The following is a 58,493-nucleotide window of genomic DNA, read 5'->3' as shown; positions in this document are numbered from 1 at the left end:
CATTGGAATGGGCTGCCCAGGGAAGTAGTGGATTCTCCGTGTCTGGAGATCTTTCCAAAGAGCCTGGATGTGGCACTGAGTGCCATGGGCTGGGAACCACGGGGGGAGTGGATCAAGGGTTGGACTTGATGATCTTTGAGGTCCCTTCCAACCCAGCCAATTCTACAATTTATGAACTGTGCTGCACTGACCGGCTCTGGGCACTGATTGATAAGTTTACCACAACCCAAGGGAAAGCAAAATAAGATTGTTTCTTGTCCAGCTCAAATGAAATCAGCTGTCCTCTATAGCTGGGTGAATTCCGAGCAACTTGCTGAACTTGCTCCGAATGTACACCAGTGAAAACAAAGGAAGATTTTTGGTATGGAATTTTGATGATTAGAAACAGCCGTGGCATTGTGAGCTCCTCTGCGTGTGGAGGAAAAGCCACATCTGAGAGTTTCAGTGGTCATTTTGTGTAATGTTCCATGCCCTGCCTTCCATTTGATTGCTGGGCTTCTCCTCTTCCACACTAATGACTTTGATTTCTTTTCATCCAAATCTATGGGGAAAAAAAGTATTGTTCGCCCTGCTGCACATTCTGCAAAACTTGTGCTGCTTAAAGGAACAACTCCTTCCTGGGAGATGGGGAAACTGCAGGAGCCAGAAGAAACAGGGTGACTACTGAGTGTCCCTTTCTGGGCTGGGGTAGGAGAGAATGTATTAGAAGGGAATATATTAGGGGAAGCCAAACCAACCCCCAGACTGAGGGTCAGAGAGAAGAAGGAAAGAAAATAAAGTAAAAGAGAAAGAAGAAGAGGAAGGGAAGGGAGGGGAGATGAGGGGAAGGGAAGAGAAAAAGAGAGAAATAAACTCTGGAGAAAAAATAACTGACTTCAAAATTCCCAACCTTTGTTAGAGCTTAAAGGGAAACTCTGTGTTCCTCAGATTTCCTTTTTAGATGATGAATGGGTGGGGTGGGTGGAAGCCTGCAGAAGAAAAACCAGTGCTCTTACCTTTGCTCACATGCTGGGTTCTGCAGGGCTGATCCTTGTTACATCATGCTGCAGCACACTGGTACAGGAGGCAACATCACTGATAATATTTCAGGTGGGATCTGATGTCTTTTACAGCAACAGATATCACTTCTTTTGGTTTTTATCCTGCCCCTCCATTAATGTAGCCTTGTCTCTTGCCTGTTCTTTTACTATAGCTGTGATCTAGACAGACACTGTCAATGATTTTTCCAAAGGCAACTAACCTCCACATACATCAAATCCCTTTCTTAATCCCTCTGCTGAATGCTTGCTCTGTTTAGCACATATTCCCCAGCTTTATTCCCTGCTTGCAGATTAATTATTTTACATTTCTCTGCTCTGAACTCCATTTTGTCATTTGTTAGCTGAGTCACTGAAGAGATTTCAGCTCTGGTGAACCTGGTTAGGTTGTGCCCAGTCTTGAGGAAACCATACACCAAATTATCTCTTTCCTCTGTCCACTGCAAGCTGGAGTAATTCCTTGGACATCATCAGCTTCAGATTTTCACAGTGTTGCTGAGGAGCAGGTTCAGTGTTTTCAAAGCCCAACAAAAACACTGCCTGCTCTGAACACAGAAGCAGAGCCCCTCTGGCAGCCCCTCACCATGGCTCCAGGGACAACAGTGACTCCAGAACAAGCTGACAACTCTCCCCACCCAACAGAGACATGAAAGAGCTCCTGGCTGATGGGGCTGGGATGTCAGAAGAGGTCTAGCTAACATGGTTTGCTTCTGGTGGTGCCAAACCTGGACTGCCTTAGCAACATGAGCATGGTGGGGAACCTTTGTGCTGCCAAGATTATGCATTAAGAGGTCCTGAAAGAAGTCCCAAGAACAGCCTTCTGCCAGCTTGGAAAGTTTTCATCTGTCCTTATTGTCTCATACCTGCCCTTGAGCTGGTTTTGATCCAACAGCCTCTATTACCTCCTCTTCCTTTACCTTTTGCCTTAGCTATTAATCGCTGATGTGGAACTTTGTGAAATGCTCTTTGAAACTCTAAGAACACCGCTGAATTCCCCTTATCTAGCTGGCAGTAATATCTTCAAAGAACTCCAGGAGGTTAGTTAAGTATGACCTCCTCTAGCTTCAAGCTCAGCTTCCCAGCAAGCCCTTCACTTCATTGCTAGAGATGAGAGGAAAAGGACAGGGAAGCCTGGGACCAAGAGGCACATCACAGTTACAACAAAGCCAGCAGCAGACACAACACCACCCTTGCTGCCCAGCACATTTTTAAATTGCATTGGTGACACCACACTCTCCAACTGCACCTTCTGTTTTACAAGGACCCAATCCAAATCATGTCTTGCAGGCAAGCTGCTACTACTCACACAGGGGAGGACTTTCAAAGGGGCACCAGGGTTTTCTGAAACAGGCCAGCAACCCAGCTGCACATCCTGAACCTTTGCATACCCCTTGAGGACTCTTTAATGCCTGCCTGTTGTCAGGTGTTGTCATCTTTCATGCTCTCTATCCGTGGAACCATTTTAAACTGGTTTAATGCTACACAAAATGTTTTTACCATGGAGGTGTCCAAACACAAAAGTAAACCTCCCAGATGTTTATCTTCATCCTTGGAGATACCTGAAAAATCAGCCACTCAAAGTCCTGAGAGAGATTACCAACCTTCGAGTTGGACCTAATTTGAGCAGGAAGGTGGACTGCAGGGTATATTATAATAAGGTTTATTGGTTATTTTTGTCTTGCCTATGGATCCAGTGCCATCTTCCAGCTCTTAACTAGTGAGTCCAGGAACCCTAGCTGAATTGTCATACATCCACTGCCCTTCCAGAACCTCGGCTGAGATTAGGTTCAACTTGGTGAGCTCCCTCCTGTCCGCATCAGCCCAAGCATTATTTAAAGTTTATCTTTGCAATGAGGTGAGTCCACGTTTTACTTGCAAGGTTCTGAATTCCCCCTTGCACTGTGCTTTCTGCTCCCTGGCAGAGCACCTTGCTGTGTTTCCATTCACACATCATCTCTTGCTGGTTTCTCATTTACATCATAATGCTGGAGTTGCTGTTTACAGTGAGCTGCACAAAGGTATGTTTTACATCTTACTGTGGTGTGATCATTAACATCACACTGCTGGCCCCAGGGAGTTTCAGGACTGGATTCAGATCCATCTGTCCTGTGTTCCCAACAGGGGATCCCCCTGAATATTTTGGCAGGAGACAACTCAAAATGTGAAAAACACTGCAAGTCAGGAAGAATGTGTTACCTTAAATGATGATCTATTATATGAATGAGCCTGTTGTTTTGTACCTTACCTCTTTAAAGAGCAGCCTCTGCAGAACTCACAATGCAGACCAGGCTCCAACACACTATAAGTGCTGAGTATACCTGCTGGGAGGTGAACTTCCTTAACGTTCTCAATTTATAGGTGGAATTCCCTCAAAAGAATAATTAAAAAAAAAAAAAAAAACACGAGATACATTTCCTTACTTCCAACTGATACAAGGTTAGTAGATTTGGGGGCATTCTCTTTATAGTTCTGTATCTCGAAGGTATGGATAATGTTTCTGCCACCTCTATCTGCATAATCTAAATGGAAACTAAAATAAAGACACATGTGGTGATGCTTCAGACTGATCCCTCAGAGGGACAGACTGACAGAGCTCTGAGTGGTAATCATGGGGGGAACCAAGTGTTCCAAGCATGCCAGCAGCCACAGTGTCCAAAGGCAATGGATCCAGGCAGGAGAAAGGAGACTTCTGCCTCAGAAATAAGCATCGACCTGGTGGCCTAGGTGAAATCAGGAACTACAGAGAAAAATGAAGATGTTGCTCATGTCTTGTCCTGCTGGGATGTCCTCTAGAGGTTCTGTCTGTCACTCTGAGGGCTGGTTTCAGCAGGAGATGGTCCTTATTTAAGTCTCCACAGTTGGATTTACACCTAGAGCTTACTGCAGCTGCCCTTGAATTCCCTTCCACCATGTCTGCCTTCCACAAGTGCATTAGATCAGATCCCTCAAGCTTAGATTTTTAAGGAACATGTGTGGATGGACAAAATCCAGCAATTTATTACCTTCAGGTGTGAGAGCAGAACTTAGCCCCACTTCATGCCCTCTCCTCCTCCTCAGAGGGAAAACAACACTTTCATCTGCACTGGTGGGAAATGTCTCCTCAGCTGTGAGGATAAAAAGTCATTCCTGACACTTGGCACAAAGTGAGCTCAAAACTACAGCCTCAAAGTGGCTGGGTTCTGCAAAAGAAATATGATTAAAAATAAAAATAAATTACTAGAGGAATAATAAAATATCCTAAACCATGGCAATCTCTGTAGGCTTCTCAGAAGTTGCGAGGCACACACATGCAAACAGAAGTGCCCTCAGGAGAGAACCTCAGCACAGACTGGGCCTCTAGGCTGGCTTTGGGCTGTATCCTTTCATCTGCAACCCACAGCTCAGGCTGACCTTTATGTAGGAAAAATTAAAAAGGGAGGTATCTGTTACTGAGTCACACAGAGGGGGGAAAATGTGTGAATTAAGATGGAGGATATTCAGGAAATCCTGGGAGGCAGAGTATTTTGAGAATGCTTCTGGATTCAGCATTGGTTTTCTTTGGTGCAGGTTTGCCACTGGGCTGCCCTGGGTTTTCTCAGGAGAAATGCCTGAAGTCTGAGATTTCAAAATCCACAGGCACTTTTGAAAATCTTGACTCCTTATGTTTCTTCAGTGTTCCAATAGCAGTGTAGCCTTGAATTTACTTAGTATTAAGTGCTGCTACAAGGATCAGGACAGGTATCTATCCAGGAAGTTGCTAGGGCCAGATTCAGGCCTTAGGATCTAGCAGGGAAACTCTGCATCACCACCTGCCTCCCTTTGCAGGTAGCAAGCTCAAAGAGAAAAGGAGATTCCTCAGCACCTGTCCAATGCTTGTGGATGAAAAAAGAACCAAAAAATCTTAGGGTTGTTTGTTTTTTCCTTCAGCATAGGGCTACAAAGTCAATATAAAGTTGTACGGATACTCAAACTCACTTTACACAAGCTGTGGTACAGTCAGCAGCAGAGTGATGATGGTAGCACATCATCCACCATAGGCTGTATAACAACCATCACCAATTTATTCACATTCTTTGCAATCAATGATGGTCACTGCCTGCCCTTCACTGCAAGGCTCACTGTACACAGGGTAGGTACCTGCAGCTGGTTCAGCTATACTTACTTGTGTCTCCTCGTGCTTACACAAGGAAGAGAAAATCCCTCCTGGCTTATTTACCTCCACACATCTCGTCCACTTTGCAAACTCAGACAGGGTGCAGGGCCCCTGTCCTCTCTGCCAGGCCCAGAGCTTCCTGGAGCTGCCAGGATGAAGCCCAGAGACTGTGCCCACTGCAACGCAACTTCACGCCCATCAGAAGAATTGTGTAGAGGAAGGTGAAGAAAAAAAAAATACCAAGAATTAATCAAGCCATCATCAAGGGCTCCAGGTGCAATAGCTGGACAAGAAAAACAAATAAATCATCCCATGGTTAAAAATAGCCCTTTTGATTACTGTCTTCAGTCTTCTTCCAAAGACAGCATAACGACCTAACATTCTCTCAGGAACTAACCCTTGTCCAGTATTTTACTGCTGCTGCCCTTCGAGCTAGTCAATACTTGCAGAAGATAGAGAGGTAAATTGATTAGAAGTAAGAGATACCTGCACTGTACATGCTTGCTCTAGCTGGGACCAAGGCAATGCTCAAAGGGGTCACAGCAGGGCTCCCCAGGACCCCACGCCACCATGCAGAAGCCTTCACGGTCAAAATGCCACATCCAGAGAGCCCAGTGGGTCAACTAGCCAGTCAACTAGCCACTCACAGGCAGCAAGTGCTCATTTTGGACAAGTGACCTCTTAGGAAACAACTATATTAATATCTGTGTCTCACAACAGCAACGCTGCCCCTCTGGGAATTCACACCTACTTCTATCTGCAAATTAATGTCTAACAAAATATATCCTCAACGAGCTGTGTTGTCTCTGAGGCTGTGATCACTCTGCTGATGCTCAGGTTCTAATGGTATTCGTAAAATAGGAGAAATGTAAACCATATACAGCAAGAATACAAGTAATACATTGTTAATTTTATAGGTACTTTAGGTTAATTTTTAAATGTTACCGTATCCATAAAAGTCACTTTCATGAGCATTGTTTTTCCAGCAGATAGCAGATATCTCGAAATTTGAACTTTAATCCTTAAAAACAGACGAACCAACCAGATAGAAAAATGTTTGCAACCCCCTTAGGGTCTGCTTGCGGCCGGGGCCCTCCGTGCTGCCGAGAACCGGGGTGGGATGGAGGGAAGGCGGCAGCAGGAGCAGCGGCGGATACCGGGACCGGCGGGGTGGATACGGGGCTGGCGGGAGGGGGGATACCAGGACCGGAGAGGGGGATACTGAGACCAGCGTGGGGGTGGGGGAGATACCGGGACTGGGGAGTGATCCCACGACCCGCGGGACTGGCGTGGGGCGAGCGGTAGCGGCGGGTAAGGGCGCCACCTGGTGCCATCCCCCCGCACTGCAGGGACCGCGATCCGGGAGCGGCGGTACCGGTGGCTCGGGGCAGCCGGTACCGGCTCCGGCCCCCGGGCCCAGCCATCACAGGTCTGAAAGGGAGAGAAGGGTGAGTGAGGAACGGAGGGTGAGGGCTGAGAGGTGCGGGTGTCGGCGGTGCCCACGGGAATGCCGAGTCCCGTCTGGAGCGCTGCTAAGCTGGTGGCCTCAATTAAATCTTGAGGCAGTAAATGCGACAGGTTAATCATAGGGCTTGTTCCTGAAAACCCGAGTGGCCTCAGTTAATTTTAAATGTGGCACTTTCCCATTTCAATATCTTCTTGAGAAAGGGCAAATGGGAGCAACCAGTGTCTGCTTTCATGCTATTCAGTCCTGTGATACAGGCTTTATTGTATTTCCTTTATTAACCATCCCTGTTATTAGTTGGCCCAGACTTTTCAGTCTCTCGTCACATTAAAGTTTTCCCCTGAATGCAGCTTATCATTTGCACTGCCAGTCTTCATGCACCTATCTGGGCAGCTCCACTGGGCAGTTCTTGCTTTCCTGCATGCATAGAATCATAGAATTGGCTGGGTTGGAAGGGACCTCAGAGATCATCAAGTCCAACCCTTGATCCACTACTGCTGCAGTTACCAGACCATGGCACTGAGTTCACTCAGCCAACACAATCATCACTGCCCCATTCCCCAGAATCATCTAAACCCCATTGCAAGTGTAATGCAGGGCCACCTCCTCCTTCTATTTCAAAAGGAAAATCAGTCTGATTCCTTTCTTGCAGTTGGTGTTTGGTTGCTCCAGCACTCATCTGCAACTTGGTGTTTACATAGGATGCACAACCAGAAAATTTAAGATTTGATTACACAGAAAGATGTTCCAGGAATGTAACATATAAATAGATGGTGTCAGTGCAGTCTGATTCACCCAGACAAATTTTTTCAGACTTCTGGTCTCATGTCATTTGCCCAAGAATGTTCTCATTTGTCCAAGTACCATCAACACTGACAACAACAAGTCCTCACCCCAAAACTACACAGCAACCTGGCACAGGGACTCTCAGACAGTTATGAATGAGAGTTGGAGCTTTTCTGAGCCTGTAGGGAGGAGGTGCCTGATCCCTACTGGAAAACCCTGAGAACTGGATAGCTTCTGAAACCATGCTCCAAAACAGCTCCTCTGACTCATGTGTGTTTAGTGAGTCACTAACCTGTCTCTAACAGGAGAGCCAGGAATCACAGTCCTTCACCAGCCAGACCTCCTTTAGTGGCTCAGTACACTTCAGCCTCACAATATCAGCAACCACATCCAGCCAGAAACTCACTGCCCAAAAACCTCTTGATCCACCCAGTGCAGTCTACTCCCTTACACCATAGTTATGCATGGTGTTGGGCTTCCTCCTGTCCTTCATCCATCAAGAACAACACATTATCCTTGCAAAACATGCCAAATATCCATACTAGGATAACAGAAGAAACTTAAGTAATATTTAGCTATTTCTACAAGAAAATAATCAGTAGTGACAGTGTATCATGGTGACACAACAAACTCTGAGACTGGGCTGGAGCACATGTAACTCTAATTGCAAGAAATCAACTTACAAACAAGCAGCAACAAACACCCAGTCTGATAACAAAGTCCTAATGTCCCTAGGTTACTTTTTAATCTATACAAATTATAACTCATCTCTGCTGTACACATCCATGGAGAGGATGTGAGGCATGTCCCCTCTGGTTGTAGGACTGCCACCTTTACATCCTTCTACTGTTACAAGAAAGTTAAGGAAACAAGACTCAGGTCTTCAAAATTACTTGAAAACTACAGGGCAAAAGATACCAAGTGACACTTTCAGAAATAAATACACATATATATATATATATAACACAGGAGTCTATGAGGTAAACCAACAGAAGGACATGGCTCTGATCTTTCATGTTCTGGAGGGCTTTAATGTGTTTTAATGGGCCACATTTTGCCCACAAAGCCATTTTCACAGGCCTTAAATAGCTTTTTTGGGGGGGGTTTTTTGTGTTTTTTTGTATATTTTAAATTAAGACTTAAGCCATCCATCTGATGAAGGACCAGAGCCTGAGGCACCACCATCCCCTCACTTCTGGAGACAAATAACTCACATGAATCCTGCACAAAACCAGTCCAACCAGGCTTCACCAAGTCACACGTATTTCTTCCAGCAGCCTTCTGTTGCCTGGCTTCTCTCTTATACCTCCAGCACAGCTGTTTCTAATGAGATTATCTTCTCCTCAGATTCACAGAACTTTGCTTCATTAGAGAAAGCTGAAGCATGGTGATCAATGACCTCAGCTGGCAGGTAATTTCTCCTAACAAAAGCCTGCCCACTCCATGGGGTGTTCTGGGGGTGGCATGGTGGCCTTGAAATGCTGGAATGTTGCTCCAGAAGAGTTTGTGCTTCATTAAAAAGAACAGAGGGACAGTTAGAAAGTGGAATCACAGCTTTGCAAAAGGCTAGTTGAAGCTCATGGTCTGCTAAATAATATTTGTGTAGTGTTGGGGAAGTCATTCAACTTTGGTAAGCAGCACCTGGAATGTGCAAAAGTACCAAAGTTTTGGTTTTGTTGTTAGAGAAATACCTCTCATCTCAGTGGCTGTGTTCTTCAGTGGTAAAAATGAAGAGAAAGATCTCCTATTCCACAAAGATAGAAACTCACTGAAAACTGTGACACTATAGTAATGGAGATCTGGGGAGTATTTTCTTCACTGCTGGGCTTATTAATGTAAAAATCATGAAGATAAGAAAATACAAATATTTATCGGTCTATTTCCATTAAAAATTCAGAATATCATGATCATTTTTAGCTATGTTAAAAACATCATGCATTTCTGAGTGGAATCACTTCTCCATCTTTATTAGTAATTCCCTATTGTGAACAAGAAGAGTATCATTTTCCTTACACCTTTAGGGAACAAACAATTTTCCCATTTTCTCTGACACTAATATACTTTTAATGGCTGCAAATTGTGCACACATAAGAAGTGAAAGATTCCTATCATTTCAACCTACATGAAAGTTTCATCTGCAGCATTTACCTTATTCTGACTCACTGATTTTAAAATTACACCAATGCCCCCACAGATCTTTTGAATTAAAGCAAGATCCAACTGAAAGTGTGAGTCCTTGGATAGGCAAATGAATACTGAGCAAACCCAGATTCCACCATTTTGCTCACACTGGAACAAGACTTCCCTGAGAAAATTTGGGTGGCCCCCACACTCCACATTTATCAAATGACCTAATTAGGAGCAGAACTTGGGTTCATCACCACATCAGGCCAAGCAAGAGGTTTCCTTGTATCACATAATGGGCAAGGAGAGGTGAAGCAGAAATGGAAGAAGGGTTGAATGAAGCCAGCAGCAAAGGAGAAAGCAGCATCTTTCTGTGAACCAGCCTGTGCCTGTTCCTCCTAACACCACTCATATGCTACAGTGCCAAATCCACAGCCTTTATCAGGATTTTTATTGCAGTCAGAGGCCAATTCAGTGTTACCATACTTGTGACAGTAGATCTGATGCTGCTGCCTATCATCCAGCATCTGATGTCTGGCTGTGACCTAATGGTGACACACCAGCTGTTACTAATCAAATTATTAGGAGCTGGAACACTAATCAAATCATTCCTAATGTGCAGGAATGGCCCATCCTAGGATTTTTCTGTCAGTGAGGCCTTGCTGGAGAGGAGAATGTGCAGCTGTGTGAGCAATGACAAGAAGGTGGACAGGATGTCACTACTAAGTCTCATCCCTAAGGTTCCCAAAACTTCTGCTAACACCTTCATGCAGCCTTCACGTTGCAGAGTAAAGCAAAGCAAGCAGGCACAGGGTGTTTGCACTCAGTGCTGGAAGACAGCTTCTGTATTGGACCTGTGTCCTTTTATTAAAGGTCATTCATCAAGAGCAATGTCAAAACACAACTTGTCTTCTAACCCGGTGGTACAATATGTTCTGGCTGTACCTAGGAAACCTCACAGTAACTGTGGGGGAAGAGCATATTCCATTTAGTAGGGTTAAAAGAAAAAAATAAAATAGAGAGACAGAGAGGGATGTCACCACAGAGCAGATAAATTCAGAAGGCACGGCTTCTGGAGGAGAACAATACATTCATAATACAATTAAGGCAGAATGGGAAAAAGACTGATAAACTAAATAGCCTTAACTCACTCCCCAAGTCCTAAGTGGTGATGTGTTCACTGGTTTAACTTTCCACCAAGATTACAGCTGTGTGACATTGGAGTCTATGAATTTAGATAGCTCATTGGTTGTAGGAGACTAAACACATCCCCCTATCAAGTGTGTTTTCAGATCCTTCAAACATGAGAAGAATTCAGGTAGAGTCTCGTGTGCTGCTGCTGCCTGGAGTCTCTGACACAACCCTGAATTTCTATTACAGCTTTTATACATAACTTTCAGACTTCATTAATTCTGGTGGAATTATGATTCGTCTTTCACTTTTTTTAAGGTTATGTGTGACAAAAAAATTATGCTTTCAATTTGTAAAGCCAAATACCTATGTGAGACCTGTCGCCACCACCAGAAGCTCCAAACAATCACACTGATGGGGTTAATTGGCATTTTAAAATAAATCACTGCCTCCAGATTGATTTATTTGCCCCCCTCTCTTTACACAACATTACAGCATTTCTCTATAATTATTCAATGCTAAGTTCATGGTTTTGAAGCAGACGACTGCAGACTTAGGAAATGGTGTTTGATTTGTTGCCATGGAAACATCTTGCTGTAGATGTACTCTAATCCCATGACAACTCTGTCTCTTAAGAACCATTTTTTCTGACATAATAAAAATCTGATCAAGGTCAGATTTAATAACAATCTCAGTTCCCAGACTTTATTTTGTAAAGGTTTAGCAGAGTGGGGTTTTTTTTTTTCCTAAAGGGATTCTCTGGGAACTTTGTTTTCTTAGCTGCATTGGAATTTATTCCCTAAAATACATAAACCTGGTGTGGTGTCATGTTAATTTACAGTGCACCTTTTGTTGTGGTATAATTGCATCATTAGAAGAAAGTTACTTATAACTGTTTACATTTTCTTGACAGATGTTAACATTTTACATAACATTGTTCCCACTAATACATACATTTGGGGTATCAATAATTCTTATGGTTTCCTAACAACTGGTGTTTACATAGTAGCAAATGTCAGCGTAGCTCAGCTCTCATTTAGCACTATAATGTTTTTCTGAACTGGATATCACAGGCACAGTCAAACCTGGGAGACTGGAGACAAGTGCCAGTGCTTTATGTGCTTCACCAAGAAATCAAATGTATGTACGGGGGAATCATGTTAACACAAAAAGAGACTTGGCAACGAGGAATTTACTAAATTCTGAAGAAACTTAGAACTCTGCTATCAGTTTGGCATGTTTTTTTTCTCCTTGGCACAAGGGTATTTGTCCTTCAGCAGTCAGGTATCTACTGAGGCCTTTGAACAGTGAAAGCTCCATAGGAAGAGTGGCTTGCCCAATGCAATCCAGCTCTGCACCTAAGGTTGGGCTTTCAGAAGCAGTTATCCCCCAACAATGCTGGTAGGCAAAGAGATTTCCAAGCCACCTTTTCATCAATTCCAGCTTTGCCTTTGGGTAACTGAGTCCTTAGGATTATAGTCTTTAGGGTACTGACAGATGGAGGAGGACCCAAACTTCTGCAGCAAGAAATACTCCACTTCTACTCATCCAGGAGGACTTTCTAGCCCCTAGAAAGAGGTTTTACATGTTCATCACACCCTAAGGCACATATCAAAGAGAGATCAGATAAATCACAGCCTAGAAAACATATCATTTCCATTGACTGTGAATGAATCAAAACTAACTCCGAAGCAAAGGTCTCAGATGATCTGTTCATAGAATAATAGGATGTCAGGTTGGAAGGGACCTCAAGGATCACCTGGTCCAACCCTTCTAATCCTATAGTTTATATGAGATGTCTCAGCACCCCATCAAGCTGAGACTTAAAACTTTCCAAAGTGGGGGAATCCATCACTTCCCCTGGGAGATCATTCCAATGTCTGGCTGGCCCCAGAGTGAAAAATTTTCCCCTTATGTTCAATTGGAATCCTGTCAGGAGCAGTTTGTGCCCATTACCCCTTGTCTTCTCCCTGTAAATAGGGAGCCACCATCTTCTTTGTAGCTGCCCTTTAAGTACTGTCTGAGAGGCACTGTCTGCAAACCAGCTCAGAGCCAGTAGAGGGAACATCTGTAAAGAATAATCCCTTCCTACAGCAAGAACTAATTTTCCCATATCTATTTAGTCTGATGCCTCTATGGGTCTATCAAAGAAAATACATAATTAACTCATTCTGTCAGTGTGAACAGTGGTCCTGGAACTCCTCTATACATTGCATCATAATTTGTTGCATCACAGTTACCCTATTTCTTCTTACCCCCCCCCCCCCCAGCACACATGTAGATCTTTTTGTCTGCATCTTTTTAGCCATCCCTACATCTTTTTAGACATCTAAAAGGCAGCCAAGTTTAACCAGCAATGACAAACACAATTTATGGGACCATTGCAAAAGCATAAGGAATTTGCTCAGCAAACATTTATAGTCAGGCAATGATACAACCAAGATACATGAAACAGTGGAACAATCGTTGAAAGTAAGGATTTTAACAATTTTTGTACATTATTAACTTGTTCAACAGCTTTTCCATAAGGATTTTCAAGAGTGACACCACAGGCAGGATATAAACCCTTCTTCTAGTCCAGGAAAAACCTGAGCTACATCTGTTTTTTGACATTACAGGTGATAAAGCATCACTTTGATGGCTCAGCTGAGATCAGAGCACATCCTAGGTACCACACAGACATACACTAAGATACAGCATCCGCCCCGCAGAGCTTTTAAGTACCACAAGACGGAGAGAAAAAGGAATTATTCATATTCCTGTACTACAGGTCAGGAAGCTGAACCCTCAGCTTTAAGTACAATGTTGTCCTTCTTTTTGCACTATCAGTACAAACAAGGATTACTGACAGCATTATTGTGCCCAAATAAGAAAAGCTGAGACAGCTTCAGTGAAGATCATATTGTGGCATACAAATTATTTAAAGCACACACGGTTGGCCCTTAGGCATGGAGAGAGAAAGTACTGATGTTACCATGGTTTAAGGTAACCTGTAACCCTGCACCCTTCCTGCTGGATGTTCATAGAATCATAGAATTGGCTGGGTTGGAAGGGACCTCAGAGATCATCAAGTCCAACCCTTGATCCACTCCCCCCGTGGTTCCCAGCCCATGGCACTCAGTGCCACATCCAGGCTCTTTGGAAATAGCTCCAGACACGGAGAATCCACTACTTCCCTGGGCAGCCCATTCCAATGCCTGATCACCCTCTCCAGAAAGAAATTCTTTCTCATCTCCAACCTAAACCTCCCCTGGCACAACTTGAGACCCTGCCCTCTTGTCTTGCTGAGAGTTGCCTGGGAAAAGAGCCCAACCCCCCCCTGGCTCCAACCTCCTTTCAGGGAGTTGGAGAGAGTGATGAGGTCTCCCCTGAGCCTCCTCTTCTCCAGCCTCAACACCCCCAGCTCCCTCAGCCTCTCCTCATAGGGTCTGTGCTCGAGTCCCTTCACCAGCCCAGTTGCCTCCTTTGGACCTGCTCCAGCACCTCAATCTCCTTCCTGAGCTGAGGGGCCCAGAACTGGACACAGGACTCGAGCTGTGGCCTCACCAGAGCTGAGTACAGGGGCAAACCTGTTGTAACCATGTTGTAACCATGCAGACATTTACACCCACCAAAAAATAGTTCCTACTCTGGAAAGCAAAGTCTCTTGTGAGGGTACAGCTGCAAGATCCAAACGTTCAGTACATTCAGTACAGCACCTCTGTGCTGCCAGTCTTTCAGCATCCCATCACCAGGTGAAAATGGAATGTAACAGAAGAGGCCACACCACAGGACAAACCAGGCAGGCACTCTGTGGCACAGAAAACAGCAAATCCCATTCACCCAGGCTGCCCTGCCACCTCTTTCAATAGGCTCAGCAAAGGGTTTGAGCTTTTCCCTTCACGCCCAAATAAAGAAGTTTTTAGTGACTTATCCCAGTGTGTGGAGTGATACTGGACAATAGGTAAGTGATGTGCAAACATAGAATAAAAGGATACTACTGAAATGAAAGAGCTCAGGGCTTCTACATTAAAGGATATCAATGACAATTTTTCTTCTACATACTCCAAGCAAGTTCTCTAATCTGCCCTGTTACGTACTACACCTTGATCTCTAACTAGCAAGAATAAGACAAAAGCATCAGTTTCAAATATTGGTTGATATTCTATTATTTAATCTTGGAAGGTATGTCAGTCCTTGGCTATTTTACTCAATCATTTTCCATGGAAAAACAAAACTTACCATCAAAATCGGAGGTGTGTTGGGTTTTGGTTTGGTTTTGGGGGTTGTTGTTTGGTTTGGTTCTTTTTTTTTTCATTTGGGGGGTGTGGATAAGGGATTTCAGAGCCCATATTTGGAGCACTAGTAAAAGCAAAGTTGCCTTGACAACTGTAGCCATTTCTACATAGTAATTCTCTTTGCAGAGTAGAAAGCTGGTTTAATTCCTCATTTTCTCTCTCTGCCTACAAGATCCCTTCCAACTCCCAGGTAAGGTTCTGTCATGTATACACTGTTTTTCCTTCAGTGTACACCCAGGGTACAGCCTGATCTCGTTGACTAAATCTGGAGGTTTAATAGATGTTATTTGACTTTTTAAAGCATTTCGTATTAAAATTTTCAGATTTAATTGACAGATATTAAATTTCAAAGCCCTGCTCTCCTCTTCATAAATTGCTAATAGCGTTTTATCCGAAACAGAGCTAACCTAATAAACAGATGAAACTTTGTTGTCATTTCAGCTGCTCAGAGCTCTGGGCTCTCTATAATTGCTCTCTTCATTTTACAGTTCTTCTGCTTCAGATTAAACTTTTTCAGGATGTTGCAACGCCAAAACACGAATTCCAACAGGAAATCAGCATCAAAGGTAATGGGGCTCCCAGAAAGCTTTGATGCTTTGAAACCAGAGGAAGAGAAGTAACTGTTTAATTTACAACAGTTATTGGTGAGGAACAGAGGAGGGGAAGGAACAGAAAAATCAGCACTAAAAAAAAGGGGAAAAAAAGAAAAAAAGGGAAAGGAAGGGAAGGGAAGGGAAGGGAAGGGAAGGGAAGGGAAGGGAAGGAAGGGAAGGGAAGGGAAGGGAAGGGAAGGGAAGGGAAGGAAAGGAAAGGAAAGGAAAGGAAAGGAAAGGAAAGGAAAGGAAAGGAAGGAAAGGAAAGGAAAGGAAAGGAAAGGAAAGGAAAGGAAAGGAAAGGAAAGAAAGGAAAGGAAAGGAAAGGAAAGGAAAGGGAAGGGAAAGGGAAGGGAAGGGAAGGGAGGGAAGGGAAGGGAAGGGAAGGGAAGGGAAGGGAAGGGAAGGGAAGGGAAGGGAAGGGAAGGGGAAGGGAAGGGAAGGGAAGGGAAGGGAAGGGAAGGGAAGGAAGGGAAGGGAAGGGAAGGGAAGGGAAGGGAAGGGAAGGGAAGGGAAGGGAAGGGAAGAAAGAGAAAAGAAGAGAAAGAGAAAGGAAGAGAAGAGAAGAGAAGAGGAAGAGAAGAGAAAGAAGAAAGAGAAGAGAAGAGAAGAGAAGAGAAGAGAAGAGAAGAGAAGAGCAAGAAAAGGAAAAGCAAAGAAAAGAAAGAAAAGGAAAGAAAAAAAAAGAAAAAAAAAAAAAAAAGAAAGGAAAGAAAAGGAAAAAGAAAAAAAAAAAAAAAAAAAAAAAAAAAGAGGAAAAAAAAAAAAAAAAAAAAGGAAAAAAAAAAAAAAAAAAAAAAAAAAAAAAGAAAAAAAGAAAAAAAAAAGAAAGAGGAAAAAAAAAAAAAGAAAAGGAAAAAAAGGAAAAATAGAAAAATAAGAAAAAAAGAAAAAGGAAAAAAGAAGGAAAAAAAAAAAAAAAAAAAAAAAAAAGAACGGAAAACAGGCGACTGAGCGATCCAAAGGAGAACACAGCGCTGATGCTCCGGGTCAGGACTCCCTCTAGTGCCGGCAGGGATCCAGGTCCGGATCGGGGTCCGCCCGCAGAGGGCAATGGATCTGGAGCTTCAGTCAGAGGGGGCGATGGGGAAGGCATCAGCATCGGGGGGGAGAAAGGCAGTGACCCCTCTGCTCGGTATGCCAAATATTCCTCCTCCTGAATAGAACCAGTGAATGAGAGGAATTGTTTTCCATAAGAAAACAAAAAAAAAACATTCTTTATGACAAACGTTTCATCCTGCTGGGGGTTGGAGGGGCTTCCAATCAGCAGTTTTCAAGAACAGGCATTTTCACCAATCTTTAGTTGCAAATTACTAGTCAGTAAAGATGGGTTTTCAAGGATTGTCTTTAAATAGCTTTAATTATAAAAACAGTGCCCACACACCTTCACACCTTTACAGAAAGAACTGATTTCTAAACAAATTACCAAAAAAAATTATAAATTTATAAAAAAATAAATGTATAACAAAGGAATTGTGAAGATCTATATTAAATCATGGAGATTCCACCCTTCCAGTTACTCTTCTCAAGAAACAACTTCTGACCCACGGGTGGCAAATTTATTTTTTTATTATTATTATTATTATTATTTTTATTATACACACCAGAAAAGCAGAAGCTGCTTCAGGAGTGGTGGGTACAAACTCTCTCCCTCCTCCATCCCCCCCCACCCAATGGCAGCACTTTGAGAACAAGTCTGTACAAAACCTGGTCCTTATCCCCTCAATATGCAGAAATGGCAATTTTATTTCTTCCACTTAAAGGTTTAAGACATGTGGGCATGTGTGTGTGTAAACACAGATAGAAAAGCAAACAAAATTATTAAGCACATGAATTAGAACTATGATTTTAAATGATTCAAGAAGCTCTGTAAAATGTCCTGGTTAAATGCCATTTTGTTTCAATGAGATATTTTCTTGCCATCAGATATTTCCACAGTGAAAAATCCATGGGCAAATATTCCAATTTTTAACTAATTGCTGAATAATACAAAAGTATACCCCCATTTTAGTAATCTTTTACTAAAACCACAATTGAAGATGCTCAAAGTAAAGACTGAACCCTTCTGGATCAATAATGACATAAAAATATCTTTTTTTCTTTTCAAAAAAAGGCTTTTGTTTAGGAACACTTCTTCTGTCAAGTTAAACTTCATAATGACCTAAGACATTATCATCTACTGGACCTTTGACTCTTATATGTTGAGTAACCAACCACACCTATCCCTCTGAGCCTCAGTTTCCCTTGCACAAGGGCACAACTGTCTTTAAAAAGCTATCAGAGGTCTGAGGGTGAAATAAACCCCATGATAACTGCCATCAATCACTGCAGCATCCAGGCAACTAACAGCAAATCTGGTTCATCCCTGAGATCAGTATTTGGATAAACTTACATAGGAACAAAATATTCAGACAGGAGAAACCTGTTTTCATAGGAATCACCTGAAATAATAACAACGTTTAATATCTATTTTTGGAGAATAAAATAAAGATGGGTGAATACACATCTAACTTGTCTTATGGAGTTGTGTTTTGTTTGTGAAGTCAACTGGCCCCTCTTCCTTGTACTCAGAGGAACCTTTGATAATTCACATGTGAAATTAAAGGTATCTTATTTATTCAGTTATTTATTATTCTCTGTAAAATGAGTTAGGAATTTGTCCCTGTGAATAATGTTAGTCATAATAGTTAATTTACTCCTATTCATTGGCAGTAATAAAAATGTACAAGGGGATGCAGAAACATTATTATTTCTTGCTTGAAGTGCAATTTCATGTGGTGAGAAAAACATGCTAATATGCTGCAAAGTGCTGCAGGAATTTAGTTCTCAAAGGGATGGCGGTATTAAATGTATTCTGACAAGAAGGGGCTTTGGAAGGGAAACATTTATCTTCATAAAGTCATTAAATTTACTGAGCAGCACCGCATTCTCCCTGCAATCTGCTCACTCCATTAAAGGCAGAGCTGTGGAACGGTCTCTGCTATATTAGGAGCATCTACATTGTTGAAAATTGTAATAATGGGGGGAAAGAAGACTCAAGGAGGGGGGAAATAATATATCCTTTAAAAGAACCCTCTGCATTAAAAAAAAAACACCCAACCTCAGAAATTGCCACTCAAAAAGAACAAGTTTCACTACCTGCCTCTGGAAAGGAACATATTATAGGGGAATTTTGAAAAATAAGACTTTAAAACACTGAAATGAGGACTAATGGTTTGGGCAGCATTGGCAGCAGATAACTCAGGGTAAAGGGTCAGGAAGAGCAGCTTTGCACAGTCCCATTTGGCCTGTAACTATTTCCTCATATTCAAGCTTATGGATATAAAATGGAATTAGCACAAGGAGGTAAAGCTTGAAATTCGAGATGCTGCTCTCAGTGTTGTTTCTCATGCAGTTGATCACTTTATTTGTTTCTCATGCAGTTGATCACTTTATTTCTCTTTGTCCTTTAGAGCTAGAAATGTTTTCAGTAAACAGATGAAACCTCTGTGCATATTTCAGTGCTTTAGTAACATTTTGGGTGAAGCCTACTCTGCCAATTCAGACAACCTGAGCCAAGGGCATGGATCAAAGCCACCGTGATCTGCACAGCTGGAGCAGAAAGCCCTTCTTCCAGATGAAGAATTTCTCCAGCTAGTATAAAACCAGCACAGGTTACTTTCATAGAGAACTTGTCATACTAATTCCAGAAAGAAAACAGTCCTGAAATAAGTCATGCCTTAGATGTGACCATTTTTGCACAGAATGGACACAAACTGTCCTTGTCTAGTCCCACCATGGCCTCTTTCATGACTTCCAATATAGATGCTGGAGAAGCAAACTACCTGCTCTTGCTCTGATTACAGCACACGTCAAGAGCAGGCAGCTAATTAAGCACCCATCAGCTATGGCAGTAAAACTGTACAACCATATTTATGAACAAGAGCCAGAGCCATCAACAGCATCTTTACAGCATGCTTTTTGTACCCATATCACAGGGCTCTGGAGCTCTCCAGGAACTCGTTTCAGGAACAGGGCAGCAGAAAGCCAGAACATCAAGAACACAAACCCACCTGGCCTCCTTGCCACAAACCAGTGCAGCACACAGAAAGATCTGGATAAGCTGAACAACTGTGCAAGCATGAGAACATCAACCTCACACTCAGCATGATTCAACCAAACTAAAACAAAGGAAGAGCAATACTCTTGGTGCCCCTGTTCACTGCAACAGGCAGTATCACACCTCCCTTAGTTATGATCATCACATCCACAGACCCTCAAAAGCTCAGAAATATTTTTTGCCTGGCTCATGAAAGCAAAACAAGGTGTTGATAGAACTAATTGACCCTGTTTCCACAGAGGCTGAGTTCAAAAGGTTCCAAGTGGTGCAAGTAAACTTTTCCTTGAGTTACCAGAAGACCAGAAGACCAGGTATTCACTGACTGCTGGATCTAGTAGGTCTGAAGAATTCTTTTCTGATGGATTTACACCACAAGTGCATCAGTTCTGTAGATTACAACATCTGGGTTAAAGGTCTGAACCTCCTGGCCTTGTTCTGCCTCTAAAAGCACCAGATAAATACAGTGGGTAGAAGTGAGATAGCTCATAGAGCAATTGTACAATCAAACCAGTATCTAATATCCTTGTAGCCAGTTGCAACCTTGCTGTAACACAGAAGGGGGAGAAAAAAACCCCTACATCAGGAAACCACAGACTTCCCTAATGGGTTACAGTGCATAATTGAGTATAAAGAATAGTTATTGCTTGAACTACAGTTGAACTGAGATTTCCAGCTTCCCTAGCAAATGTTCTGCTACTTCTGCTAAGCTATAGCAATAATTTCTAATTGTGTGGGTTTTAAGTGAAAACAGCACAAAATGCTGTTCGATTGGTTACTGTAAGCCATTCCTTTCCATGTTACCAGGTCACTGGGAAAAGGCCTGGAAATAAGAGCTCTTTTACCTAAACAACACCAGCAGAAGCTGGAAACTAATGAAGCAAAGCTGCAGCAGCATCACGCCCATTAGACAATTAGAGGGACAGCATTGGACACCATGAGATTGTCACACACCTTGCTAATGAACCATGTTTTACACACATTTAATTAATTAATTATGGCTGAAGTCGTTCCCTGCTAGCCATCAACTGCTTTATTATACACAAACCTGACCACCTTACAAATACCACACTGGAGTGCTAATGAGCTATTAAGTGGGACTGCATGTTCCTAGCAATTTTGTGGGAAATCAAGTAATAAGAGATCAAATATCAAATAAAAGAGCTTTTAATCCAAGTGAGATAATTAATTGCACTTCCTTTCTCACAGCTTTCCTAGTACTTTACAAGAAAAAAGAGCTTTCACATCAAGTTAATTTGATCCTATTGCCAAAAACTTTTTAAAATTACGAGTGCCATTTAGCAAGTATGACAGGAATTATTATTTACACAGCAGTTTCTGCTTGAATTCCAATATGCCACAGAAACATCATTCAAACACCCAGAGAAAGATGGACAGGATGGCCAAAACACTGAAGGGATTGGTAAAGGAGGAAAGAGAGCAATGTTACAGTTTCTGCATCCCAGTTAATAATACTCCAGTACTCTCTCAGCTCTCACTTATTTCTCAGCCATTTATCTGCTTCTGAAAACCAGGGACAACAGAAGCAGGTTGCAGAGAACATAGGGTTCACTTTGCCAAAGGCCAGGAAGAATTGTAAGCCTTGGAAGTCGGGGAAGCATGTTAAGAACCTGCTCTTCCAGAATTAGGGCTTGGTGGACTCTGCACAAAAGAGTTCACAACCATGTTCTGAAGTCCCCATCCACCTTCACTGAGCTTTTGACCCCCAGGACCTATTGCCCCTGCACATTCCATCCTGGAATAAGGCATTTATCAACACATTTCCTCATGCACCAGTTGCATGTAAAAGGGACCTATTGCAACACCATCCAATTTAATTCCAGGTGCTCCCAGACTAATTGGGACTCAGTCCTCCACTGCCTTTATTTTTCCCTTTATCATAAGGATGACCATGAGACAGAGAATGACCAGAAAACTTAGGAATACTAAAGCAGACTGGTTTTTATGGGTCAGGGAAATCAAAAGCAGAGAAAGCCTCAGCTCAATATTGGAGCCTAAATAGCATTCTTCTGCATCCTTCCTCAGCTTGTATGTGTGTATGGGTAAAAGTGTCATTAAACCCTGAGGCCTTGACAGAGCTTTTCTTCTACATTTTCAGTTAAAAATAGGTTGGCCACAACTTCCATAACCCTCACAAAATGTCTAAAGTAATGTGATGAAAGCATACTTCATTTCTCCCTGGATCCAGAATTAAATGTTCACTATGTGAAAAGCCTCAGTGTTTTTAGTTTACTCATGCCATCACCTCTGTTATCCAATTACTTCCTTTCTATATGGTTTCTTTCCCCCTTAAACCTTCCAGTCTTTCAGCATTCTACAGCCCATCATTTGTTAATTCCTGTTGACTTTTATCATTTGTACTCTCCCTAATTGATTTGTCACATTCCTATTTCCTCTTCATCCCCTTTCCATTTTTAGTTTCCTACATTCTAACTTCCTCCAATTTGTTTTCCTCCTACATAAACTCTGATGTTTATTGAGGGTGAATGCAGCCCGCAGGGCAAAAATAATAGTCCAAAAGCAAGTGACCACAGTTCCTCAGATTTTCACAGATTAATTTTAGAAAAGAGGTTTTCTTTGACTAAATTTCCTTTTCTATATTTCTAGCTACTGAAGAAGCTGCACATACAATAAATATTTGATAGGAAATCCCCTCCAGCTGAATTCAGGCCCCACAGCAACTCATTACCAAGTCTTGGAATAGCATCCTCATTGTCACTTGCTTAATTATGCTAAGAAAGAGTTGAATTGTGTTGCTGTTGGGATCAGAAAGTGATTAAATTCAGTTGGCAAGGCATGGGATATCTCATTAGGATCCTCATTTAGCACTTCTAATTGAGTCCATTTTCAAATTTTTCTAATTTTCTAGAATCATAATTTAGAAAAAACCTTTCCAACAGCAAACGTTTCCCTTTTTTTCCTTTTTTTAATACAAATTTCTGCCACGAAGGAGAACCACATCAAGATTAAAAGCAATCTGATGTCCTAGTGCACCACTGATCTTTTTGAATCACTGTCACCCTCACAGAAAAGGGAACTGCAACTCCCTGGAGTAAACACCTAATTTCTGATGGAGCTTTCTTTCCTGGGCTCTAACACTTGCTGAGTGGATGTTCCTCTCTATAATGATCATAAATGACAGCTTGGTCCCAAGCAATCCCCATGACCACTGTTCTCCAGCAGTGTTTTGAGGGCTTGTCTCCTCATTTCAGGTGGAAGTATCTGAAGGGGAAGGTGAGGATGCTGCTGGGGAGGGTTTCAACTTTGAAAGTTGTTACTTTGCTTGCAGGAAATTCACTTCTGGGAAGTGAAGGAGCAGAATATCATTTCAATCACAATTAGCACAGCAAAAGATGACTCAAGTGATGTTCAAGTGCCAGCTACCTGCACAGGGGTTTAATTTCATCCTAAGAAGTCAGAGTACAAGGAAGTGCTCTATTAAAATCAACACACATACAGTTTACCAGCACAGATACAGTTCTCAGATGAATATTGGGAAAGCATCTAAATAGCATCATAAGACAAACTCTCAAACAGCAATGGCTATATACAGAAATAGAGAGGCTGTTCACACACTCTAATTTATACAAAACTTTCCAAAAACAGCATAATGAAAATATACTTTCAACAAACCGTGGGTAATGTCTGTGCTAATTGAGTCCTATCTCAGTGCAGAAACACTGATAAAAGTCTCTTCCTCATAGTAAGATACAAATGACATCCCTAGAAGCTCCCATATTAACCATCATTAAAAAGTAAAATGCTTTGAAGAGAAAGAATAAGGACTGGGTAAGCTAGCCCTCCTCCTACACAATGAAAACAAAAGAAATACTTCCTACAAACATCTCTAACATCATCCCAACAGCCACAGATGAACATAGTGGTTGCTACATCTTTGTTTTGTAGAGATGTAGGAAAATGAAGGAAAGGTACTTTAAGAAGCCCTGGAGCAACTCTGCTGCAAAACTAACAGAAAGTAGTAATAAGAAATAGGAAGTCATGAATCATCTCAGCATCCAGTAATGCATGCACATAAAAGATCATTTTTATTTTATGTATGCAAAAACAGAGATGGGAAAAGGTTATGTGGCTTTGCTGAAGCTTACACGTAACGACCAGCAGGACCTGAAAAACAGACCTTTAATTAAACCCTTGGCTATGTTGGAAGACACATGTTCTGACACAGCACAGCAACACCACTTTGAGTCTGCTCCAACAGCTGGCATGCTAAAACAGCCATCCAGCCCCTCCCAAGTCTCATACAAAGAAGCTCATAAAGCAGAGGCACTTAATTTTTCCAAAACCTTGTTAGTTACTTATTTCTTACTCCTGTAGAAAGACTTCTGGTTTTCCCAAGTATAAGTTCCACTTAAAAAAAAAAAAAAAAAAAAAGAATTTTTAAGGCTTTCCTCTCTTTAGGTGTGAACTTGTCCCAAGAGAGCCAACATCTGTCCACCACAGCTGAGGATTTGACCCTTTACCAATGATTGCCACAAAAATCTGAGAGTTGAGAAGAAATGTCCTACAGTTATCCTAATTTACTCCAAAGCTTAGATGTTGATCACTGGTAGTCTCATTTAATTTCTGAACTACAAAATATTTACAGGGATAAACATCTATTCCACCAGTTCTTTAAAATTTATTCAGAGAAACAAAGGAAAAAGAAATGGCAGCAAAAACCTTAAAGCCTGAATGCCACCATCAGCCCAAGGATTTGTGGTTCTCCTGAGTGCTTTTTTTTATGGTCTCTGTTCAGGCTGGTACAGGAGATTGACTTTAGGGTTGATGGTATTGATCTAATTCACAGCCCTATACTCATTTATCATGATTTTTTAATCAATAGTCTAGCTACTTAAGATACTAGAAGTTCAGGTCCTTATTTATCTAGATGACATTTTGATAGCACCTATCTCCTTAGGGGCTCTTATCTTTTAGGCCAGTGCTTCATTTCACCTCATCTTCGCCCAAGGTGTGTAAGCAGAGGAAAGACATGAATGTCTCTTGACCCAGTACATGTCTGGGTGTGGTAACACCAGGTTTTGGACTCCTGAGCAGGTTTTATCATCATGAAGGTGCAATGCTCCAGCTGGTGAAAGCTGGAATTCTTTCAGCAGAGCCTGAGCTCTCTCCTTCCCAATCCATGTGGGTCCCTTTACTTCTATCACAAAAAGAGCTTTTGAAGCTTACTGAAGATATGATCTCAAGTATCTCTTTGTTTCACCTCTTCACCTTTTCCTCCCTCAGCATCAAGAGTAAGCTGTCAGCCTGTTCAATAAGAGCTTCAGGTCTCCAGGATGACCCAACTTGTCTGGAGCACTCAGTTATCCCTGATTTACAGTAGATGCTCTCCACCCCTAAAGTTCTATCAAAACACATGATGGCAATGAGATTACCACAAAACCACACTTGTGTAGCTAAGCATAAGTTCCTGGTTCATTTATTAATTTTAAAGATCATTCATACATTTCTGTCTTGGTTAGGATAGAGGGGTTTTGCTTTCATTCCAAGAAGAGGCAAAGGTCTCTCTTCACTTCCATTGCAAAAGCAATGCACCTACATGGCAAAAGGCTGCTGAACACTTCAGTAAAAGCAAGATAAGAATAAACAGACTGTGGCTGGTCATTTATACTGAAAAATAAACCACCTCAGGCTAGGAGGCATCAAAGAGTTGTACTCTGCAACACCAATGTGGAGCCCTGTGTCCTCATCAGGTGTGAATCAGGGAAGTGACTTCAGTTTCACAGCTGAACATCAGGTCCCACATGCCCAGGATTTGCATTCCTGTAGCTGGATTTCTTTCCACTGCTGTAGTATGCAAGATAAACAACACGAGGGAGCTGAGCCTTGAAAGTGAACATGGTTGCATCATGAACCCCTCAAAATTTGTCTGTTTCAAAACTGAATTCCTGTGTCCAACGTTTCACAAGTCTTGGAGTAACCATGACACAAATACCTTGGAACTTTTTCCACAGGCAGGCCCAGACTTACTGCCTGTTACCTAAGCAATTCTCTCTGACTGATTTCAGGCAGACCAGTGTCAACAGTCCCCCCATCTCTCATCTTTTCTGAGACCAGTTTGGAACAGAATACCTTCCTCCCCATGTGTTTCCATGGCTGTCTGAAAAGTCACTTGATAATTTTTTCTATGGTTTACAAGAACAATTGCTCTACAGAAGAACCCCAACATTTCTAGTGCTGACTTTGATCGGATGTGTTAAATAATCATAATTTACCAATGTAAGTGCATCCAAATGCCATTTCACTGCTGTCAGACTGAGCAATGCTATGGTTTGGAAGCCATTCTACCTGTTGCAGTGAGTCCTCAGGACTATTGCACTCTGGGGCTATGGGATCCTCCTAACCCCTCAGAGTCAATACCTGGGTAGCTGCTAGAATTTTCACTATGTCACCACACTGGCTTCATGTCCCTGCAAGGCTCACACTCCCCACATTGTTCCCCTGTCACTACAAAGCCTTCCTATCCCATAAACTTGCTTGTTCAACCTCACTGTTCATTATAATCTCACACTAGAAGACAGGGGATTCTGTCCAGCAAGGTTGGTAAAGTGGCACAGAATGGTGATGTTACATCCAGTCTTCCTATAACGATCAACTTCAAGTCATTTGCATCTGAAAAATAAGTATTTTTTACTGCTTCAGAAGGAAGAGTAAACATAGCCAATGCCCACCAACAGATTTCCTGAAATCTATTCTAATCCTGTGGATGACATTTACTCTTGTACACAATGTCTTCAGGTTTACTTCCAAGCCTTAACACTCACTTTCACCTTTAAAACAGGTTGATCTAGGAGAGAAGTGGTGCTTAACCCTCTGCTGAGCCTCTCTACAGAGGGGAGAATTTCTCCTGACTATTTACCCAAAGCCATTGCTTCCCAGATCAGCATAACAACTCCAGCTGCTTTCTGACATGCAGCAAAGTGTCATCTCTCAGAAGGTCTGATGCTGCCTGGATCTCAGAAGCAGAAAAAGTAATGTGGGGTGACAGATGCTTTCATAGCTGTTTTTGCATTGTAGAACTTACACAGCACATACATAAATAAATCTACTAAACATGCAAGGAAGACTTTATTTACACATTTCCTTCTTGTCATATTTAATTCACACATGCACACACTCAGGCTGCTCTGTTCCAACTTGGCCAAATCCTCGTACACTAAACTATCTTCCCTCAGCACTGCAGCATCCTAAGGGCACACAACTGAGAGAAGAGGGAAAGCCTATTAAGTGATGAGGATTCAGTGTTTATAAAAATTCAAATGTATGCTGGGTGTTTGGGAAAGAATGAAAAAAAAAAAATAATCAAGAGCTGCATTGAAGTATGCTGAATAATTTTAAAATATTAAATCAAGGCCTTAATTACTATGTCTCTAATCTCATACAGTCACACTTCACTTTGAGGCAATTTGTGATTAAATAATAATACTTTAAGGCAAATAACAACACTTGGCACTTTTATAGTGCCTTTTGCCTAATTAGTTTGGGATTAGTTCCTTCACATTGGGTATGGGGCTTTGAAGATATAAAGTGCTAAGTATCATTATGACCTGAGGATCTCAAAGCATTTTACCCATATGCATTAATTAAACCTCAGAGCACTCCTATGAGGTAGGTAAGGATTTTTCTATTCCTCTGTGTTTGGCAGGACCAAATGGAGAAAGTGTTCTCAAACCTACAGACACGTTCTGCAGGAACTGGTGGGCTCAAGCTGCCTTCCTAGGCTGAGCACTCCCAGAGCCCCCAACCAGAAGAGAATCCATGAGAGCCTCTTCCCATTTAACCACAAGACTTTTGTATCAGAAAGCTCTGCAGCGATGGCTGAACATGGCCAGAGCTGCTGGGAAATCAGACCATTCCTTAGGAAAAAGCCATTTGAGTCCATTCCCACCTGCAGGAACCCCAGTGAGAAAACTACACACATTTTCTTGGTCAAAGTCTTACAGACACAAGGAGTGAAACTGAAATATTCCAACAACTCAAACCCAAGGATTTTACATGTGGATACAAAGTCACAGCCCCCAGTTCAGGTTTTCTCCAGAAGCATGTTTCTCTTCTTTTATTTGTTTCCTCCAAACACCAGAACTTGGAGGTAGCTTAGGGATCATGGGCTGTTACCAAAGCAAAGAAACTTCTTCCTTTTTCCTTCAGCCATTATGAAAACATAAATCAGCAATAAGAAGCTACAGAGTCTTCATTCTATTTATAATTAATATTGTACCTGAAGCAGTCACCTGCAGAAGAAAAGAGGTATGAAAAGATTTCAGCTTACTTTGATAATTAAGGGTATTTAGTGTCCTTTAAACATAAAGTTTAAAAAGGAGGAAATCCACAATCTGCCTGAATGTTCTTAGTTCAACAAAGTCTTTGAGTTGACAGCTAATAATTAATTAACAATGAATGGTGTCTTTCAGCCTGTCACCATGATTGACACTATCATCTTCTGGAAAGTGAAAGATTCCTTAATGTGGCAGACTACAGTCTGGGAAACATGAAAGCTTCCCAATCCCCACTGCTTTCAGCTAAAGACTTGACATGACAGGTGAGAGGAGAGGAGAAATGGAGAGGAGAGGAGAGGAGAGGAGAGGAGAGGAGAGGAGAGGAGAGGAGAGGAGAGGAGAGGAGAAATGGAGAGGAGAAGAGAGGAAGAGGAGAGGGAGAGGGAGAGGGAGAGGGAGAGGGAGAGGGAGAGGGAGAGGGAGAGGGAGAGGGAGAGGGAGAGGGAGAGGGAGAGGGAGAGGGAGAGGGAGAGGGAGAGGGAGAGGGAGAGGGAGAGGGAGAGGGAGAGGGAGAGGAGAGGGAGAGGGGGTGGTGAAGCCACAGCAACCTCTCCGTGGAAGCACAGCTCCCCACCCAGCAGCAAGTGTGCTACAGATAGACAGGAGAAATTAGGGATAAAGAGACCTGACTGACCCTGAAAATCCAAATTGCTGGAGACTGGATAGCATTACATTGCAGACCTGCACTGTCCTGACAGCCCCTCCTGGCTGTGCTCAGCAGCAGGGCTGGGCTGGCAGGGCTCCTGCCATCTCCCTTCTCTCCCCTGCAGTCACTCTGCTCAGCAGTGCAACTCCTGGTTGATTCCAGCATATTCACCAAATAAATAGGAAACAGCTGTCTAAGTCAGCAAGTGGGAGATCATTTTCAATTACACATATTTGTTGACTTGTATAAATCCTATTTTTACAGACACTGCCAAAAAATATGAAATATGTGTTTAAAGTGAAAATAACTGACCTAATTAAGCTAATTAAGCAGCAGAGAGAGATTTATTCTAGTAAACAAGGAGTCCTGCTATCTCACCACTACCAAGGATCCAGCTTCTCATCAACCTTTATCTCCAGCTGACTCTTGGGTCTCCTTCAGCTTAATTCTCAATGATAGCAACTTCAATGCTGGTGAGATACATTCACCCATGGCCCCCCATCTCCTTGGTCTCACTTCTGCAGCTCTGGCCTGACTGTCTTGATTACAGAGCCCTTGTTCTACAGCTGCCTTTAGTAGGAATATCCACTTTCTCCACCTCATTCTCACTTCACGTCTGCCAGCTTTTTCTCAGTTCAGTTGCACTTGGTGTCTAGTAAACAGGAAAACATTTTGCTTGCTTTTGGCCCCCTCCTTGCTGCCTTCCTTTCTCTCTTCAATTATTAAGGTGTCTCTCACACTTTTTCACCTTTAACAAGGTCTCATTTTCTGAGCTTCCATCACGGATCACTTCCATTTACACCGTTTCAGCTCAGCTCACAGAGGGAAGTAGCTTCAGTAGAATCATGGAGACCAGGATTACTTCCTCCATCAGTTTCTCTGGCCTTGCCCTAGCAAAGTTCCCTTTTCTGATAAAAATAAATTGACCCCCACAATTAATTCTGCCTCTTTTCATGACACAACCTTTTGCCAACTTTCCACCAAGAAAAAAATACACAAGACCTTTATATATTAGAATGCTTTCTTCTTTTTTTTTTCCTCTTTTCCCCATCAGACAGAGAAATTACTTTGCTTCTGCCAGCTTCTCCAGTTCTTTAGGAATTCTCCTAATTCTCACCCTATCTCCTACATCCCTCTGTGTCTTTGTGCACTCATCATTGCCAGATTGAGTTTCTGCCTATTTGGGAAGTCCCCACACTGACTCTGCTTGCTTCTCCACCTCTTGATCCATCCTTTATTCAACCCCATTTTGATGATTTTTGTCTGCATAACATTTGTGGGTTTTCTCCTTGCTTCTTCACGTAGAAACTGGTTAATTTTACTGTCACATTAACATTCTTCTCTCTGGCATTCCTAACACAAGGTTTTCCCAAAACCATTCTCTCTCATATCATGCTGCAAATAAAATTTCCCTAGCTCGTGTCTTTCTGGTTTTCCCCATCCTCCTTGAGCTCTGCCTTGTCTATTATTTATGGGTTGCTTGCCTCAAGTTTTGAGGCTGTTCATGACAAACTGATACACCCCATTTCCTCTCATCTGCTCCCAAGATGTCAGTTCTTGCCTCCAATCAGGCCTTGGCACCAAACTGCTTCATTTGCTACTTCATAAAACCAGGACTTTCCTGTTTTCTTTTCTTCCTCCCAAGCTGTGCCCTCACACTGGAAACATCCTAAAAATTTATTCATTCTGTTTTTCAAAAAATCTCCTTCCCATTAATGGCTACAAAGAAACTGACAACAGAAGTTCATTTTTTTTGCTCAGATCTCTCCACCTAGAATACTGTTTCCTCACACTGTTTACACTGCTGCCTACCAGGAATGGTCAAAATCCCTACGTGGATTTTCTAGTTGCTATAGAAATATAAACACTAAATAACAAAAAGAACTTGGAACAAGAGTAAGCAAAGTACACACAGTTTATACCATTTGCTCCTTGAAGAGAAAACTCTAGAGAGCACCTGCAAGTAAACGAACTGCCTCACATCCCTAGCAGGCTTCCATGCCAGTACTGATGATGGAGTATATTCAACTCTATGCACTAGTTTATCAGCCTCCTTCAGCTGTCCTTCCCTTTTCCTTTCCCTTTCCCTTTGCCTTTCCATTTCCTTCCTCTTTCCTTTCCTTTCCCTATCCTTTGCTTTCCCTTTCCTTTTCCTTTTCCTTTTCCTTTCCCTTTTCCTTTCCCTTTCCTTTCCCTTTCCCTTTCCCTTTCCCTTTCCCTTTCCCTTTCCCTTTCCCTTTCCCTTTCCTTCCTCTTTCCTTTCCTTTCCTTTTCCTATCTTTGCTTTCCCTTTCCTTTTCCTTTTCCTTTTCCTTTTCCTTTTCCTTTTCCTTTTCCTTTTCCTTTCCCTTTCCCTTTCCCTTTCTCTTTCCTTCTCCTTTCCTTTCCTTTCCTTTCCCTTCCCTATCCTTTACTTTCCTTTTCCTTTTCCTTTTCCTTTTCCTTTTCCTTTTCCTTTTCCTTTTCCTTTTCCTTTCCCTTTCCCTTTCTCTTTCCTTCTCCTTTCCTTTCCTTTCCTTTTCCTTCCCTATCCTTTACTTTCCTTTTCCTTTTCCTTTTCCTTTTCCTTTTCCTTTTCCTTTTCCTTTCCTTTTCCTTTCCTTTCCCAAAGGAAGAAATGCAGGAAAGAGAAGGGGGGAGAGCATTACATCTCCCCTAATATATAGTCTCTCAGAAGATGGAACTTGGGGAGCCTTGTATTAAACATGCTAAAAACTCAGCAAGTGAACAGATGCACCAGAGTACAACAACTTGACTTCTGTGGGACTCCTGCAAGCACAGTCTGCTTAGTAAAGGCCTTAATTAACAACTTTGCAAAGGACAATGAGATTATAACAATTATTCACTGCAGGCAGCCTGTTTTTTCCTCCTCCAGTCTCCAGTATTTGCTTTAGCTTGCATTCCAGATAAATATTTTATTCTGCACAAGCAGAAGGTTCATTATGTAAGTGACAAAGAGAAAGCATCAGTTGCCATATACACAGATCCTAGTGCACCTGGCTAATGTAGTTATAATATGTCACTGCAAAACATCTTGTGAGCATTTTGTAATTAAAAAAGAAAAGCTACTGCAATAAGAAAGACAATGCATTTAACAGAGACAAATATCAGATGTAAGATGATCTCTCAAAGCAAAAGTAGACATTAGCAAAGTAAAGCCTTGATAACCTTGCTCTACATCCTTCAGTACCCTTGAATGCTCTTTGGCCCAATAGGTACCCTTTTCCTCTCCACAGCAGCACTATTGAGATAAGGAACACTGACCAATCTAAAGGGCTACAACATTTTTCAGAGGACAAAACCCATTTATTTCCCATTGAGTCAGCAGTAGATTTATTTCCTTGTGACAAAGAGTTTTCTGAACTGCTGGGAGATTTGTCAGAACGGAATCACGAGTGATATATTAAATAACCAGAGGGGAGAACTTATTATGAGACATTAAAAGAGAAAGCCTCAAGTTTACAAACAAATATAGGACTGTGTACTTGACTCTGTAAATTCTCAGCTAATGAGAAATCAAACATGAAAGGCAAACATTTAATCTGGAGTATATGTAGTCATTTAAATACAGCCACTCACAGTCTTACTGTCTTACATTTCATAATATGCAGTAAAGGGCAAGCAGCTGGGCTTAAACCTGTGTCTGCTCAGTGCTCCAGAATCTGCTGCAGTTATTTAAACAGGAGGTATTGAGTCACCAAAAGGAACTTCCTATTAACAAACGGAAGGATATTGAGGTGCTGGAGCAGGTCCAAAGGAGGCAACCAGGCTGGTGAAAGGATTCGAGCACAGATCCTATGAGGAGAGGCTGAGGGAGCTGGGGGTGTTCAGCCTGGAGAAGAGGAGGCTCAGGGGAGACCTCATCACTCTCTCCAACTCCCTGAAAGGAGGTTGGAGCCAGGGGGGGGTTGGGCTCTTTTCCCAGGCAACTCTCAGCAAGACAAGAGGGCAGGGTCTCAAGTTGTGCCAGGGGAGGTTTAGGTTGGAGATGAGAAAGAATTTCTTTCTGGAGAGGGTGATCAGGCATTGGAATGGGCTGCCCAGGGAAGTAGTGGATTCTCCGTGTCTGGAGATCTTTCCAAAGAGCCTGGATGTGGCACTGAGTGCCATGGGCTGGGAACCACGGGGGGAGTGGATCAAGGGTTGGACTTGATGATCTCTGAGGTCCCTTCCAACCCAGCCAATTCTATGATTCTATGATTCTAAAATGCCACCTCCCTCCATGACAATCCAGCCCATAATAAAAGGCTGACCAGTGAACTGGTCTCAACAGTTCGTGGGGCAAGGCAGCACCACATCTTTCCCAAGAACATACCCTGCTCACAAGGCTGGGAAGTCTCATTGCTGTCTCCTCATGTGAAGAGCCCTCAAATTGCAATTGTGCAGAAGGCCACAGCCCCCTCAAGGCTCTTGTGTTCATGTTACTCAAGAAAGAAGGAAAAGGCAGTTTTGCACTCAAACCTGGATATTCCAAACCCCAGGTTTCAAGCATGATAAAGGAAAGGAGAGGGTAATTTCTGCTTCTGCCATCAGCCTGAGTATCAGCTTCTAGATTTTAGCAGAGACATACAGCAGAGACTTCTCAGCAGTACACACTGCCCTGGCACTGATGCCACCTTGCCACAGCTCCAGAGAAACTGAATTAAGATTTGTTCATTCTCAAATTTTTCCCACTAGCTAAACTAAGTGCCTCCCTTCTCAGCCAGCTCTCTGCCCAGAGTCCCCTGAAGCCCACCTCTAAAAATAATCAGTAAGAAAGTTTTTGGGTTTTTTTATAAACAAAACTTTTAGAAGATACTCTAACCACCACTAGATACCATAGCATTATAGAATTGTCTAGGTTGGAAAAAACTCTTAAGATCATTGAGTCCAAATGTTAGCACAGCCTTGACAAATCCACCACTAAACCATGTCCCTCAGCACCACATCTTTATGTCCAGGGATGGGGATTCCACCACTTCCATCCCAGGGCCTGACAACCCTTCCAGTACAGAAATATTTCCCAGGATTCAACCTAACCTTCCCCTAGCACAACTTGAGGTAATTCCCTCTTTTTCTGTTGCTTGTTAACTGGGAGAAGAGACCAACATCCCCATCACTGCAACCTCCATTCAGAGCTGACTGAACACAGCTGGGCTCACATATTTCTCTATTTCTGCAAAACCTACCTGTACTGCTTTTAAAACTCTTCCCACTTGAGATTCTCATGCTTCAGATTCTCTCACTGCTGGCTACTGTGCTTAATTTTATGGTGATATTCATGCTGCCTTTGCATTTGAAGCTGCCTGGTTTTGATTAAATGATGATAATATTTCAGCACAATGCCAGTTTGAAGAGCCCTCACTACAGACTTACATGACCTTGACATGCACCAGCACTGACATTTATTATCAGTGATACCTGGATGATATTTTTTGATGTCTCACTATCAAATTTGGAATCACTGAAGAGAAGAAGATTTTACTATTACTCTTCATTGAAGCAGGACTGGTTCCATAGGGAAATGCCCGAGAACATCACCACGGAGTCTTGTTACTGCAGAACAAAAAGCACAGGAAATTAATACAGCATTAAAATATAGAAAAATGTGCTTGACTGGGCCATTTCTAACAATGTGCAGCTGGAAGTGGAACACACCATTTCCCAACGAGTTATATGAGCACCCAACAAAACACACCTGACCACATCTTTCTGCAATAGCAAAGCTCTAGTCACTTGCCCAGATAATCAGCACTTGCCTTCTTCCTCAACATGTCAGGCTTAAAAAGAAAGCAGTAAACTGATATATCTCTGAATGCTCTCAAAGGTCCTGACCCTGAAAGCAGAAATGTTTCCTCAGGTCTTCTCTCAGAGAGGCCAGAAGAGAGTTGAGAAAAACCTCAGCACTGCACAAACCAGGCACAGGATACAGCTCTATTTGCTTCTGCTGTACTGTAAAATGATAATGAAACCAATGCAAATAGAAAAAACTGGCTCAGTATATATAGTACACAGAGAGACTCTTGAGAAATTCAGCACCTCTTCCTATTAGTAGGAGAGACCTCACGAATAACCTCACCAGAGGTCACCTCTTCCCTTCCTCAGGTCTTCAGTTTATCTTACTATAAAATGATAACACAAATCATCAGCATGTTTTTTTTTTTTAACCCATTACCAATATCAAGGCACTTTACATGGATTTACTTGCTCACAGCCTTGGGCAGAAAAAAGAGGCCTCCTCTGTCAGATACCCAGAGCAGCCAGCACTAATCCTCTTGCAGTGAGCTTCTTGGCATGTGTTTAATTGGCAATTCTCATATCTAGCTCCTTCCCAACCTTTTCTGTTGATCACAACAATCCAAATACCTCAGTGGCTGAACAGGCAACACTTCTGTTGGTCATGTCCTCTACTGTTACTATTAGTGACTGAGTGAACATAGCAAATTTGGGTAGGAAACCTCTCTACTCATGGTCCTGAATGTAGAATTCACCTTCTACCATGTGCGAGTACACAAGGGATTGAAGGTTAGTGGCAATAAAAAACAGAAAGTCTGAGCTGGAGACCTTCCTAGGTGGCAGCCATGTTCTGGTAGACACATCAGCATCTTTGGTACCCCAGACACTAGAGATGTAAAATCCCACACTGCAGTAATGCAAGCTGCCTTTTGGTATTATTAGGCAAAATCCTGGGTTGCTCAATTTCTATTAATGGTTAAAGAAGTAGGAAAGAGTTTCTCATAGAGGCAATCAGTCTTGCTAAAGTACATGAGCATAAACTGAATCAGAGCTTCAGAAACTCATTTTACATTTCATGTAAAAATAGGAAAAGTAATATATGCAATAGAGCCATTAAAATGCATGTGCATTTGTGTGCAAGTTCTCTTTCTTCTCCTCCTTCCCTTCCCAGCTTGATAACTGTATTGTTGATAGGAATAAAATATCAGCCTTTACTTGTACACATACCCGAGATCTTGTAAGTCATTACAACGTGTTTTTGAGATTTGCCACTTCACTGCTCTATAAAAAGCTTCCTGAAAAAGTATTAACAGATGGCCTCTTACTCTCTGAGACTGCTCGCAATACACCAGATGGCAACCTGAAAGAGAAAATCCAACTTACATTTTCAAAACTGAAAGAAATGTGACAATATCCTCACAATAAATATACAGCATGAAGGTAGCAATAAATGATCTGTTTGAAGCAAACTGGCTTTCTTTATTTAAGCAGTGAATCCAGCCCTCATTTGGTAACATATTGCAGAATGCTTCATATCCAGTGCTGGAAGTAATTTCTGATGAAAGCAGAAAGTTTGCTTTAAATGAGCAACAGACTTATGAGAGGCAAGGTTATTTGAAAGAGTGAAAAAAAGGGCCAATAGCCTTGGGGGCTGAGACATTGTATACTGGATCCCTGGTATCTGGTTTGTGTCTTAGAACCAGTCAGTGGGTTGCAGAGATTTTTACTTCTAAAGCACAAAACCCACCGTGCCAGTCAGGCTCTTGTAAAGGGAATGTAATAACAGCTCCAGGTACTTACTGCTCTCAAGTTCTCCAATTCACTTGCCAGACAGAAGCTTAGCTCAGCTCACAAGAACTGGAGAGTTTCTGCTAAACACCATCAAGCATCCTCAGGGCTGGGACTATCACTTTAATCAATCATTCTGCAGTCAGGGGGAATAATCTCTACCCTACAAGTCCCACCGAAACTCCAGGACTACTGATGGGGTTAGAGATGTCTTCCAGCACACACCAAGCAACCCAAGATGTCTTCATTCTTGTGCAGTATCAGCATGATTTGATTTCTTTTTTGGATAAAGCTTTGAGGTGTACATGCATCCATAGTTGTGGTCCTGTTGCTAATGACCAAGTTGAACAATTAACTTTGTTAATTGTTAAACAATTAAAACAATGGAAACAATTCTTAAGAGGAGGACAGGCAGCTTATCAACCATCTCACACCATGGATCAGTACAGTTGTTTCTTGTAAGTCCATCTTTCACAAACAGGACACACCTGAAAACCCCCCAGATTTCTTCCTCTAATGCCTCTCCAAAGAGGTATCTGGAGTCTGGCAGTAGAAACAGAAATGTCTGCACCTGCCTTAATGGAAATACAGTTGTTGTGCATCAGGTTTTAAACAGAATTCTCTATTGAAGACAGTGTGCCATAAGCACAAAATTGCCCATATGACAGATCATAAAATCATAAACTCAACAGCTGTCTTCCCATTGCCCATAAAAGGAAGCCATTTCTATAAAACTGCTATTTATTATTAATAATATAAAATATTTATAATGAAAACAGCTGTGTGAGAATTGTTGCAGTTTCCCTCCTTGCTTTCTCAGGGGCAATAAGCCAATTTTCACAAGATACAAACCATAAAAATAACTCTGTGGAGATAAGACCATAATAGGACCAAAGCTGGGTTTTCTGGGCCCGTGTACCACGGTGTAGCTGAACCTGTTTGTTGGTCCAAGGCAGGATGCATTATCAGCAGATGAGATACTTCAGGGAAGAGGAGAAGAAAACTGCTGAGTTCCAGTCCTTTAAAGTCAACTGCAATACCCCTACAGATCTTACCTGGAGCTTCAACAACCTGTTCACCCCAAAACAAGCATAGTTTTAGTTGCCTGTTAACATGGTGCTACTTTATTATTTGGGGATTACAGATCCATAACAGTAAAAACTACATTGTACAAAAATTAATCTTCAGAAGAACACAGGATAAAGCAACATCCTAATGTCAGTATTATTAATGTGTTTTTTCCAGTCAATATCCAAGTCACCAGCATCATGTTTACATTGCAGTGTTTAAATGTTCTTTTGTAACAAAACAAAACAAAAAAAATCATCATTTGGGGATCTTGAGATTGCCTAATTTGGGAAGTGACAGTATCAGATCCCCCTCGTTTTATTACTCATTAAACTGCTGTTCATGATATGATCTCACCTCATCCACTTCTGACCTGGTTCTCATCATCTCCTGGAATTAGGCCAGATTTCCACTTTCACCCCTTGCCACAGCAGACCCACACACACTTCCTCATGGCACTCTGACCTCTGTACAGCTACCACACTCCTTGCAAATCACAGAATCATAGGATGTCAAATTGGAAAGGACCTCAAGGATCATCTGGCCCAACCCTCTAATATAATTGTTTATATGAGATGTCCCAGCAACCCATCAAGCTGAGAATTAAACCTTTCCAAAGTTATTTATCAGAGGTTATAACCATGGCACTGCAAGCTGACTAGCTGATCCCTGTTCCAAATGTAACTATTCATCTCATCCTTACCAAACTAAATACCAGCCCTAAAACCCATGTCTATTTTCCTGACAGTTACATTTCCAAAGCATAATAATGTCTTAAAGCCAGGCACTTTCAGAAGCATTTTGCTTCTCCAACACAAGAGGTCTCTGTGTTTGCAGCTCTCAACAGGAGCTCCACTGACCTGCTTTTTGTATCTTCAGGATTTCTGTTCAAATGACACTGAGAGTTTCTTAATGCAAACAGGAATTAAATTCCCCCTACACAACAGGTTCCCCGTGAACTTTTCTGTTCTGTTCTGTGAACCAGCTTGCACTGAGAAACAGCTCTCTGAGACTGTTTTGTTATTTCTTAGGCTGGGGAAGGGAAAAGGGAAAAGGGAAAAGGGAAAAGGGAAAAGGGAAAAGGGAAAAGGGAAAAGGGAAAAGGGAAAAGGGAAAAGGGAAAAGGGAAGGGAAGGGAAGGGAAGGGAAGGGAAGGGAAGGGAAGGGAAGGGAAGGGAAGGGAAGGGAAGGGAAGGGAAGGGAAGGGAAGGGAAGGGAACCACACAACAGAGCCAAAGTGCAGAATACAGCTGAAATTAAGTCTTTGGCTCACTCATGAGAAACTTGCATTAGGCAGCATAAACACCTTTACTCTCTTATTTTCAGTAAGAGATTTTTGGATTGCAATGAGCTTGGTGAAACCCTGGGGGTCTGGCCTGGTGGCAGCCCTATCACTCTTGGTCACCATTACTCTGGGAAAGGCTTGCACCTCTCCTTTTGATCTTTTCCATTACACTTACACCATTCATACCATAATTGTTAATACTTTACATTCTAGAAATGCTAGGACTGGTTCAACTTTTACTAAATCTGGCAGAAATCACAATGCACCTTGCAGGTAGAAAACTGGTGTGAGAGAAGAAAACAGGACCTGTGTAAGAAAACTATTGAAATGTCTTGGCTTAGGGTTGTTTATGCAGGGGGAAAAAATAGAATCAACTGAGCTGAGACAAGAAAGCTGGGAAACAGCAATTTCTCCTTCATAAAGAGTTAGAGCACAGCTCTTAGGACTGCAGCATTCAAGTAAGAATCAGCATTTTAGCTGGAGACAAATGCACTAATCACAGTGATGAACACAGCTGAACTCAATATCTCAGCTAAACCACTCAGTAATGGCATTAGTCATGATAAAGGAAATGAGTATTTTCAGGATAGGACACACTGAAAGAATACAAACAGAATCCTTTGTGCCTGCTTCTAATGAGGAATGATTCAGTGTATGTATTTGAACAACTTTGCTACTAAAATAGCAGCATAGTTCAAGACATCCTGCAAAGAAATGTGTCTGGAAGAGAAAGAGCTGCTCCATGAATTGGAGCAGATTAATTGTCCAGATTGTCTCTAATTGTCCAGATGACCAGTTTCTCTAACACCAAGCAGGAACAGGTTAGCAGAAATAAAAAGAGAATTGACTGATTACAGGAACAGGGTTTTTTAAGAAGTAAATTGAAACACACACACACTCTATTCTACCTTTAAGCATACCTACACTAGCTCTTTAGTATATTAAGCTGTAAGGACATGATAAATCGGATTTGGAGCCTGTTTGTAATCTCTTTTTAACTACCTCTGCTTCACACACTGATGTTTTCTTGCAAGCACCATGCAAAGAAACTGCCAATGCAACTGAGATTATATAAAGATTTATATAAATAAATATATATATAAAGATTTAGCAGTAAAAAACTCCCAGAAATCAGATTTTTTTTCTAAATCATGTATATTACACAGAAATGTGCAGCTTACATAGTGAGAATAAACAACATTAAAAGGGTGACATTTTTTGTTATTGCTTTAAATTTGGAATCACTACTTCCAACATTCTTCCAAATATTAAAAATAGGCAATGAAAACATTCCACTACTCTGGTCACCTACCTCAGGGACTTATGGCTGATGAAGATTAACTATATCATAGGTCTTCATTTCAAATGCTAAAATGTCTGGTGGTATCCCCACAGCTATTTTCTGGCTCCTGTTCTTTGATGTGTTACTGACCTCTAGTCGAGGAGCTTTGGAACTACAGGGCAGAGCCGCTCCCACACAGGAAAATGCCATCTGAAGAACTATTCGAAATCCTAACAAAGAAGGGAAAAGCAGGAGGACTTTTGCTTCATGGAATCCTAGAATTGGCTGGGTTGGAAGGGACCTCAGAGATCATCAAGTCCAACCCTTGATCCACTCCCCCCGTGGTTCCCAGCCCATGGCACTGAGTGCCACATCCAGGCTCTTCGGAAAGATCTCCAGACACGGAGAATCCACTACTTCCCTGGGCAGCCCATTCCAATGCCTGATCACCCTCTCCAGAAAGAAATTCTTTCTAATCTCCAACCTAAACCTCCCCTGGCACAACTTGAGACCCTGCCCTCTTGTCTTGCTGAGAGTTGCCTGGGAAAAGAGCCCAACCCCCCCCTGGCTCCAACCTCCTTTCAGGGAGTTGGAGAGAGTGATGAGGTCTCCCCTGAGCCTCCTCTTCTCCAGACTGAACACCTCCAGCTCCCTCAGCCTCTCCTCATAGTGTCTGTGCTCGAGTCCCTTCACCAGCCCAGTTGCCTCCTTTGGACCTGCTCCAGGACCTCAATCTCCTTCCTGAGCTGAGGGGCCCAGAACTGGACACAGGACTCAAGCTGTGGCCTCACCAGAGCTGAGCACAGGGGCAGAATCCCTTCCCTGGACCTGCTGGCCACGCTGTTCCTGAGCCAGCCCAGGATGCCATTGGCCTTCTTGGCCACCTGGGCACACTGCTGGCTCATGTTCACCTCCTGGCAATCCAAATGCCACCTGAAGAACTATTACAAAATCCTAGCAAAGAAGAGAAAAGCAGAAGGACTTTTGCTTCCTTTAAGCCGTGGTCATGAAGAGCAGATGGAAGGTTTATGTGGGGTTTGTGAGATTTGATGTAGGAACATCATGTGCTTGCGTGTCTGAGTTTCTAGTTTTAATACCTTGGAAATCATTTAAACCTCTCAAGGAAAGCAAAATGTTACTGATCTGCAATCAAAGATACAAGGAATTTTGAGAAATCCAGACGTGGATACAGTTTATGAGAGAGAGAGAGAAGGGAGAGATGCAAAAGAGATGAGGGAGCTTTATGAAGCCTAAAGAGCACAGAAATTCCATCCTGTGCTAACAGAACCTTGCCATGTAAACCAAATACCTTCCTGAGAATTGAACTGACCTGAAAACACAGAGCACCAAGATATTTTTTTTTTCCTAGCAGAAAAATAAATCTTACTAATACTCAGCTTACCCTCCCAGGCAGATCTGGCTGCTTTTAGTAGCAACAGCACTGGGATGACACTTCTGGCACTTGTTCAACAATTTAAACACACACTTAGCTAACACACTTAAGTGTTTTACTGACTAGAAATGTACTTAAGTGCCCATCTTAGGGCTTTACTAGGTCAGGACGTATCTGTATTTAATAAAGGTAAATGAAGGTTAGCACTTACTTGTTTCACAGGGTATTAAGAATCCTTAGACATGACATCACTTAGAAAAAATCTGATCTCATTTGCATGCATTTACACTAGAAAGAGCATCACTGCCTTAATAGAGCAACATGGAACAAATACAGAAGATATTTGAGGTGTTCCCACGAAGGAAAGGAGTAACTTCAGGCAGAGTAAGAGTTACAGAAACAAATAATCCTCAAACAAATGAGGGTTTGCAAATTCTTGAGCTATGAAGACACATTTAAAGCAAACCCATCACAGCCTCCCTGCCCAGATTGCTATACTTCCAAAATAAATAGCTTTAATCTGTGCTAATCTTATTTCAGCAAAGAAAAGCTAAGGCTGGTGACAAGAAAATTATTATACTATCAAGTTCAATAAGCCAACCTATTTGTTTTTAACATCCCTGACCTTGATTTTGTTTAGTAAAACAAAGTATCCAAGTTTTCCAGCAGAGCAGATAAAGGAAAAAGATGAGTATCCCACAGCTGCATGTAATGAGGGCTCCTTAAGTAATGGATCACATCCTTCTTGCTGTGAAATAGTCAAGAGGGCTCAAGTAAAGAGGAGCATTTCCTTCAGCACAAGATCAAATTCACTTTGAAAACAGGAAAACATGGGAAGTATTAAGCCAGGCTGCAGGTTCAATCAAGGACAGATATTACACACTTCAGACCTGCCAAGATTTGTCTTCAAGGAATTAAATCCTAATTCTATTACCAGGAAAATATTTCAGAAAAGGCTCTGTTCTTTAAAGCTGGAATAGCAGACATAGAGATCAAAACAAACTTTTTCCAGACATGTGATCAATATTTGCCCTTTTATTAGGCAATCTGTTGGAAGGAAAAGCCCTGCTTAAAACTCACTGCAGTTCTCTAGGCAGGGGCTGTGGATCCAGGGCTCCCAGGAAGGAGGAGAGGGAAGAGCATCCTTTGGGCAGCAGTGTTGGGGTGAACCTTAGAGGCAGTACAAAGGTTTTTGGTGGGAGAGGAAATAGAAAAAGAAGCTGCTGCTCCATTTTTCACGTAAGAGTTACCAGTTGGGTACCCAGTCTTTACAGCCCAGGTTGAAAGCACCAGGAAAGGAATCAGTGTCCTTTTAGGTCCATGTCTGCTGGCAATTCTTGTCCAATCTTGAGTAAAAATTCCACCTTTCTAGGCTGGAATCCCCTATTTGTAAAAAAAAGGGCAGGAACCTTCCCTGACTGCTCCTCTCCCATGAGGCCTGAGGCACAGACACCATTCTCATTCTAGAGCAAACAGGAACAGCCCAAACCCAACTCCAGCCTTCAACACTGCTAACATGAATAATTATTAGTGGAGCCAGACTGCCACTGACATTTTTAATACCAGGAGAAGCTGCATGAATGGGCATTTTTCCATTATTTTCTTGTTGCCAATATTTTGAGGTCTTCCTGAAGACAAAAATTAGAAAAAATTCTGGTTTAAGAACTTGAGTTGACAGTTGTGCAATGAGGCATTTCCACAAAGGTCAACACTTTCTTTCTGAGGTCAAAATTTTTTTATTTGACTATATCATTTTCACAAAGTAATTGCATTCTCATTTGTTATAAAATCCTTTTATATTATGTCAAGATTATACAATATAATAAACACAGAAATAAAATTGAAGAAAAATTCCCTGGTCTAATCAAAGGAAAATTTTCAATAAAGCTGTCACAAAAGCAATCTCTCTACAGAAAACAGTTTGATTTAATAAAATAAACATTTTCTTGACAAAAAAAAAAAAAAAAAGACTGCAGTCAGATGATACTCAGCCAGCTCTCAGAGTCTCTGCAAAAGATCAGATCAAGTGCACTGAGATGCACTTGCAGATCTGATGCTTGCAGATGATCCTAAACTGAGTGGGGAAGTGGACACTTCAGAAGGGAGAGCAGGAAGACAGGCTGGAAGACTGGGCTAACAAGAACCTTAGGAAGTTCATCAGGGACAATGTAAGGTCTTGGACCTGGAAAAATATAACCCAGGAGTGAAGCACAGGATGGGATCTACATGATAGATGCACAGAGTGCATGGAAAGTTACCTGGGGGCCCTTGAGGACAAGAAGCTCAATATGAATGCTGCTGCTGCAGCAAAAAAAGCCAACAGGATGCTGGGTGGCATCAACAAGGGCACTGCCAGCAAGGACAAAGAAGTCATCATCCAGCTCCACCCAGCACTTGCCAGGCCACACCTGGAATTTGATCCCTGCTATTCAAAAAAGATGTGGACAAGCTGAAGAAGGTCCAGAGAAGGGCCATGAAGAGGATGAAAGGATGAAAAAAGGCTGTGAGAAGTGGGTTTGCTCAGCCTGGAGAAAACAAGGCTTATGGGAAAGCTCATCACCATATTCCAATATTTAGAGGCCAGCTACAAAGATGGAGACTCCCTTTCTGCAATGAGCCACATGGAAAAGGCAAGGGATAACAGGTACAAATTCCAACTGGAAAGAAGAGGAAAAATTTTCACAGTGAGAACAATCAGCCACTGGAATAATCTCCCCAGCAAAGTGATGGATTCCCCACCACTGGATACTTCTCAGATTCAGCTGCACAGGGAGGTGGCTGGACCATCTTCTCTAGTTCCTCTTGCCAAGGAAGTTGGACCAGATGATCCTTGAGGTCCCTTCCAACCTGGCATGCTTTGACTCTAGGAAGATAAATAAGACCTTGTTCCTAAGACTGGCAGCTACACTTGCAACCCCACACAGCCCTGAAGCATGAGCAGACTCTGACTTCATTTGTGGCCACTTCACCAAGCAGCTTCAGTGAGCTGCCCGAGAGAAAACCAGCCCAGAGATCTCCTAAATATTTAGTGTAGGTTGGCCAAGGTGGAATGAGGAATATGTAACCTATAGGTAAATGCTCTTCGCTTACACAGTAAACTTGGAATATTCAGCACAAGTGTACAACAGACTAGAAATTAAAGATCTCATTTCTAATAAGGCATTGGGACAAAAACTAAAGAGTAAGGGGTTTGAATACGTGGCTAATGCCACATTGAGTAGGCTTTGAACAAAGTCACAGAAGTAGATATTCAAGATACACAAAAGTGAGTCCTTCAGAGATAATTTCAGAAGAAGTTGTTCAGTCAATCACAACATGTCCAAAGGTTACAGATGTTATACCTAGAATACACTAATAAACTAGAGCAGAAACAGGAAGACCTGAGTACCCTTGGATGTCTGCAGTGCCTAAAATCAGAGATATGAAATATTTCCCTTTCCAGTCTTGCTCTCTTTAGATTACTGTTCTATCTTCTTGCTGGATCCTAATCTTTCAGATCATGGCTTTATACCTGATTTCACTGTTCATTACATCTTGCTGTTCTTTTTCTCTCTGCTGCTTCAGTCTGTTATCTATATAGATGTTATCTATATATCTGTTACCTATAGAAACAGCAAAAACTTTGCAGTATGTCCTTGCTTACTCAAAGCTTCATTATAGTTGAGGCCTTCACAGACTGCTGGATAAAAATGTTCTGTAGTGTAACGAGGCAACCAGGTGCCACTAATTGCCAGGGAGTGAGCATGAGCTTGTGTCAAGCCCACCTGTGCCTAATTAGGGTGGTGCTCATGCGCATGAGCAGTGGGGGCCCACCCTAATTAGGCACAGGTGGGCTTGACACAAGCTCATGCTCACTCCCTGGCAATTACTGGCACCTGGTTGCCTTGTTACACTACATGTTCTGTGACTCAGGACTGAACCAAGTGTTAAAAACAGAGGACAAAATGCAAGGGCCTTTTGCTGCTTCGTACAGCAGACCCTGACACTGGCATTCCATCTACTTTCATAAGCAGAACTCCCACAGACTTTTAAAGGAGATCTTTGGATGTAGGCAGAGAAGAACACAGGAGTCAAGATCCACCCATGCAGATCTGAAGATAATTTTCATTAACCAGGATGTCAAATACAGAGACAGACTTAACTTGGCTGGGAGCTTCTGATGTGAAAAGCAAGGTCTATAGCCTAGAAAACTGTAAAGTGCTGGAAAAACTAATTACCAAGAGGGCAATTTCATTTTTTATGTAGTGTTTCACATTTGAGTGCTAAGTATCCACAACAGGGGGGAAAAAAAAAATCCACATTCAATGAAGGACCTAATCAGCTGCAGCCACCAGGCCCTTCCCAAATGCAGTATAAGACTCTGCTTTAGAGGTCTGAAATGTAAGCTGAGCACAGTGCCCTGCAAAAGCTGGGTGATGGCCATGACATTCTGGCCATTACTGCCCAGCAGAGAAAATACACATTAGCACTGGGAATTAAAACACATCCCTGATAGCAGCAGCATCTCTATATCCCAGCCTTGGTGTTGTGGAACACTCGTTCCAGCAGGGGACTCCACTTGCCCAACACAACACAGCAGCAAGTCACTAATAACTAATTAACGTGCACCGGTGATTAATTAGGTAGCATCTGACCAATAGCCAGGACACACAGCTGCCTCTGCCTGTCTCACCACACAAACACATTTGCAAGTCACACAGACAGCAATTAATTCCAAATGTACCCCATTTTCCCCCAGCAAGCACAAAGCACAGGCCAAAGGGGGGGCTCCCATCTGTTGCAGAGCACAGGGTGTAGCTCCAGCATTTCCATACCCTCCAGTGTGCACAGCAGGCCTGAAATTAAACCCAAATCTTTCCTTTGCAAACAGCATGCCATAAACATTCAAGCACAGCATTGCAAAGCACACCCAACACACAGCTGCCTCAGTGTTCTAAAGATTCCTACTGCTTCCACTTTGTACATAGTCTCATTTTTACTTTGCTTTGAAAAACTTTGATTTTAGGATGTGTATCTACACACTAGAAAGAATGTCATGAGTCGTGACTGACAGATGTACAGCTGTTCAGAGACCAAAATTTTAATTCCATTGCTTAATCACTGCTGTACATTAGCTTATTAACAGGGGCCTGTTTATTACTTTGCTTTGTGTCAAGTGCTTACCACGGCTTCTCTGGTCCCCAGTGGGATCTCTCCAGACATGTACCCCAGGTAACAATTCCTGCTGATGCTGCAGCATCACGCTGCTCTTCCAGCTGTTCTGGTGCCATCCTGAGAAATAAGGTCAGCACTGGCATCTCATTTATTTCCTGATGCTTGGCTTGCACCCTCTTCCCTCTAGAGAGAGGGCTGTTCACAAGAGCACTTTACTTTTATTGCTCCTGTTAAGCTCTTTTGTTCTCCAGTGGAGGCTGCTCAGCCTAGCAAAGCCCACATCCTCTCCAGAAGCATCATGGCCTTCTCCCATTTTCTCCACTTGCTTAACAAAACTAATTCCCATAACACTTGTAAGAGCAAAGCTCTTTTTACTGCAATGCCTCAAAGCATTATTCCTCAACTGCAGGCAGAAGGCAAATGCTGGGAAGGTGCTAAGTGGATGGCAGGCCAGCCCAGCTGCTTCTGCCATTATCCAAGAATGTCCTTGCCCTGAACACAGGGATAACAGTCTTGATTCACTGGCTGTCAAGAGACAATTCTGGTTTGTGTCTCCCTAAAAGATTACTAGATTTTGATTAAGAAAGGTCAAGGGCAGCTTTTCCCTTCCAACACAAAGCAAATGACTTGAGGAAAAAAAAAAATACTCATCACATAGCACCAGGACTCTTACCTCTACTTGAACAATTAAATAGCCTGAAGTGATGGGAAACTTAGGGCAAGGTATGTACAAGAATGATTTCATGAAAATAAGTTCCCCAAAAATGTATCTACATGCTATAATTTTAAGTCCCCCAAAAAAAGTTTTGGGTTTTTATACAGGTGTTTTAGCAGAACAAAATGCAAGGCTCAGGTAGCCAAGTCTAAGATGATATCCATTCACTAGATCAATTTTTGTATTACTGACCTAGCATAGAGGAAATTTAGATTAATCCTTAATGATTTAATACATCCCCCCTAATAACTTTCCCAATATTTGACTTTCATTGGCAGAAAAGTGTGTCAGAGATATGATTAGCTCTGGCTGCAGACTCCAGATCCCTGCCTGGCACTGTTCTCAACAAAAACCACCTTTGACCAGTGTGGAATTGGTAGAGCTTCAATGAATCTGCTACATGCATCTGTGGTATTCCACACCAGCTGATGATCTGAGTATAGATGCATAAGTGAGGGGGGAAAATATGTTTTCATCAGGAATAACAATGCTACAGCACACACACAGCATCTAGGGCTGTGTAAAATAAGTTACAAGCTTGTAAGAAATATATTCTTCCAATTGAGTTCAAGGCACTAAATAACTGCTGTCTTCTAGCAGGGAATCAGATTCATGCTGGGTATCTCTATATTAATTAGGAATAAGACTGTCACATGGATTTTAATGAAATAAAAAGTTATGTCTGTGGCTTTTCTAGGATATTAAAGTCAATTTTTCTGAGGAAGACAAGTAACAGCTGGCTTTTTCTTTTTGCAGGAATTGGAGCAGTTCCTTGAGGAAAGTAGGAGTCAGCACTGTCTGATCAAACCCTCATCTGTTATAGTACAAACTCTGAGTGCCTGGATCACCAAGACAGAACTGCAGAAATCCAGTAGCTAATAGAACACAACACAAATTACTGCCATCACCCTTGAGCAGTGTACTTCATGGCTGTGAGCACAATGCACAGATAGCATGTAAATACTGAGCAAAACCATTTTTCTTAGATACAAGCCCACAAACATTTATTGTAATCCATTTGGCCATATGGAAATCTCCTTATCAGCATCCTGTTTTGCTAAATGCCATACTAGACCTAAAACTAAATGTGAGGCTTTTAGCTATTCTTGTCCAAAACCAGGATTGCCAAGCCCCACCTAGCATCCAAGAATGCAAACATCCAACTTTCTGTCACTGGATGTGACAACCCTTAAGTGCAATAAGCAGTTCAGCAACTACAGCAACCAGCAAGCTACAACCATTAAAAGCTTCCATGTCTTTTCACCTTGGGGGCTAATTGAACCAATCCTCATGAAAAACACCTTAACCCCTCAGTCTTCAGTGTTTCAGTGATGAAAAGCACTCATTTCTTAGATGTTAATTAAAAATTCTGATCCTCCCCTGTATGATAAGAAACATGAATCTCCAAATGAAAGCTTTTCTGTAAAATAATTGTATTCTGAATTAAACATTTTTTTCTCTTTTAGCTCTAGTCAGAGCTAAAGCTGGTGACAGCAGACACCTCAGTCCTTCACCACCCTCAGACACTTCCTTGACCACTCCAGCTACAAGTCTCCCAGCTGAAGTGTTCAGGACCTGTTTACTGACACCCATTCTCTGCACAGCCTTACAAACACAGAAGGCTTTTTTTTTCCACTTTTCACTCTACCAGTTTCTGCAGAGACAATGAATTTTAGCTCTTCAGTCACTACAGAACAGAAGACAACAGAAATGCTTCACAGTATGGGTCTGCATGCCCTCTGTGGCTTTTTCAGAAGTGTTGTGACCCTGTGCTTGAAAACACAACTGCAGAAGTTCACTCTACTTCAATGTAAAAAATGTAGCAAGACAAAGGCAATTGCCAGTGCTTTGATAAAAACAGGATTTTAATTTAATTCAAGTGTTTTCTGTACAACAGAAAGGTTCTATACAAAAAAATTATTATTTCAGTTGCAAGAACATGCAGAAAGAAGTTTCTGAACCCTAGTGCTTCATGAAGTCAAGCATTTTTTTAAAAAAACAACCATGTGACATATTGTTATAGACATTATCATCCTGGTTTGGATCAGTCTTCATCACATACAACTCTCCTGCATGGACATTCTCAAAATCAGCACTGAAATTGTTAGGATTAAACTGAACCCAGAGAGTGTACCTGTAGTCAATTGTACGCATGGAATAGCCCATGATTCTGATGTCTTTCAGCCTTGGTTTGTCAGAGTTCCACTGAGGAGTGTCTGCAGGCCGGGGGTATTGGCTAAAAGCAAAGGATTCTTCATTAGAACACCTGTAAGGGCTGTCACACCCACCCTTCTCTTTCTCCACTTCCTTTTCAGAGGCAGGAAAGTACTGGGCAATGCTGGACCCCTCAGTGCACAGTGCAACATGAAATGAAGGCTCTGGACACACAGGAGGAACTTGCAGGCCAGCAAGTTCAGCAAGTGTTGAGAACAGACACACAAGCTCAACCACTTTGTTGCTTCGCCCTAGAAGAAACATCAAAACACAAGTTATGGAACATGATGGCTTGACAGACACGAGCAGAACACTTCAGAGACTTATTCTAATAACCAAGGAGGTGTTTTACAGAAAGTGCTTTGTACTGAATTTGAGGAGTAACAAAATCAAGTTAATTTACGGTGTGGCAGTCAGCTCTGAAGATGCCAGTTTATGCATTTATGATGTATTTTTAATTTATTTTTTGCATTTTTCTCAGATGTGCAGCCTCCAAGACAGTAATATTCCTTACTTTGAAAGCCAACTATTCTGAATGACAAATCAAATTTGAGTGTCAATACTTCACTGTAAGTGCCTCCATCAAAACAGTTTCCAATGCCACCATTTGAAGTACACATGCTAGGCAAAGAATGTTCAACTAATTGCTGTTGGAAAGACAGCAGCTGCCACTACAAAAGGTAGGTCAAGTATACTTTCAGGCATCTACACTACACAAAAATAAACCACCTGCAGTGTTAACACAGACATCTAGCTGCTTCCATTAAAGCAGATCTAACAAAAGGAAAAGTTTATGCCCAAGAATTCCCTCCACCACTTCGTTCCACATCAGTACAAGAAGCACAGTCAATGACTCAAGCTGACTGTAGGCAAATATCATTACATCACCACTTCTCCTTACATACATCCACTGCAAACAGAAAAATGAAATACTGGAAATTTACCTTGAGGTACCAAGCTTAAATCATGACTAAAAGGGTCAAGGTAGGGGAAGACCCTCTCTCCTTGATTAACAGAGGGTGATGTCATTCCTGGGACATAAAACATCAGTGGCACACGGGTAGCAACATCAAAATTGCTGTACTTTGCCCATTCACCATGTTCTCCCAGGGACCATCCTAGATGAAAAAGAACACAATTCAGAGCAGATGCCAGGTTGTAACTTAGGAACACTTTATTTTTCATTGTAAATCCATTGTGGTTGTTGAAAGCCACTATTCTGTTATCAAGGTTACATTAACAGACAAATAACAAGCTGTATTTAAATAGAGCAAGCTTTTTCTCTAATATGAAAGCTATTTCAACAGCTAGATGAATCTTGCAACTTTGTACTCTTCTATTGTGGAAATAACACACCTTTCCTTATTTCTCCTATTCTAGATTAGAATTAGGAAATCAGCATTAAAAGAGCAGAAGAAGAACTGGTGTGTGTCACAGTGCCTGCAAGTCTCCAGATCAATTCTACAAAGTACCCATTTAAGTTCTGGGCACCTGCCAGCTCTTTAATACTCCTGTGAACACTGCAACTGAACATCCCCTGGAGCCAAAGCTGATATCTGTGGCAGACTGCTGGATCAGGATGTTACCCCCTGAGGAAGCACTAGAGATCAAAAAACTTTACCTCTCCTCTTCCTCTTGGAGGAGATGCCAACATGACTTCCTTCCAGACACAGTTATTCCCAATTTAACTTTGGGGGGGAAGAAAAACAAGCTCTGTGTCAGCTAGGTTAACACATTATTTGTTTGGATCACTTTGCTAGCCATGGTACTGGAAAAATCAACTGTTCAGTTAACCTCAGCAGGGAAAAAAGGAATTCCATTTACAATGGGAAGTCCAAGTCAAAGTGGCAAGTGAAAAGCAGTATCTAGAGTCACTTTAGTACCAGAAGTATTAATACCACTGCTCTGAAACTCACAAGGGCTTTTTCATAAACACACACTCACAGAAGTCAAGGCAAAATAACTAAATACATGACTTTAAATTGATTTAGTGAAGTCATTTGGGAATTGTAGCTAAGCCATCCCCCAGTTAAAGGGATCCTCAGAGGGTTATTTTAATGAATATTAGAGTATTGAAACAAACAATAAATACCTGAGGTATTTGTCCCACAGTTCAAATTCAATTCTTTACCACCAGGATTCAGAGCATGCAAGATCTCAGTTATGAGGTGGAAGCCATACTGCTTCCACCAGAAGCCCACCAGATGCTGGGCAAGCAGCTAAGTCAAGTGCAAGAGAACACTCTTTGGCAGTTAATGAGAAAGCCTCTCACCCACTGTATCAGATGGCTCTCTACAATTTATAAGGGGGGAGGAGTAGTCACTATCCTTTCACAGTGCATTTCCCAGCAGAAGTCACTCCTTGGGTAGGAGGTGGGGATACAGCAAGCTCAGCCCAGTGCCTTAGCAAATTCTCAACCTGATTAAAGAACAGGAGGCCAGAACTGTGCAGGCACAGAAGCCTGTGTCAGTTCCTTCAGTTTGAGACAGACAAAATATATCCATATACACAAGGCACAGTAGCTCTGCTGTGCATCACACAAACACACACTTAGGCCAGCACTGAGCTGCACACTGAGATTATTAACAGTGAGCTGGAGAAACGTTTAAATGCTTACCATGATCAGCAGTAAAAACTACTATTGTGCTATTTGACAGTCCTACAGCATCCAAAGCATTCAAAAGGAGGCCAACTTGTGTATCCAGGTAGGAAACTGCTGCATAATAGCTCTGACGAATCTGACGCTGCAAGTCAAGGAAATGGGGGAGAAGGGAAAAAAAGGACAAAATTAGCTTTTCCCCTGACACACACGCAGAAATACTGTTGGGTAGCTGCATAAGGGAAGGGACTAAAGGATTTTACTTGTAAAGCTTTATTTTTAAAGTGTCTGTATCCTGATTAATGCCCCAGAAAAGGTAAACAGGGAGGAAGCAATTAGAAAATGGTATCTGCCAGAAGTTCTTTCAAGCAAGATGCTGAAAATCAATCAGTTCTGCTTCTCTCTGGGTCCAGCCAGTGCACCTTACTTTGGTGTAAGCACTAGAAAGCAGAAGAAAACCTTGCATAAGATAAACTCAGTGGTGGCTTAAAACAGAAAAATAGATTCAGGTAGTGAAAGCAAACATGACATTGGTAGCTGCTTACTTACACAAACTAGAAGCATCCACACCATGACTGATAGCTGATAGCTGATCTCCCCCTCCCTGCCCTGACTAGCCTGACTGCAAATACAGTGAAGGTTTGCCTCAAAGCTAGAGGTGACTTCCCAGGACAAGGAATTAATAAAAGTTGCAAACTGTCAGTTGTTGAATACCCAGGAACATCTTAGAGCAGCCAATTGCTCGTGCATTTGAACAGGGTGGTTTGACTTCAATGCACTCTACTGGCAGCTTACCTGGAAATCATCTGGAAGTGGTCCATAAGGAAAGCTAACATTTAATGCCTTCACATCATCCCTCTGTCTGAGATCTGTCCAGGGGTTGTATGCCACAGAAGGCAGTTTCTCAGGCACCCAGGGATCTGGGGCTAATGTGATGTTTTCCAAGGGGTACAACTTCTGAAATTCCTTTACAATACAAACACAGAAAGGCTGCCCTCAACTTTAAGATCTATTGTAGACTTTGTGTTGTAAAACAGCAATTGTTTCCCCTTGCATGGCCTTTTAATATTCTTACAGTTCACAAGGCTTCACTCCACCTCCTCCAGCATGTAAAAGGTAACAATACTACACTGTTAAGCCCCAGCCAATTCTTGAAAAACACCATGTCAGTAAGTACCTAAAACCAGCTTCCTGTATCTCAAAGCTGAAATAAAAGGCCCAACATAAGTTCCTCTGAAATGAGTAGAAGTGTTGCCACCAACTAAAACAGGCAGTAGAGTATGAGATCTCGTAAGGTCCCATGTCATACTCCACCAAGCTCCATGCAGTATCACTATTACAGTGGCAGAATCCTGGCTGGGTCATCACAACTCATCCTCATTAAGCATTCTGAAATGCAACACAGGCAACTGTTGAAGCTACACCAAATAAAGGCTGTTTTGAAGCTTGCTTTCTAGAAACACTAGCAAGTTGTAGAAATAGCTTTGAAAAGCAATAGCAATGGCTGCCTAAGTTCCTTTCACTGCAGGCCCCAGTTCTCTTACCTGAGGGTACCTCAGTGGGATATGTGGTTTGTGGTAACCAACTGCCAGGAAGAATTTCTGCTTCTTGGTTTTCATAACATTAAGTAAACGTATGGCCTCTTCAGTGCTCTGTATATCAGGCAGAGTACTACTGGGCATTTCTGTCACATCCACTGGGCACACCAAGTTAGCATAAAGTTTTCCATCTTTTCCCCTGCAAGTCTTTAAAAAAGACAAAATAATTAGTTAGTTAACTTTACTTCAGTAAAAGCAAAGAAGAAATCCTCTGTTCTGTTACTTTCAAACCAATTGGTTTCTCAATCCTACTACTAGCAAAAGACTTGGTTACATAAAGGAATTTAACAAATTTTATGCATACAAAAGGTGTCTAGTACATTGATGACTGAGCAGACAGCTTCAGGAGCTGAAGAATCCAACTTCCATGTCCATGGAAAAGCCGAATTCTCTCTAAAGCTGAGCAGAAGGTTGAACGTGGTCATATGGGAAAACACACAGATTCCATGATTAATAGAATCTCTGATCTACTGGCAAAAAGGCAGACTGTGGTTACACTATATAAATGTATTTTTACTCCTTCTGATCCCAAGACCTCATAGCAAGTGGCCTGCAAGCTACTGACAGCTTCTGAGCAAATGCCAGCACTGGCTGATGTATAATTAGTGAAGAAAGATAAATTAGACTGAATGCCTGCCAGGAAAAGGTGGCCTCAGCAGGGTGTTTGGGAGAGCTGCTAAATGAACATAAAAACTATGTCATGGATGCAAATACAGCTGCTGTTAAAACAAGTGTTTTCAACAGCAAACACAAGAACAAAGCAAGGCTGGCTGTAACCTCATGGCCTGAGCTCTCAGCTTTGCAGTGTAGAGATTCCAGCACCTTATTGAAATGTTTGTATAAACATAAAGCACTTTTTTGGTCCACACTTCATGAGTAACAAACATTTCTAGAAAAGTGTATCCTATTATTTAAAGGTTATTTACTTATGACCTTCACCTGTTCAGCCCTGAGCTCCTTATTAAATTAAGTTCCCCAAGCCTCCTGGCAATGTCCCTTCATCCACTAAGCAGAGCAAGATTAGCATGGAAATTTGACAAGCACACTTTTCAGATGAAGGAATTGATGATGTGGACACAAATTATGATCACCTTTTCTTGTGAGCACTCAGCAGCCAAAGATTTCCAAATACTAATTCAGAAATACTGAAATATCTTCAGGATAGACCCACAAATTGACCTGACACACAACTGAGGGGAGAAGCTTTCTTTTAGAAAACTAAGAAACAAAAACTCAAAGTGGCTGATTCCCTACATAAGGCTGAAGTCTCAAAAAAAGTCTCACACTGTATATTGTATGTTGTATGACACAAAGGACTTGGTCATTTCCTGAAAACCTTTCAGTGTTAGGGTACCACAGATCCCCCTCACCTTATAATTTTCATATTTTTCAGTTGAAGGATGAAAGGGTGGAACAGACCAACTGTATGGGTAGTCATCACTGTAATTGGATGAAACCCCTGAAAAGGGCAAAAACATCAAAAATTTAGTTCACTGAACCAGGAAGAGCTCAAATATAGGTTTAACTTGCTTTCAATTGTGTTGTTTTTAATATGCTAAATGAAGAAACATTTCAAATTCTCTTTGAAAACTGAGAAAGAGGAAAAACAAGAAATAAAAGTCGAAGTGTAAGACAGATATTTATACCTGAAATGCACTTTTTACTGGTGTGTGGGAAGCCCAAGACTCTTGAAGAGCCTTATCTTCAGCAAACATCAACAAAAAAAACTACCAAAACCCAGAATTAATAAGTCTTTGTGTAAATCCTTAACTAGCTTTACTATGAACTCATAGTTCACATATCCTCACGAGCTACCAAACACAGGTTCAGTATTAAGTGTATTTTTCAGCCTAGTTATGTTATTTCTTTTTAAACAATGAACTAATTTCCTATTTAATTGGTAATATTAGACTTACACTCTATGTCTCCTGATCCAGATAGACACAAAACACATCTATACAGAACCAGGACAATGAGGCTGTTCAGTGATTTTATCTTCAGCAGACACCTGACTTCCAGATATATTTTCAGACTGTTAGACTTCTATTCCCACAATCCCTAGACAAGATGTGAAAATATAGTATATATACTTATATAGTATAAGAAGCATCTAACATCTCATCTCTAACACCTTAAAGTAAAATTTTAAATCATTCTACAATTAAAATCATTGAATAATCTGGCTTATCATGACAACTGAGGTTGTCAACACAGACAAGAGTCACACAGTTGATACTCACTGATGAAGTCTGTTAGGGAAAACATTTGTTAAGTGTGTGTATGTTAAGCAAATGATAATTCAAACCATACCAGGGTGAAAAACTTTCCCCACAGACAGGGTCGTGTAGCCATTCTCCTTGAAGTACTGGGGCATGGTGGAATAGTTTCCTGCATGTACTCTCCAGTAGGAATAGAAATCATACAGCCGGGTGGTATCAGGTCTGCGACCAGTCAGAAATGACACTCTGCTGGGAGCACACACAGCTTGCTGAGGAGAAAGCCAGCAAAAAAAAACCAAAAAAGAACCAATTCAGACCAAAAGAACACATGCAGGAACTGGGCAAGACATCAGAAGGCTCAGGAACTGCAGTGGAAGTGTTTCATATCATTTCAAGCTACACTGGACAGCATCCTTATTAAGAATATCAATTCCCAACTGCAAGCTTTCAGCAAGACATACACTGACCTATCTATAACTTTTCCTCAAATAAGCAATTCCTAAGTACCAAAAGCTTTTGTTATGTAAAACCTAAAGCAAAAAAAAAAAAAATCAGGTTGCATTAAAGATTCTGCTTTTAATATCTAGCAGTTCACACTCACACAGAATTAAGCTGATGAGGCAGATGGACTGTGCTGAAAAAAGCCCAAAATCTACTTGATCTGGCCTGCCTTAAGAATAATGAAAAGGATGAACTTACAGAAGGTCCTACTTCTGGTCAAAAGGCTTCATCAATTCTGTTTCAGATTGGCCAAAACCAAGAGTTCTTGCTTCAAAGTCCTAATCCCTTGTCAGAATTAAAGTCATTCTAATTTCTCAGCAGAGAGAAATTTGGGAATGAACGGATCCTGTGCAAAGTATTCAAGTAAAGAACAAGTAGTGAGGATTCTGAATCCTGTATTTAAGAGTGATTCTGAATCCTGTATTTAAGAGAAGTTGATCCTTCATGAAAGTCTATAGATAGATTACCTCAAAAGGAAAAAAGAAAGTAAAAAAATCATTTATACACAGTAGAAAAGAAGAATGCTAATTTGGTAAAACAGCATTTTTAAGGATCATTTTCCTGCTGACAGTGAAAATGCTGGAGTGGCATTACACTCATCCAAAAGCCACACAAATATCACTGTTCAAATGCCCTATTTTCGTTTTTCTCACCTAAATATAGGTTCACACAGTATAGTTTAGACCAACCGTTTATTTTCTGCTAAAAATACTTCGGATTAATAAACACTTGCTTTGGTCTACCTAGCACCTACTGTGATAAAACCAGTCATTTTTTGACTAGAAAAACATCTTTATTAAGCTATTTATCTCACCTGTGCATATGCATTGCTGAACACAATACTTTGAGAAGCAAGTTGATCAATGTTTGGAGATTTCACAAGCTTATCTCCATAACAGCCCAAAACAGGACGCAGATCATCCACAACTATAAACAGGACATTCATACCACCTATGAAGAAAAGATTAGGAATATATATTAGAGTAACCAGAGGCTACTCTACAGACTTCTTCATCAGTTCTTAACTCTGAAATATACCCAAAAAATCCACAAGAATATTAAGTATGTTTGAATGAAAGTGTAAATACTGGGATGAATTCCTCCAGCATACAGGAATTCAAATTTATTACAGAAATATTTTTTAAAATAAATTTAAATGTAAATAATATTAATTATTATACAAATAATTTGGCCTGGCCAGAACCAGAAGGGTTCTCACTTCCCTTACTAGGATTGCTTCCTTCCTGGTATTTTCTTCAGCCGGTGCAGAAAACGTGACATAAAAGAGATGTTTTATAATTCTTGCCACTACTGAACTCCGCAGCCTACGAGCTTGGAGAGAGGAGTTAAACCAGAGATAAAGACCAGGCACTGCCACACTACATAACCCTGCACCGAGCAGATAAGAAGAAAACCTTAACACAAAACTCCTCACACACACACACACTCCTCAAAACGCCCTCTTAAGCCGCAGAGTTGCCTTACTGCCCAAACAAACAGCGTACAAACTCCTGAAGGATTTCAGCTCCAACAACCTCTCCAGCGGCAGCCGCAGCTCCGCGGAAGCGCTGCGCGGGGCGAACCCCGGAGTCTCCGGGGCCGGCGGGCAGCCCCCCGCACCCCCCCCCCGCGCACACACATACGCACAGACACACGCACAGACACAGACACACAGACACAGACACAGACACAGACACAGACACAGACACAGACACAGACACAGACACGCACACGCACACGCACACGCACACGCACACGCACAGCCCCAGGGCCGCTGCGGGACAGGGAAGCTCCACCCAGCGCCCCGCAACCAACCCATCCCGGACCCCCGCAACACCCAGCCCCACCCATGGCCTCGCCGCACCTCTGGGCCCGGCCGCACCGCCGCTGCGGAGCCGACGGGTCACCGCCACCCCCGAGGCAAAGGGAAGGCGGGGAAGCCCCAGCAGGCAGAGGCAGAGCCAAGCGGATACTACAGCGGCAGCCATCGCCCAGCCAGCAGGCAGAAATAGGGGCAGGGCCAGGGCCGGCCAGCCCTCCCCAGGGGCCGGTGCAGGCTCAGTGCCGGGTTTTAACCCGCCCCGGTCCCATCGGCTTCCAGACGCAGGCTGGAGGCCGCTGTTCCCCGAGCCCCCCACACGGTGGCGCCGTGAGCCCGCACGGGAGCCCCGGAGGCGGCTGAGGAGGAGGCGGGGAGGGCGCAGCCGGACGGGGCTGTGGAGGCGGCAGCGGGGCCGGGGCAGAGCCTCGGTTCTCGGCCGTGTTCAGTCTTTCCCGGTGTCCCTGGGCAGTTACCGCAAGAGCTCCCTGAGAAAGGGAGTATTTCATGGCACCCTGATAGTTGTTTCCTTTCCTTCCCA

The 58,493-nt window shown here is 42.1% G+C and overlaps 1 protein-coding gene across 1 annotated transcript; it reads right to left on the bottom strand.

The window, feature by feature from the left end:
- Positions 1 to 48,857: 48,857 nt before the first annotated feature.
- On the bottom strand, positions 48,858 to 58,119 carry IDS (iduronate 2-sulfatase). Its single transcript, XM_030449047.1, has 9 exons — positions 57,998 to 58,119; positions 56,948 to 57,084; positions 55,724 to 55,901; positions 54,784 to 54,872; positions 53,360 to 53,560; positions 52,611 to 52,781; positions 51,834 to 51,960; positions 50,161 to 50,334; positions 48,858 to 49,467 (listed from the first exon to the last, which is right to left on the bottom strand). Exons 2-9 carry the CDS (start codon positions 57,077 to 57,079, stop codon positions 48,965 to 48,967), a joined length of 1,575 nt encoding a protein of 524 aa, XP_030304907.1. The 5' UTR covers positions 57,080 to 57,084; positions 57,998 to 58,119; the 3' UTR covers positions 48,858 to 48,964.
- Between the last annotated feature and the right edge of the window lie 374 nt (positions 58,120 to 58,493).

Source organism: Calypte anna, chromosome 4 (genome assembly GCF_003957555.1).
Source record: "Calypte anna isolate BGI_N300 chromosome 4, bCalAnn1_v1.p, whole genome shotgun sequence".
Lineage (NCBI taxonomy): Eukaryota > Metazoa > Chordata > Aves > Apodiformes > Trochilidae > Calypte > Calypte anna.
This window is presented reverse-complemented; position numbering and strand designations above follow the sequence as displayed.

Excerpts from the sequence above, each read along its gene's own strand:
- IDS (XM_030449047.1), bottom strand. The coding sequence starts at position 57,079 with ATGAATGTCCTGTTTATAGTTGTGGATGATCTGCGTCCTGTTTTGGGC. Across the intron at positions 51,961-52,610 it reads CACTTCCAGATGATTTCCAG|CGTCAGATTCGTCAGAGCTA; the intron begins GTAAGCTGCCAG and ends CTTGACTTGCAG. Across the intron at positions 50,335-51,833 it reads AGTTTTTACTGCTGATCATG|GATGGTCCCTGGGAGAACAT; the intron begins GTAAGCATTTAA and ends TTTTTCATCTAG.